The 72,089-nt window shown below is 37.8% G+C and overlaps 2 protein-coding genes across 2 annotated transcripts; both read left to right on the plus strand.

Annotated features, from left to right (window-relative positions):
- The first annotated feature begins 3,543 nt into the window (after window positions 1-3,543).
- Window positions 3,544-11,214, plus strand: MAD2L1 (mitotic arrest deficient 2 like 1). Its single transcript, XM_030313150.1, has 5 exons — window positions 3,544-3,722; window positions 4,643-4,789; window positions 7,953-8,073; window positions 9,595-9,698; window positions 10,356-11,214. The coding sequence occupies exons 1-5, from the start codon at window positions 3,650-3,652 to the stop codon at window positions 10,526-10,528; spliced, it is 618 nt and encodes a 205-aa protein (XP_030169010.1). The 5' UTR covers window positions 3,544-3,649; the 3' UTR covers window positions 10,529-11,214.
- Window positions 11,215-21,211: 9,997 nt separating this feature from the next.
- Window positions 21,212-47,317, plus strand: LOC115513016 (rho GTPase-activating protein 20-like). The gene is made up of 13 exons (XM_030314482.1): window positions 21,212-21,360; window positions 22,967-23,116; window positions 25,547-25,588; window positions 26,686-26,770; window positions 30,917-30,994; window positions 33,671-33,737; window positions 36,309-36,497; window positions 39,900-40,075; window positions 41,446-41,607; window positions 43,526-43,635; window positions 44,161-44,350; window positions 45,801-45,912; window positions 47,172-47,317. Exons 1-13 carry the CDS (start codon window positions 21,212-21,214, stop codon window positions 47,315-47,317), a joined length of 1,656 nt encoding a protein of 551 aa, XP_030170342.1.
- Window positions 47,318-72,089: the final 24,772 nt, after the last annotated feature.

Here is a 72,089-nt window from a genome sequence, read left to right on the forward strand (position 1 = left end):
GTGAGCAGTAGAAGAGCAGAGAGAGAGGGAGACAGAGAATCCAAAGCCATAGGATCATGACCCGTGCCAAAGTTGGATGCCTAACCGACAGAACCACCCAGGCATCCCTAAAATAAATAATTTTTTTAAAAAGTTAAAAAAAATTAATAGGAAATAAATCTCTCCAAAGCTTGTAGAATCTTAAGTGTTATTGTGTTAAATAAATAGAATAGGCTCAGAGTTTGGGCAGCTCTTCCTAACATCTCCATAGATTTGACCAACACTATCCTGTTGGATTTATCTATACTCCCAATTCTTGCCTCCAAATACCTTGCTCTGATATAGATCTTCTTATTCAAACTCTTACACATCCATCTAGTCCAGGGTCTAAACTTCCTAGGCCTGAATTACTAAAATATCCATTGTGGTCTACTGTTTTTCAAAAAGTAACATAAGGATCATTTGGGATGCTGATTAACATATGTCATCTCCTAGAGCCCATAGAGTAGACTGTCCAACAGAAATCTAACATGAGTCACACATGTAATTTTAAATGTTCTTGTAGTCAGATTAAAAAGCTAAAATGAAACAAGTGAAATTAATCCAATGCATGTAAAAATATCATTTCAATATGTAATCAATTGAAAAACATAATATTTTACATTCTTTTTCTTTTATACTAAGTCTTTGAAATCAGGTATTTTTATACTTATAGCATATCTCAATTTGGACAAGCACACTTCAAGTGCCTAAGAGCCATCTGTGGCTAGTGGTTATGGTATTGGACTGCATTAGATTTGGAGAAGGGGGAATAAAAGCCAGGAACGTACATATAGCAAAAAGTGATTCTTTCACACTCTCAAGTATGAGGGCCACCACTCTAGACTGTCCTGTACATAATCCATTCTACAACCACTACTGAAATTTACACCTGAGAAATGCCCCTTTAATTATGTCAATTCTAAGAAACTACATATCCCTGGTACCTCCAATTTAATCAACTCATGTGGATATTCAAATCTCCCAAAATGTGGCCTCACCTCATTCTTGCAATCGGTTCTCCAATTTGAAAATGTCTTGGGCTCTTCCATGAAATTTTCCTAGGGAAATATTAAAATGATCATTCAATCAACAAATATTGATGAAGTACCCATAAAATGTCAACATGGATCCTCCATGGTAAAAGGGAAGATGTAACACAAATCGTTACATAATTATTACAATTCCACTGTTTTCATTGTAACACTGAAAGCAATGCTCTGAAATAGTGCTAATGAGATGCTAATATAGAGAGAGGTCAAAGAAAATTTCTAGAATACAGTTACATTTAAATAAAAAAATAATATAAATATAATTAGAAATATGAACAGATAGAAATTTCTAGGCAGAGAAAAGCACATTGTGAAAAGCCCTGAGGTGGAAAAGTGACTAACAGAAGAGGCAGATTGGGAAAATAATCTGAAAAGGGGCTGCTGAGTTAGGCAGAAGGCTGATAAGGCCAAATTTATGAGACTTCAATCTGTCCCGTCCCTTCCCTTCCCTCCCCTTCCCTTCTTTCTTTCATTTATTTAGAGACAGGGGAGAGAGAGAGAGGTGGTGGGGAGGAGCAGAAGTTAAGGAAGAAGAGAGAATCTCGTGACTGTGAGATCATGACCTGAGCTGAAATCAAGAGTCGGACCAACTGCCACAACTGCCACGCGGGTGCCGCCTTTATTTTTTCAACTATGCATTTTTAAGCAAAGCTAGATTACAAAGTCCTCAAAAAGTACAGACCTGGCCTGTTTTTTTTTTGTTTGTTTTTTTTTTTTTTTTTTTGGAAAGAGAGACACAGCATGAGCCAGGGAAACAGGCTCCAGGCAGTCAGTGCAGAACCTGTCATGGGGCTTGAACCCATGAGCCGTGAGATCATGACTTGAGGCGAAGTAGGACGTTCAAAGAACTGAGCCACCCAGTGCCCCACAGACTTTACCTTCAAAGGTTAATTATTTCTTACATCTCTTCATAGAGCACAAAAAACGTATTTAATAAATACTTCTATACATGGAAAACATACATTTTTCTAGCTTTTTAGTTCGGGAATCTCCAAAATTATACCAACAATTATTTGCATCTTCAGATAATTTAAAAACTATATTACTATGAAACTGAAGGAAGTCTTACCTGAAGTGCTGAGTATTAATATAAAATTCCTTAGAAAGACAGACAATTTTTATTCGTAATAAGGTGGGCATCATGCTCTACCAGTCTTATGCCGGAATTCTGACTCTAAGTTCCTGGTGGAAAGAGTGAAAAGTTGGTGATTTAAACACACAGATGAATCCTTAAAAGGGATCTCCATGAAGTCAGAGACTGTAAGTATGTGAAAGCTTATAGAAGAGCTATTTGGCAAAAGCCTCTGGCCAACAACTAGCAAAACAAGGAGAACCTCAGACTAAGAAACACAAGGACATTAATTCTGCTAACAGCCAGGGGCTTGGAAGAGAAACCCAGATCTTCAATGAGATTCCACTTGCAGACGCCTTTACTTCAACAGTGTGAGACCCTTAAGCAGAGCACTCTGCTATACCATACCAACTCCGGACCTACACGACTACGGTAACAAATGGGTGATATTTTAAACCATTAATTTGTACTAATTTGTTACAGAACAATAGAAAAGCAACACACTCAGGCACTTCTCATATAATTAAATAGCAAAGTATGTCTGGAACAAAGTTTTTGAGACTTCATTTTACAAATAATTTTGCTAGCTGCTTCAAGGCGGATAAAATTTTTGCGAAAATTGTTTCACAATTGACACGAACATTAATTGTGCACTCTCTGAAATATTTCTCATCCTAATGTAAAGTCATTGAATTTGTGAGTCAAAATTCCCCTGAAAGTTCTTCAGTGTAGATGGGCCTTTTTGGTGCAATGAACTTACTCCTCACCACCTTGCCTGTGGGTGCAAAGTGCGCGGGATGGACGGAGCACAAGCTAGACTGCCAGATGCAGCCTCCAGCCGCTCCTGACCGCCTTACAGTGAGGCCGGGTGGAAGCAGGCTGAGCCCAGGACAGACATAGACACAGGACAAAAAAGGTTGCGGCTCATCCCTTTAACCCTAACCTAATTTCTCGGGAAAAGCCGCTCTCTCATACAGTAATCGGGCTCTCCAAGGCTGTGGCTTGGCTACCGCGCACACGGTTCCTTTACGAACTGTCAAAGCGTCTAGCAAAAGTTTCAAGCCCCCACTAGGGATCACTGGGGCCACTTAAGGTGCAGCTGGCGAACGGTTCATATCGCTTTGAAAATATCTATGAAACTCAGAAATTGTGCTCCCTGGCAGGCCTAAGGAGTGGCAACTAAAACCATACCGCCCGCCTCCTTCCTGGACGCACTCTAGAGTCCCACAACTAGAGGAGCCAGACCGTGACGCTCCAGACCCGGACTACCCGGAAATGCGTGACCACGCCTACCTACTGCGCCTGCGCGAGGAAACAGCTCAGGCGAGCGCAGACAGGCCCGACCCCGCCCCGTGGGGCGGGACCTAGAGGTTTGTCACGCCTGCGCAAAGGACCCGACGGCATGCTGCGTCGTTACTTTTGAAACGAGTGGCGGGGAAGTGTTGTGGAAGTCCCTGCTGTACCTGTCTGCCGGGTGGAAGCGCGGTTCTTCGTTGTAGGCCTGGCAATGGCGCTGCAGCTCTCCCGGGAGCAAGGCATCACCCTGCGCGGCAGCGCCGAAATCGTGGCTGAGTTCTTCTGTAAGTCTTCCTCGCGCAGGCCGGAGGGCGGGAGAACTGAGGCCAGGCCGCCCGGTAGGCCCACGGCTCGGCCACGGAGGCGGGGTAAGCGCGGGGGCGAGGTTGCGGGGGTGCCGAGAGCCCCGGAATTCAAGCCCTCTCTGCCCCAGCCTCCTGCCCGGCTGGAGAATCTAGGAGGAGGCGCATGCAGGCACTGTTTCCGGATGCGTTGCTAATGGAGCTGTAGGCCTAGGTACTGCTGAACCGAGGCCTGTCTCTTGTCGTGGCCCCATCACCTGCCGAATTGCTTTAAACTGCTGATCATACGCACTTCCTCACCTGCCCCTCCCACCCCACCACCACCCAGGTCTCAGCGACTTGAGACAGAACACGACCGGGGTGGAGACCGTGTATGTTTTTAAGAACCCGATCTTCACGCTTTGATTCTGGTGTTGGGGTGATGAACTAGACTTTAGGAGGCTCGCTGTTCTGGACCAGGCCACTTGTACCTTCTGATAGAATCTGGCAGGATTTGTGAGGGGAAAAGGAGGAAAAAGAAAGGAGAGGGTTGCCTGGAGCATTGGACCAGTAAATCAGTTGCTAACTCAGACGCAAAAGCCGATCTTGACATTCTCTAGCCCGAATTTGGACTTGGATTACAGTAAGCTGAAATTTGACGGTAGTAGACTAATACAGTTTGGCGTTTTTCTTTTATTGCCACATAAGTGCAGGTATCGCGTTCTTTTACTTAGAAGCAAGATTTTAAGGATTTTTAATTCCACTTCTTACCTATTCTAATTTCAGCGACACACCCATAAACGCGTGTCTAGGCATTTACAGTTTTATACCATTAATGAAACCATAGCCACAGCTAAATATGTTTTATTTTACAGAATTACGAAGTGATAATAACTTTTCTTTAACATTCCTTTTGTTTTCAGCATTTGGTATCAACAGCATTTTATATCAGCGTGGCATATATCCATCTGAAACCTTTACTAGAGTGCAGAAATATGGACTCACCTTGCTTGTAACAACTGATCCTGAGCTCATAAAATACCTAAATAATGTGGTGGAACAACTAAAAGGTATTTAACTGTTGGAAACAATTTTGAGTTTTGCAGGCCTTCTATGACCCTTCCTTCCGGGAATCTTGGTGGTCGTTTTTTCACTCTGTATATAGAAGTGTAAAACACTACAATCTCAAATATAATGACTCTCAATTGGAAGAAAGCAAAAAATATATAAATTGAAAGAAATTCCACTTTTACCCTACATTTTGAGTGAGTTGAATATTTTGATGTTAGGTATCTGATACAGCTTCACAAAACAATCTCCATCAAGTCCCTTAGAAATGATTTTTGCAGTTCATGTGGCCAGATGGAACAAATTAGAATTTAATGTACTTATGATGGTGTTCATTGTCTGAGAGAAATCCACTGTATTTTTAACATGATATATTTTCTGTAGCTGCCTGGAGTTTAAAGCCATCGTTATGTTAGAATAAAGGAAAATAAAATTAGATCCAACCTGGGAATTAAACTTAAAAAAGTACTACTAAGTAATAGGACACCCAGTAGAAGTTTCTTATTTTTACCTATTTCCATTTGTTTTTGTTTTTGTTTTTGTTTTTGTTTTTAAATCCTGGGACGCCTGGGGGGCTCAGTTGGTTGAGCATCCGACTTGGGCTCAGTTCATGATCTCAGGGCTCCTGAGTTTGAGCCCTGCAATGGGCTCTGCTGTCAGCACAGAACCCACTACAGATCCTCTGACTCTTGTCTTTCTCTCTTTCAAAAATAAATAAACATTTAAAAAAAAAAAAAAATCCTGCCTGTAAGTCAGTAAGCCTTTTCTATCTGAACACTCATTGTTTTTCCTTAGCTCAAGAAGTTACTGTATTGGATCACAATACTTATTCTCCATCTATTCCTTTTTTTTTTTTTTTTATCTTGTTTTTCTCCACTTAGGATTCTCATTTCTAATTTTTCTGTGTTGTAAGATGTTTCTCCCTACCTCCCCATTTGACCTCCCAAAATAGTAGTTCCAAAAAACACTGCAGTTAGTCACCTATTTTTTTCTTTTTAATTCATAAGCCATCTATGTTTTTTCAAGTAGCTTTATTTTTAAAATTACATTAATTGTGGGGAGCCTGGGTGGCTCAGTCGGTTAAGTGTCCGACTTCTGCTAAGGTCATGATATCATGGCTTGTAAGTTCAAGCCTGCATCGGGCTCTGTGATGACAGCTCAGAGCCTGGAGCCTGCTTCAGATTCTGTCTTCATCTCTCTGCCCCTCCCCTGCTTGCGCAGTGTTTCTGTTTCTCAAATATAAACAAACATTAAAAATTTTTTAAAAATAGCATTAATTATATTTTTATTGCCTTTAGAACTAAATCATCTGTAATCCTGTATTAGGGCTGCCCTCAGATTATTTAGCCTGAAACCTCTAAGTAAGTATGAATCTATGTCATCTTAATTTGATAGAGAAGCAAGCCTGGCCTAAGCTAATGGTTTTGGGTTTTCTCCTTTAAGATTACACTCATGACATTTCACCTCAGATGTAGGTAGACCTTTCTATTTAACTTTTCCCATTTATTTTAATTAACATGGAGGAATTGTTCTTAGAGGCAAATTGTTCTGTCTATTTGAATCCCATCCCTCTTGCCTTCTATTTCTTCTCTGATATTTTTGACTCCTTTGTTTTGAGTTACTTTCATTGGTTTAGTCAGTCTTTAGTTTTAAAAGAAAATAATTCCACCTACTCCACATCTTTAACTTACTAACCAGTCTCCTTTTCAGAACTAAATTGATAAAAAGTTGTTGATATATGCCAAGGGGTCAGCAATGGTGCCAGGCCATATCTAGCAAGTGGCCTATTTTTGTACAGCCTACAAAGAATATTTTCAAATTTGTAAAGGGTTGTTTTTTAAAAGAGTATGCAACAGAGACCTAGGTGGCCCACATGCCCTCGATACTACTAAATTGTTTTGTCTCTTAAAAAACAACAACAAACTGCTGATTCCTGAGTATACTGCCCCAATATCTAAGATTAATTCAGGGCTCATTCTGAGGCCTTCTTCTCATTATAACCTCTCTAGATCTCTGACATACATAGATAGCTTCACTAATCTTTGTGTAGTTGACTCACAAACATACATCTAGCCCAACTCTCCTAACTCTGTGCTCATATATTAAACGAGTCCCTTGATATCTTCATGTGACTATCCCAGTGATATTTCAAACTCAGCATATGAAAAATGGGGCTCCTGGATGGCTCAGTCAGTGGAGCATGGGACTCTTGATCTTGGGGTTATCTCAGTGAATGTATCAGTAATCCAACTAGTGATAAAAACCAGAAACTTAGGAGGTATCCCTGAGTCTTTCCTCTTCCTTACTCTCAAGTATTCAATAAATCTTAACAACTTTAACCGTGAAATCTCTTGAATGTATCTACTGATCCATCTCTACCAGTTTATCCTTCTATAAGCCTTCATTACTTCTTACTTGAATTACTAATTAATTTTAGTGACCCTAGATCCCCTCTTTACCTCCAGTCTACTTTCCACTTCACCGCCAGAAGGATAGTTTTGAAATATAAATTTAATTACATCACACCCTCCTTCAAACACAATAATGACTTCCCTCATTCTTGAGATATAACTTCTTTAATTTGGCCCACGTGGCCTTGAATGGTTTGACCCCTATGTGTCCTGCTAAACTTGCCTTCGTTCTCCCCATAACTGCAGTTGTATTGGCTTTTTTTAAGTCCTCTAGTCAGATGCTCTTCCCTTTTTAATATTTAAGACCTATACCCTTTTCTGTATATTTTTGCATATTTAATAGTATTTATTCTTAGAACTAAACTCAAATGAGAACTCCCTGAATGAACCAAATTTTCCTGTATTCACTCTCTGCATCAAATACCGCACCTTCATAGCATTCATCACAATTATAATCTTACATTTATTGGCGCAATGATTAGATTAATCCTCCACTCCTACATTTTACCTTAGATTAGGATGGAAGTACTGCATGTTCACTACTCTGTTCTCAGCACTCAGTACTGTATCTGGTACAAATACGGAGAATTCAAAAACAGGAGCTAGGTTATTGTGGGGCAAGTTTCCTGTACAGGTTGGAGGAGTTCCAATATACTAGGGGTAGGAATTTGCAGACAATAGGAAGTGAGACCTGAGAAGAGAACTGCTTTGTGATGCAGTGGATCAAAAAAAGATGCCTTGTTATGTATTCCAGATTGGTTATACAAGTGTTCAGTTCAGAAACTGGTGGTAGTCATCTCAAATATTGAGAGTGGTGAGGTCCTTGAAAGGTGGCAATTTGATATTGAGTGTGACAAGACTGCAAAAGATGACAGGTAAGTATGAATTAAATTACTTCCACTTTTATATATTTTTTGCAAAATTTCTTTTCCTTACTAAAGGAGTTCTAATTATATTGAACTTAGTTTTATATAAGGTAATTTGTTTCTAAGTATGCTTGATTTGACCTAATCCCCTGTGGAAAAGAATAGGGCTCATAAACTGTGCTCACAAAAAAATTGTGCATATCATGGACATAATTGCCTTTAGTCTAAATCCATGAATTACAGACTTTAAGTGTTTATGATGCTATATGAGAAGCTACACATGATGGACTAGGTGGGCCATTTAATGAATTGTTTAAAGGTACTTTTAAGACCAGGAAGTATTATCCTAGACTTTTCTCCCAGCTTAACATGCAGCTCTACTGGGGCGCCTGGGTGGCTCAGTCAGTTAAGCATCTGACTCTTGATTTCAGCTCAGGTCATGATCTCATGGTTTGTGAGATCAAACCCCATGTCTGGCTTTGTGCTGACAGTGTGGAGCCTGCTTGCAATTCTCTCTCTCTCTCTCTCTCTCTCTCTCTCTCTCTCTCTCTGTCCCTGCCCCGTTCACGCTGTCTCTCAAAATAAATGAATAAACAAAAAATAAATAAATAAAAGATGCAGCTCTACTGTATTTCATTTAATGCCACAAACTTCCTGCAACACTTCATAAACTGAAGTTTGCAGATCCCCCCAAATGGGAAATGCCCATCATTATAGGCTAATTTCTAGCATTGTCTTAAGCATGCTTATCTATAAACTGAGAACTGTTTCTCATAATGAAATATAGATTGTTTCTGAAACCTTTGGTCTATTTTAGAAAAGTTTTAACTTATACAAATAATTTGATGCCCGATTAACGTCTTTTTTGAGGCAGTAGGGAATTAGACATTTAGGCAATACTAAAAATGCCAAAATGATTATACTGATTAAATATTTTAGATACTACTTGTTATCTTTATTTTAGGAAGTACTGAAGTTTTTCTAATTTGAAGCACTTGACAGGTTTTCTAATCATCTGCTACTGAATAACCTGATACTAAGATCAGCCCTAAAAACGATTGGGAGGATAAATGAAATAACAGAGATAATACTGTTCCTACTAGGTTAGAGATTCTAAGGATACATATTATACTCCTGTATATTTAAACATTTTAAAAAAAAAAAAAAAACCTTTTGAATGCATTACTTATTTGATTTGGGAAATGTTTAATCAGTTAAATAATCTTACCAATGTTTTAAATAACTTGTTAAAACTTAAATTAATTGACGGGGCGCCTGGGTGGCACAGTCGGTTAAGCGTCCGACTTCAGCCAGGTCACGATCTCGCGGTCCGGGAGTTCGAGCCCCGCGTCAGGCTCTGGGCTGATGGCTCAGAGCCTGGAGCCTGTTTCCAATTCTGTGTCTCCCTCTCTCTCTGCCCCTCCCCCGTTCATGCTCTGTCTCTCTCTGTCCCAAAAATAAATAAACGTTGAAAAAAAAAAAATTTAAAAAAAAAAAAACTTAAATTAATTGATTTGGTTTCTTTGGTAGTGCACCCAGAGAAAAGTCTCAGAAAGCTATCCAAGATGAAATCCGTTCAGTGATCAGACAGATCACAGCTACAGTGACATTTCTGCCACTGTTGGAAGTTTCTTGTAAGTATTATACAAATTTCACATCCTTTTATTAAATTTTTTCTTAATTATCAGTGTCCTGTAATACAAATGAGAAAAATGTTATAAAGCAAAAGTAATGCTATATGCATCTTATTTAGAAGTGCGGTAAAGGAATGAAAGTAGTCTACACTACTCACTCTAAAATATTTTGATGTAATTCCGTTCATTTTTATTTTCTACACATGTCTATGTATATAATGAAGACTTTTAGCTATAATTGTGTCTTTTTTTTCTAACTTAGTTACTCTTTCATTCATCAAATATATCCTGCATACCTGCTATCTGCCAGACACTGTTCTGGGCACTGGGATACATCAGTCACAAAACCAAGATGTTACTATCTTTTCTATGGCTTACATTCATGCTACCTCATGATTAATTCTTTCTGCAAATATTTTTAATGGTTTTCTCATTAAAGGAAAAAAAATTCAATTTTTTTTCATAAGATAAAAGGAATACAATATTTTCTGTAAAAATTCCATTGAGGAAAAGCAGTTAGCTAACAATTAACTGATTAGAGATCCGACTAAAGTAGCTTTTCTGACACTATAGGTGGTTCAAATGTGAGAGGGACACGGAGAGTAGTTTTACTTTTGAAAAAATAATGGTACTTTAATGATCTTGTCCCCAATTTAGGTTCATTTGATCTACTGATTTATACAGACAAAGACTTGGTTGTACCTGAAAAATGGGAAGAATCGGGACCACAGTTTATTACCAATTCTGAGGAAGTCCGTCTTCGTTCATTTACTACTACGATCCACAAAGTAAATAGCACAGTGGCCTACAAAATTCCTGTCAATGACTGAGGATAAGGACTGTGATGTACTTGTAATTCTCAGATGTAGTTTTCCTGGAACCGAGTCAACTATAGTTGATACGTTTTGTTTCATTGGTTAACTTTTAGATGGGGAAAACTTAACATTACGCTTTCACTGAACTGTGCATAATTGTTCCATTTTTTGGTACCTGTATGACTTTATACAGGGTTGACCTACATTATTGCACACTATTCAAAAGGGGACTAGGAGATTACATCAGCATTGTTATGTCAATTCCTTTGAGAGTGGTAACCATAGATGGCAAACTTTTGTTATAAAGCTAAATGCCTTCTTAAATCAGACCTTTTTTGGTCAAGTACCTTGACTCAGAATATAGGTAGGGAGATGTTTAAATATAAAATATAGCAAAATAAGTCTGAATATTCAAAGTCTTTGTTTAGATTCTGAAATTACCCAATAAGAATCTGTAAGTAATGAAATATTGCTCCTATTAGGTCCTTTTGCCATTTATTTCATTTGTATAGTTTCCATATTGAAAACATTTCCAATTATTTGATTTTAATTTATATAACCTGAGCCTACAAAGGTATGAATATTTCTACTTCAAATTCCTATGATACAGAACTCTTAAAAAGTTTTTTTTTTATGGTTTATAAAATCAAGCTTTAAATGATGATGAATAAATGTGTACGTTTTAAATTTGTCTTAAAATATTTTTATTTTTATATTGGTGTGAGTGCTTAGTCTAACTCATTACATGTATTAACTTCCACTATGAAGTAAATACACATAGCATCCATTCATTCAAAAATTATGGTGTGGACCTGCTAATGTGCCAAGTGGCCAGGATGAATGAAACAATCCTGGATGCTCATTTTCATAACAGTGCTATTCACAGTAACCAAGCAGTGGAAGGAACCCAAATGTCCATCAGATGAATGGGTAAACAAAATGTGATGTATACGTGCAATGAAATAAAATTCAGCTTTAAAAAGGAAGGAGGGGTGCCTGGGTGGGCCTGGCCTGGACTCTGATTCAGTTTTGCTTACCATAGAGGAATGAAAAACAGCATGCTCTAGTTGAGCCTATCAGGGTCTGAAATAGAGCCTCAGAAGGGACTGAACCACACCTGGTCTTCAGGATCCTTCTCCCAGTGTCCCCAGCTGGATAGGGAAATCAAGCTTCCATGATTACAATGTTTACGATAGAGGTAACAATCTCCTATATTAGTTGACTTTTGCTGCTTGGCAAACAATCATAGAATAATGATAAGCACTTTTTCCCCTGTAAGTCTGGGTCATCTGGGGTGCTTATCTTATTCTCAGGCAAATCTGCAGGTCACATGTCTTACTCAACTAGTGAAGGAGCAGTGGCTATCCAGGATTCTTCAAGCTTAGCTTCAGAACTTTAACGCTGACATTTTTTCCCACATTCCACTATGTGGGCAAGTCTTATGGCTAAGCCAAACTTCAATAGGGCAGGGAAGTATACTCCCATGGAGTTGGAGAGAAGGGTGTGTGAAAACCTAATGAAAGTGATATTATACAGCAAAGATCAGAATAGCTATAATAATCCTATATTGTAACTCCCATTTTCCACCAGATGTCACTAATGCTGCAATACTCAAGGTGAATTTCTTTTGACTCTAAAAAACTAGACTATTCAGCTTTTCTTATTGGAAATTAACATTGGGATTTCTGGCTACAAAAATATAAAGACATCAGAGGAAGAAGGCACAGCATCTGTTGCTTGTTAGGCACTTTACATGAATTCTTTCATTTGATTTTCACGATTTAGTGCACAAGTAGAATTGCGGGTTTAATGAGCAAGCAAACCACTACCTTTAAAAGTTTAGGTGGTCTCTTCTGTCCATGACCAAGGAAGCTCAGCTGACCCCTCAGCAAGCACATCAAAAGGAGTTCCTTCACCCTTTTCCGAATGGCTCTTACCTTTCATTTATTTTTTAAGTTTATTTATTTTTGAGAGTGCAGGAAGGGCAGAGAGAAAGGAGACACAGAGAGAGGAGACACAATCCCAAGCAGGCTCCGCGTTGTCAGCACAGAGCCTGATGTGGGGCTCGAACCTATGAACTGAGGTCATGTCCTGAGCTGAGGTAACCACCTGAACCACCCAGGTGCCCCAGCTCTTAACCTTTTACATCCCTTTAGCCATTGAGTGTCCAGAACAAATTGGTTTTCATTTGTAAAACTCCATGTTCCATTGGGTGTATTTGTATTTACACTTTCCTCAGATGACTGACCAGTGAATGGTAGGAACCAAAAGATAGAGGGCTTAATCCTCTAACTTAATCTATATAGTTCAAAGAATAAATCAAGTGTGAATTTGCAAGCAGTTGTGAAACAGTTTTCCAGCCAATCAAAAGAATTATTAAGTGACCTCATTTACTCTTTAGGGAATTAGTTTTGGGCTAAAGTTGCAAATAATTTCTTATTCCTTTTTTATTAAATATGTGAAATTATAAGTTATTTTGTCCAATGTAACTGATAAAAATTTGTGTTGGCATAACTGTGGAATAGAAATGCTACTAAAGTTCAAACTTTATTAGTTATATGCTCTAAGAACAGATCTTTAAAGATCTTTCCATTCTTCATGAATATGGCTTTTAAAACTAGCAGTATTAACTGATGCTTATTAAAAAAAAATCTAGTTGGGAAAGCTACTTAATCTTCATTAGAGTTGACAGTCCTATTCCAATCTGGCAAAAACACCGTAGCCTTAGCAACAAAACTATTAGAAAAGGCCTGGAGAGGAAAATGTCAGGAGTTGACCCTCTGATTACACAAGTCCGTTTATGTTACCATTTCACCTATTTTTTGCTCTTACTATTTGATCTATTTTTATACTAGAGAAACATAATATAATTTCATTTATTTGTATAAAGTCCATTTTCATCTGCGTTTATCTGCACCATTTTGCTATGCAAGCTTGTTTGCACAAAGGAACTTACATCAGATCAAAATCTTTATTGTTTTGACATTTTATCTGTGCTAAAAAAGGCCTCTGAGTATAAGCACGACCACTTGTGCTTCACTTCCATGCAAGGGAAAGATCTCAAGCCTCTTTAAAAACTATCTAGATATGGACATACCCAGTGGATACCTACATACAGATGGGAATTTCTTTATGGATGGCAGTCTCACTGACCAAGTCTAGGAGTTAGTGGTCTTAAAGAGTGAGTCTGTGCTGTCCAAAATATTTAATGTCAAAAATACAGTTCTTGGATAACTGTGTACTTAATCATAAAAATTCTTTTTTTTTTTAAGTTTATTTATTTATTTTGAGAGATGCAGAGACAGCACGAGTCGGGAAGGGGCAGAGAGAGGGAGAGAAATAGAATCCCAAGCAGGCTCCACGCTGCCAGCACAGAGTCCGACGTGGGGCTTGAATCCGTGAAGCCATGAGATCATGACCTGAGCCAAAATCAAGAGTCAGATGCTTAACCAACTGAGGCACCCAGGCACCCCATGTGTACTTAATCATAATAGCCAATACAACTCTGCAAAAACAGAGTCACAGCTCCCAGGACTGGGAAAGGAAATTTGTGGGTAATGATCATCTACTGAGTGGCAAGCACCAATTGGGTGTGTTATACCTGTTCAACCTGGTTCCTTCTAAGTGAATGGGGGTTGGGGGTTGGTGGGGATGAGGGAAACTTGGGCCACAGCCTATCATCTTAGAAACTGGTGATGGGACGGGGGGAGAGCGAGGAAGCAAGGAAAATGATGAAGGCTGAGCCCCCAAATGAGACCTCTGGAGTAAGGAACAGACCCCCCATACCTTAGTTCGGGGCCATGAAGGGACAGAGGGTGGAGAGAGAAGGACTGGATTCAAAACACAACTTTTACAACTCTGCTGATGCCTGCTGAGTCTCAGAGGATAACCACTAAGGAAACTTTTCATTCCTACCTAGGCAGGTTGAGTAGGACCCAGCTAGGCAGCAGTTGACCAGAATCAAGATTCTAAGAAAATAAAATACCACGATCACAGTAACAGCCAACGAGTCAGGATTACTCTTTGTCAAGAACAGAAGGATAACAAAGTTTAGCAAAACTTTAAGGAGAGTCTAGATATCACAGATTAGTCAAAAGTTAGTAGTATTCCAAAGAGTTGGGCCATTGCAAAGATAGAACACAAGCGCAAACAAACAATATTCCAGAACACTTAAATTTCAGAGCAGAAACTTTTCTGCTTTTACTCCTTCCTGTCTCAGTAGGATCTGACCGTATGTTTAAAGAGAGAGACTGCAGCTGGGAAGGAAATGGTGCCAAGAGCTGCAGCTGCAGAAAGTTGTTGTTTTCTTTTAACTTTCAGAGTGTAAAATTAATGCATATGCGAATTTTAAAAACGAAGCAGTAGACAGTGGTACCATGAAAAGTAAATTCTCTACCTGAACTCGTTCCTCCACTTCCCATTTCCACCCCTCTATTTTTAAGTAGTTTTTGTTCAGTGGGTGGTTATCACCATTCCTCTGAAACATGTTGATACTTTCATTTCTTGTTTATCAACTTGAGATAGTATCTACTGAAAGATGAGAGACTTATTTCTTTTATCCATCCACTTCTCAGTTTTCCCAGTTGATACTGTTTTGGTTTTTCTGGTGATCATGTATAATCTTAAAGAGTATGCTTCAACTCTGTATTTTGTTCCATCAATTTTAGGCAGTATATCTTGATCTTTTTGCTATATTGAAGTGAGAAAGATCTGTGACATTTTCTTCCACGTCTCTCTGCTGCCTCAATAGTCAGACTTCCATTTTTTTTATATTATCAGTGGTAATATTAGTCAGATTCTCTTGTATTGTTGTCTTGTTGTCGTCCAAGTTTTGTTTATATGTTGATTCTACAAATTAAAATAGCATTTACATTATTCCAATTATTAAATTGCTTCTTACTGAAGAACTGAATAGCTCTACTTATTGAGAAAGAAAGGGTAATCTTATGTTATTAAAACTGAAAGATGAATGTTCCAAGTGTCAAGGTCAAATGGCTTCCTTAAACTCCATCTTCAAGACTTTCTATTAAATTTAATTTGGTCAATGATACCTTTAATTTCCAAGAACTCTTCCTCTTTATTTGTTCTTGTCTTATAGCCACCTATTCTTTGGCTTCTTGACTCTGAAGATGTTAGTTTTTTTTGTTGTGGTTGTTGTTGTTTATTGGTTTGTTTGTTTGTTTGGGTTTTTTTTTTCCTCTGTTCTCTTACCTGTTTTCTTCAGGAGTTAATTGTTAAATCTGTTCCACTTGGACCTTCTCATTTTTGTTGTTGGTTTAATCTAAATTTTCTGGGATTTTTTTTCCCGTATGTGTGAATGATGAAAAAGTTTGGTCAATATTAGTAGCATGATTTTCCACTGTAGTATTTATTTGACTTCTTTCTTGAATGAAATGATGAATGACAGGGTCTCTGTACATATGAGCTATTTTAGGGTACTATTTTAGGTACATTTAGATATTTTCTTCATCATGTATTGTTTGAAATTTGGCTTTTAAAAATATTACTTTAAAATATCATATCTTATTTACTAAGTGTTTTGGTGCACCCTCAAATTTTGTGTGTTTGTTTTCACTCACTGTAGTGTCTGTTTTGGGCCAGGGGCCTGAACGGTTACATGTAATTTCCAGATATGGTCAGTAGAGGGCAGCAAAGGGTAGTGGCATGAGCGCTTTCTGCCAAGGTCTGGGCATCCCTCTTTTCCCTTTCTTTATAGAGGTAAAAGTCAATTCGTGGTAGTAGAAAGTCCAGAGTGCCAGAGTCAGGAGAGAAATTACCTATAGGGATACTGACCCAGGATGGGGATCGAGCTGAGGAGGCACTGGAAAGATTTAGCCACAATTCACAGCTTTGGTATCTATCATAGAGATTAGAACCACTAGACATTTGGAGGAGAACCATTAGCACTTTCACAGTCCTGATCCTACTCCCAGTCTGTCTAAAGCCCAAGGTCTCTCTCCTTCAAGTAACAGGAATCTCCTATCCACCTTGAAACTGATGCACACTTCCTGTCTGAGAGTTAATAGATGCTACGGGCAGTGGTTAAGAGTTCACAACTAGCCATTTCAGGGAGGAGAGATTGAATGGGTTAGGGACACCATAAATATGCAAATGTAGGCAGTTGATGAAAACACATATGTGTCAATTAAGTACTTTGAGAGCCAACCTACATCAGATGTGGCTTAAAATATATTTTCTTTCCTCCTCCAGAAGGGAAACATTGTCTAGGCATGGAAAAACTATATGACTTTGAAATTAGACAAACTTGACTCTATGAATTATTAGGTATGTGGTTCTCAGTTACTGAACTTTATTGAGCTTCAGTTTCTTTATCCCTAAAAAATGGAAATAATGATTTTTATCTCATAAATCTGCTGCAAGGAAATGAGATGATGTCCGTAAACTGCCTGGCAAAGAACTTGGCAGTTTGTAGTTATTCAATCGATATTAACACCTGGTGTCTCTCCCAGGCTTTGGTAATGGCAGAATACATGGATGGACTAGAGGGAATAATGCTTAGTGAAATAAGTCAGAGAGAGACAGAGAAAGACAAATACCATATGATTTCACTTATACATGGAGTTTAAGGAACAAAACAAATGAATAAAGAAAAAAAGACAAACCAAAACACAGACTCTTAACTATAGAAAACAAACTGATGGTTACCAGAGGGGTAGGGGGATGGGTGAAATGGATGAAGGAGATTAAGGGTATACTTCTCATGATAAGCACTGAGTAACGTAGAGAATTGTTGAAGCACTATATTGTACAATTCAAACTAGTATAACACTGTATATTAATTTTACTGGAATTGAAATAAAAATAAAATAAAATTTTAAAAGAAAGAAAGTAAATTAAGAAAATAGTCCTGTCTTTGCAAAGTGCTTAAAAATGTAATTATTGGCACAGGGTCACCTTATACTATGTCTTCTATTTGATATTTAAGATGAAAAGTTAAGTGTTCGAGGAAATAAATGAAAACAGACCCTATCAATGTTATTCTGTTTACAGCTCATTCGTCACATTAAAATAAATAACAATGGTATTTTGGAAGAAATTAAGCTTTAGCTATTCCATGTACAGGTAACTATTACGTGACTAAGGAAAACTCCCTCGATCCTTCTAAGAAAAACTTTTCTCGCCTTTGCGCCACTACAAGGGGGAGATGGTATCAGAATACTACATCTGTCTCAATGAGTTCCTAAAATACTGTCACTCACAATCCTGGTTACATAAAAGAATCACTTAAAAAACATTTTTAAAAATACAGGTTTCCCAGAGCTGATGTGTCAGAACCTCTGGGGGGGGAAGTGCCTGAAAAGCTCCCTCAAGCAAGTCTAATGCATATCAGAATTGATAAACAGGGACTGGATTCTAGGAGGAGAGAAGTTTTCCTAGTCTTTAAATCTCTAAAATCTCCGAAGGGGAGAAGCAGGAAATGGGACGTAATCTGGGAGTTGGGGAAGGTGCAGAGATAAGTCTGCCTACGTTTCTTACCTTAAATAGATTTTGACAGATGCTCGAGGAAAGGCCAGAAAGTGTTGCCCAATGAGCCTCCATGGGTCTAAATACAGCCAAGCATGCCCAGACTAGCACTTGTGCCTGTAAAAGTGGTGAGAAGTCTGGATGCCACTATCTACGTGCCAGTTCTCTGCTAGTTTGGTTTTAAGATAAGAGGCCTTACCACAGTCTGAAAGGACCACAAGGACCTGTGCTCTGGCCTCGAGCTACCTCTGCAGGCATGTCTCACTCTCCTGTACCTTCTGCCTGTGTCTCCAATCTAGCAAACTCTTTCGTGTCTCTGAAACGCATATATTTGCATTCTGTCCCTTCAGCTGAAAAGCGAACCTTACCCTCCAACATACTTCTCTTGTCTCCTCTTCCCTTCCCCCTTCCTTCCCCTTCCCTGTCCTCTCACTGAGTAATTCCAAAGTGTTCTTTAAAGCTCCATTCCAAAGAGCTCTTGCTTGCCCTCTCCACAATTGAAATCAGGTGGGTCGAGTCCCTCTTTTAATTTCTCATTTCACTCTTTTTCTCTGTGGTACTTTCCAGAGTCTGGTGTTACACAGTTATTGTTGGGACTCTGTTTAATTTCTGCTCCCCTGTCCCCTCATTTAAATCCAGGTTTTGTGAAAGTTGGGCCTTGGTCCCTATTGCCCAGACCTATCAAGTGCCTTTCTCCTAGTACACAAACACTAGCTGTTGAATGAATGAAGTAAATGAGAGACAGACTATTTTAGGTCATGCTTTCTCCCCCTCCCTCGGTGCCAGAAAACTATTTCATTCACTCATTCAATAAAATGTTTGCATTGCTCCAATGTACCAATGCTCATGAGAAGTAAATGATAAATCAGATATAGACTTTTCCCTTGGGGTCCATAGAGTCTAGTGGGGAATAAAAGACATGTATTCAAATACCTGTTATAAGACCCTGTAAGGGAAACCATAAACTTTGTCCGTAGGATCAAATTGCAGTCTTCCACAGTTGTCAAAGGAAAGAGACTGTCCCTGTGAGAAGAGATTGGGGGAGGAGGAGCTTACAGGAAACTGTGTGACCTCCTGAGTCAGCTGGATTTGAATGCCTCATGTTACATCACGGCTGCCTGGATTTAAAGTATCTGTCTGTGCAGCAGCCTCCTCACCTGTAAAATGGTCAGTTTTCTAGTGGAAAGGGAACACCATCTTTCATAAAATGTTTTTGAAATTTAGAACTACAGGTTCTTATGGCACTCAAGATGTCCAGATGGCAAATACACACATGAAAAGATGTTTAGCATCATTAGCATCATTAGAGAGGGCAGGGGGAGGGGATACAGGGTTCAAAGAACCCGGAGACCTGAGCAGCCCCCAGCAGCTGGGGAGGGGTCTCATGGCAGGTGGAGGTTTGCTATAGCTCTGACTCCAGCAACCAGTTGTAATACCAGTTGTGACGTGGGATGCTTACCCTGTGCCCTGCAGACCTTAGCTGTGCCCTTGAGTACCCCGTTGTCCTAGTGAAGCAGCTGAATTAGTGATAGCCAAAACCTGGAAACGATCCAGAACTCCTTCACCAATTGGCTAAGCAAACTGTGATACATCCATATCATGGCATACTACTAAGAGACACAAAGAAATGAACTATGCCTCCAGCCATCTGGATGAATCTCCAATTACGTTGAATGGAAGGAAGCAAATCTAAAAATGTTACACACTATATGATCCCATTTTTATAACATTCTTGGACTGGCACAGTTACAGAAATGGAGAACGGATTTGTGATTGCCAGGGATTAAAGAGGTGGTGGGCATGGAAGGAAGTCTGTGTGGCCGTAAAAAGGTGACACGAAGGACCCTTATGGTGATGGAAGTGTTCTGTATCTTGATTGTATCAATGTTAATATCCTAGTTATGATATTGTACTATAGTTTAGAGAGATATTACCATTAGGGGGAAATGAGTAAAAAACTGATGCAATCTCTCTGTATTATTTCTTACAGCTGGATATGAATCCACAGTTAGCTCAAAATAAAAAATCAAAAGTTAGAGGCCAAATCAGGGAAACAAGTATGTCAGTTTGTCAGTTACGACCTAAGCCTTAGAACCGTGACATCATAATGGCAGTGATCTTGACTACTGTGGAATCCTCAGGCTTCAAGCATTTTACAGTACTCTGCCACGTGCTGTAGACTCACTTTGATTTTCAGTGCCAAGAACTGAAGAAAAAAGGATGTTCACGTCAATCAGAAAGCATGCTGAACTTTTAGGTGGCCATTCAAGGCTTCACCTTATAAGGTAGTCTTTTAATATACTATTTTTGATCATCAAAACAGACTAACAGTAACTGGAAGTGTTGTGCTCTTTTGTTTCTTCTAACGCATATGGACTAATTCGTAACTTCAGCACTGATTTCATGAAAAGCTACTCATGTTCATAAGATTCAGTGCTGCTGAGCAGAAGGGAGGCAGCTTTACATTCTGGGGGGAAGACACTTTCTTGGCTCCATGAGAGAAAATTTTCTGGTCTGTGAAATAATCTATCCTATTTATGAAAGAATTTTTGCGTTCTGTACAATTTAGCTGTTTTACCCATGATGACCAGAAAGTCCTGTCAGAGTCATAGCTCAGCCAAGTAGTAGCTAAACTCTTATGTTTAGAAACTTTTTGATGTTTCTGTGATTTTTGCTGGTGTTTGAGAATTTTCCCCAAAGTTTGAATGTTGATTAAGACTGGGGTCAATTTTCCAGGATCTTCAGTTATCTACATTTTATGTTAACATGAAGCCAAGTTGTACTTAATTCTTCACAAACATCATTTTATTTTATATTAGGCCACAAATTGTCTTGTTTTTTGGTAGTGGTCTACCTTCTTATAATACTCTCTACCTTTGGCCTCTTGGTTCTCCCCTCCCAAATAACAGCTTGTGATTAGCTCTGTGGCTTTCTCCTCCCCACCTCTAAAAGTTGGCATGCCCCAAGGGCTTTGTCCTTGAAACTGTCTCCATCTGTATCAACTCCCCAAGTGATCTTATCTCTTTTGATAGCTTTCTATAACTTGGTGATTCCTGAGTTTGAGCTCTGGAGTCTTGCTTTGGAGGTTGAGACTAATTTTTAGTGTTGTGTGAACCCTGACATTTAGCATAAAACTATATTGTATGTATTTGACTCAGTAACTAGCTGCTCCATGGTGTTTGATGTATTTGCAGGGAAAGCTCCTCTGTTGACATGGACGCCCACAGCAAAAACACTACATCATCTGAGGGTGCCACCCATACCCTGCTTATCCATGGCCCCGTTGAACTCAAGCAAGGCTGGAGGAGGCAGAAACGGCACCTCTTCTTGTTCAATGATTTGTTGCTGATGTCTAATACCGAGTATGTATACTATGCTATACACCTTTCTGATTATCATAAAGTTACATTTCCATTAGCCTTTACTGTAAGAAAACATTGTGTTTTTCTTTTGTTTTTGCAAGTGTTTTGATCCTTCATTCATTCAATTATGGAAGTCTTGTTTTGTACTGTGCCCCTGTAGAGAAGACAGTTGAGAACGTGACAGGTGGTGTCTCTCTTGCCTGGGACCTACAGATAAATGATAAAAATAAGAGGGGGGGATGTATAGATTGTGATTAGTGCTTCCAGCAGAAGGGTGCCACGTGGAGAAGATGGGAAGGTATCAGGGGTTGTCTAGGAGGGCCTCTCCAAGATGACAGCATTTAAACTAGATTAGATGAGAAGCAGTCACATTCCTAGACAAGATGACTGAAACTTCTAGGATGAGGGACTAAGCGGGCCTAAGTGGGTGCCACCTGGTCCCTTGGGGGGAGCGGCTCAGGGAAAGTGGATTTGACTGGATCCTAAAGTATGGAGCATGAGATCAGATGTATTCAGGGATCCAGTCACACAGGGTCTACACAGGCCATGGCAAAGGGTAGAAATATTATCCCAAAAGATATTTTGTTTAATGTTTTTATTTATTTTTTGAGAGAGAGAGAGAGAGAGAGAGAGAGAGAGTACATGCATGTATGTGCGTGCGTGTGTCTGTGTGTGTGTGTGTGCGTGTGTGAGAGAGAAAGAGAGAGCAAGCAGGGGAGGGGCAGAGTGAGAGAAGGGGACAGAGGATCCTATGCAGGCTCTGTGATGACAGTAGAGAGCCCAATGCAGGGCTCAAAGTCATGAACTGCAAGATCATGGCCTGAGCCAAAGTCTGGCGCTTAACCATCTGAGCCACCCAGGCCCCTGACAATATATATTTTTATTTAAGGTTGAAAATAACTTTTAAATCTTTCTGATGCAAGCTTATGTTTTGTTTTTGGTTTGTCTCTTGTAGCAAAAAACTGTATAACTATTTTTATCTCGGGCGCCTCAGCGGCCCCGTTGGTTAAGCATCCGACTCTTGATTTCAGCTCAGGTCATGATCTCACAGTCATGAGATCAAGCCCTGAGCCAGGCTCTGTGCTGGGCATGGAGCCTCCTTAAGATTCTCTCTTTCCCCTCTCCTTCTGCCCCACTTGTGTTTGTGCACTCTCTCTCTCTCAAAAAAAAAAAAAATAATAATGTATTGTGTATTTTTGTTCAGCCCTCAAATACTTTTTGAAGTAAGCAAGACATAAACGAATAATTAACTGTAACAATAACCATAAAATTCTATGTAATAATAAGTCACAAATCTAACAATAATAAATGAATTAATGGTTTTCTTTAAGTGCTTTAAAATACATACTCTTTACTGAATACTCAACATTCAGAAAAATGGCTAGGGAAAGTGTTTTGAGGGTCTTCCTAGGCCAGACTTTGCTCAACACACGCTTTGTAAAAGCCCATGTAACCTTTTGCTGGGCTATGCACAGAGGGTAGTAGAGGTGAGGGAGGCACACTGTGCCCTGGAGCAACGAGCCCTGGTGTCTCACGAGCACAGCTGCCCCCATCACATTTATGAAACAAACTAACAGACGTCTTGTGTGGGTATCTTTCTTTCTAGTTATAAAAACACCTTTAAGATAAAAAATCAAATACCACTGAGCACCATGTGGATAACCAACTGTACGGACAAAGTGGGAGATACCAGCATCAATGCTGAGAGGTCCTTCATCTTGGGCTGGCCCACGGTGAACTTTGTGGCCACCTTCAGGTAAGACTTACAGCTTGGTCTTGTATTTACATGGGTTAGAAAGGAAAACATTTTAACCTGATTGTATATCAAGCCAGTGACTCACTTTTGAACCTCCATCAATGACACTTGTTGGCCTTGTACTTTCTCCAAAAAGGTTTTTATGTGCAAATGTAAGGAATAAGATAACATAGAGTGGGGACTACTGGCGTCACTTCCTTTGGTTTTGATCAGTGGACTTTCAAGTGGGCTCTAGGAGCCACTTGAGGAGTTGGGTGTTCTGGGTATGTGGAAAGAGAATGAAGAGAGTGTGGTTCTAGGGCCTCACTCCAATATCCTGCCCCCTAATTCCCAGGGAGTTCTCTGTGTTTGTAAATCACAGGAATGTTTCTCTTGAGCAAGTACTATTAAATAGTCCAATTAAATTTGAAAAATTGCTTTTATATTCCCAAGTTAATTCATTTAAAAATAAGATGTAATTACTACAAATAAATTAATTATGCCATCGAATATGAAATTGCCTGAATTGCCGTGTACAGATTATCTTAGTTGGTATCTATAAAGAGGTGACAGTCTAAAGCAAAAGTTTGATTTCATGGAGTAGAGATTAGTTGTGCAAGACACATTTTCAGGCTGACATGAGGATGGGAATGTGGCATCCTGAGAGACATTCCTGGTTTTACAGGGGTCATGCAACATTTACATCTGTTGTTTGAAACAACCACACCCCAAGTCTCATTCTTGCTTTACACAATGAGTGTTCATCACATGAACACATCACCCTTCTTTCTTCTCCTCGCCCCACTCCACCAAAATCTCACGTGTCATCATAAAGATGAGACAACGAAAATGTTTACAAGTTGTTAATTTATTAAATTCTGTAATGCAGCTGTTGACATAATGAAAAATTTTCAAAACTTACTGGGAAGAAATATGGATGTATATCATCTCTGCATGTCTTCTTTTCCATGGCATATTTCTGAAAAGATTATCAGTTCCTATTGCTTAATGGCCTCTCCATGTTGCAAATGGAAGGAAATAGTTTCAGTTGATAATATATAAAGTCTTTGATTAGGGAATTTCCAAGAAACTTTTTTTTCCTAATGAAAGAGAAAATGCGGAAGCCAGGTTTGCACGTTAGGTTAGTTAAAAAGCTGTATGAATATAGATAAGGCATTTATAAGAATGCCTGGCACCTAGTGCTTTTGTTACTTGTTATTATTACTGTTCTGCAGATTGGCATACATTTTTAGAAGCTATGTCCATGCAGGTTGGGATGCTAAATGGGTGTTCCATTTTTCTGATGAAACAGGTCTTGAAAATGGTGATGGAGGGAGTGGGGAGCAGTGTTGCTGGTAGGAGTATAAAATGTGGCAGCCACTGTGGATAGTTTGAAGGTTCCTCAATAAGTTAAACAGAATTATCATATGACCCAGCAATGCCACTTCCAGATATATACCCAAGAGCAATTAAAAACATGTTCATACAAAAATTGATACACAAACGTTCATAGCAGCATTGTCGATAATAAGCAAAAAAAAAAAAAAAAAAGGAAACAACCCAAGTGTGTATCAGCAAATAAACAAAATGTGGTATAAGAGCTGGAGACAGTGGGAAATGGAGAGCGACTACTTAATGGACACTGGGTTTGCTTTTGGGTGATTAAAATGTTCCAGAACTAGATAGTCATGATGGTTGCACAATAGTGAGAAGGTACTAAAGGTCACTAATGTTCAATGTTATGTGTAATTTACCACAATAAAAAAAAAAATGCTAGTATGTGATAAGTCTACATATGAATGGGGTTTAAAACATTCGCTTTTTTTTGCTACTAAATCCTAGGGAAACTTTAGCACAGAAAATAACCTTTAGTAATTTAGCCGTAGATGGGCTGATTTTGCTCAGAGGATCATAGTAATGAAGAATAAGTTTTCTAGGAACTAATTTAACATATTACAATATGCTAATATGTATAAAGAAATAAAATATTATGGGTGTTTTTTCCTAAAAAGATATTCTTATTTCTAGGCCAAGATAGTTCCATCCAAATGCCAAATTTCTTAAGTACGATTTAATTTGAATGATAATGTTTCTTTATATTTGAATAGCACTTGCAGGGGCAGGAACACTCTGAGGTAAAATTAACTTTTTCCAGTTCTGGAAACTGAAACTCAGAGTGGTTAAGCAACATGCCCATGATCGCATAGCTTGCAACACATAGTTACAATTAAGCGTTTAGATTAGAAACCAACCTTTCTTCCCCTTTAGGATCTATTTCCCATTATTGTAATACTGCTCGTAAATGAGCAGGGTCCATCAAAAGCTCGATTGTGAGGAGAGTACAACTTACACATGCAACCACATCAATAATAACTGGCTGCTGCTATTTTTGTCTGAATGGTGATCTTAATAGTTTGAGTTTGATTTTTATTCCCATTTCTTAAATTGCAGGTCTTCCGAACTAAAGGAAAAATGGTGCTCTTTCCTTCAAAGGTATTTTGTCAGTATACATATTTTAAATCTTTAACCCATGATAAGAGAATGCAAATTTCTTCAAAATCATGCCCTCAAACTCTTCTCCTTCTCCTTAGTATTATTAGACTATTCCAAATAATTTCTTATTTAGATTTACCCTGGCTGCCACTGCAGATAATGTGCTCTCATTTCTATGTATATTTTGCTTATTTTTGATGAAGTTCTGGTTATCACTCTCATCTTCCCCTTCTTTCCAATCTAATGATTGGAGCTAACATTATTCTCAAAACATACATTTCCTCAAGTGCAGATTACTCACTGATTGTCAAAGCAACTGCTAATTCCTGCCCTGGAGCCCAGGAAGGGGCTGGGCCCTCCAGTCTAGGTAGGAAAGCTTTGACCATTGGATCTGCTGCTCAGATCTCACATCATGACAGCGATCTGTTGTTTTCTGAGTCATGTCTCATTTTCCTGAAATATTTTTGCATGTTTTCTTCCAGCCCATAATTTGATTTGGCTATTTATTTATATGCTTTTTTTTTTTTAATTTTTTTTTCAACGTTTATTTATTTTTGGGACAGAGAGAGACAGAGCATGAACGGGGGAGGGGCAGAGAGAGAGGGAGACACAGAATCGGAAGCAGGCTCCAGGCTCTGAACCATCAGCCCAGAGCCCGACGCGGGGCTCGAACTCACGGACCGCGAGATCCTGACCTGGCTGAAGTCGGACGCTTAACCAACTGCGCCACTCAGGCGCCCCTATATGCTTTTTTTTAATGTTTATTTATTTTGAGAGAGAGAGAGACAGAGAGAGAGAGAGAGAGAGAGACAGTGAGTGGGGAGGGGCCGAGAGGGAGGGAGAGAGAGCATCCCCTGAGCAGGTTCCATGCTGTCAGCACAGAGCCCAATGCAGGGCTTGATCTCATGAACCATGAGATCATGACCTGAGCCAAAATCAAGAGTCGGATGCTTAACCAACTGAGCCACCCAGGTGCCCCTACATGCTTTTAAAAAATAACACAGTATGTTGAAAATATTAGCAACATAGATTGATTTGAAAGTAAGCTAATAGCTAATTCATCCCACTCAATTTGGGTTATTATTGAATTTGATTAGGTACATCAATCTAGCCAAAGAGAAGGACCAGCCAAAAAGCATTCCCCTCCAAATCTTCACTGGAGACATCGAGAACTGTGGCGGTGTAAGTGTTTTTAAGACTAAAAATTAAATTCCAAGTTCCTGATTCAGACAGAATGAAAGAGATGGAGATGGAGGGGTAGATAGGGAGGGAGGGAAGGAAAAAAAAATGAGGTAGAAAGGAGAAAAGAAAAGAGAGGAAGAGAGAGTATTTAAAAAAGTGCCATGTGGGAAAATGGATTTCCCTGTCTACACGTATGTCTTTGTATACATAAAAAGTGAATCTTAGGTAATATGAAGCAAGAGGAATCCATGCTAGCCACAGTGCATAAGCATGGAAAAATATTGCATGTTAAATGCCCATAATATTTCTCTGAATCCTTCTAATAGCAATTACAGTGGCTTCTAGTAAAGTGATTTTCACACGCAGGTATATCTTACTAGAATGAAAACATTTTGTTCCAATGGTCACTACTTATGTACAGAATGGTTTGGATTGTTTCCACAGTTCTTTTCTCCCCATGATGTTTTATTTGGTATAATTGTAAACTTACAGAAAAGTTGCAAAAATAAAAATAGTACAAAAAACACCCCCTGTACTCTTTACCTGGATTCACCTATCAGTAACACTTTACTCCATTTGCTTTACCATTTCTTTTCTTTCTCTGTCTCTATTATGTGTATGTATACCCTTATTTTTGAGGCTCATACAACACCATGGCCCTTTATCCTTAAACCTAAGTATTTCCTAAGAATAAGGGTATTCTCTTCTATTACCACCCTGTAGTTATCACCTTTAGTAAATGTAACATTGGTATAATGCGTTACCACGCCATTAGTGTTCCCATTTTGTCAGTTGACCTTGATAACGTCTCCTTTCTAGTACAGGATCCACTCAAGGGTCAGGTATTACATTCAGTCCTTATGTCAAATGCAGAGGAGCTTTGAAAGGTCTTTCGTTCCAAGGAATATCAGGATTGACTTGAGCTCAGAGGGATGACACTTTTAAGGGATCAGCATATTTCTATCTCACTTTTTTTATGCTACTGGAGAAAAAAAATCAAACCAATTGCCCCAGTTATTTGTATAAAGTTTGATTTCTGAAATTGTAGTGCAGTAGCCAAGACATTTACAATGATATTTTTGGGTATTTTTAAATGACACTTTTTTTTCTGTAACACTTTACAGTAGCTCGAGATCACACAAAATAGTATTTGAAGGTGGAAAAAGACGTAGTTGAAGACAGTTACTTCCTGGCCAAAGGAAAGGCCATGCAAATATTTTGATCTGTTTCCAAGCACCAGATAGATGCACTGAATGGAGAGGAGAGCAGAGACACAGCAGAGCACATTCTCGTCTCTGCCCGCTTTGATTTCAACTGTGGGAGTGGGTTACACTCAGAATGCTTCATGGAAAATTACTTTGAAATTTTTTAAAAATCAACTTATGTATAATTTACACAAAAGAAACATTTCTAGTGGTCTTCACTCATTCCTAAGATCCAAGTTTCCCCCTAACACAGTTTCATTTCATCCTAGAGAAACGATCCTCAGCATTTCTTGTTGTGCAGATGTGGTGTAGGCAGATTTCCTTCTTTTATCTGAAAATGGCTTTATTTCACCTTTACTCTTGAGAGGTAGATTTGGGGATACAAATTGTTTGCAAATTGTTTCCTTTCAGCCCTTTCAAGGTTTTGCACTCTCCTTTCGTTTCTGTGCTTTCTGATGAGTAGTCTGGGGTCATTCAAACACCAATCCTCTGAAGGTGATTTGTCATTTTTCTTTAGCCACTTTCAAGATTGTCTCTTTATTTTTGTTTTTTTGTAGTGTGGCTACGAAGTATCAAAGCATGGTTTTCTTGAATCTGTCCTATTTGGCATATTCTGAACTTCTTGAATTTATAAACTTGTCTTTCATCAAACTTGGGGACTTTTAGTCATTATTACCTCAAATATTTTCTTCCCCATTTTCTTTCTTCTCTCCTTCCGAGATTTCAATTATATATGTATTAGACCCTTTCATACTGTTCACAGGTCCCTCAGACTCTGTTAATTTTTTTCAATCTTTCTTTCCCCTTTTCTTCCTCAGACTGGATAATTTCTATTATCTATTTTCCAAAATCACTGACTGCCATTTGTCGTCCCCATTATACGATGTTCCCTAGCCAGTAAATTTTTTCTTTAATATATTTTTCAGATAAAAAAAATTCTATTTTTAAATATATTCAATTTCTATGCTAAGATGCATCCCTTTTTGTGTATTGTGAGCATATTTCATTTGTATTTCATTGAGCATTATTGTAATTGATGTTTTTGCCTAACAATCTGAGTATCTAGATCACCTCAGAGTTGGCTTTAGCTCTTGAGAATAGATCACATTTTCCTGGTTTTTCATATGAGAAAAGAAGGCAACATTTCCCTTTCTTTTAAATAATTTCAAAAAACAGTTTATTTCTTTAAAAGTTATTTGTTTATAAAGAGCTCTATCTACTGAAATTTGTGTTTTGGAGAACATATGACATGCAGGAAAATTTACATACATCCTTGGAATTACTATTTTGAACACAGTGTGTTCCTTATGCCTTGAAAACCATTATCTGGCAGACCAAATAAATTAAGGAGTGATATTAGCATTTCAAAAGAGATCTTTTTTTTTTTTTACATTAAAAAGATTTCATGGGAGACTTGTTAAGTTGTATTGAAAGGTTTTCAGACATCTTAAAAAATAGCAGAACCATTACTTCTAATTAAATCTCAAGCTAAGACCCAGTCAGACTTTTGAATCCTCCTAGATAATTTAGCCTAGGAAGCCCCTTACATCCCTGACTTTGAGTGCTCTGATCTCTGCTGCTGGGTTCTAAACATTTTTTTATACTCCTTAAAGCTACAGGTAGTTTGAAATCAATGAATGCTTTTGTTTATAAAAGTCTGATTATCAACTTTCATGGCCATCTGACATATCAAATAATTGCATTCCATTCATAAGAAGAAAAATACAATGAAAGGCCAAGTAATGAATTATGAAAGGGTTTCTTTTAACTCTGTTCTTAGTATTTTTAAGGCCTATGAGTGTCCACTTGTGCTGTTTGCCTTCTTTAAGCACTCTTTATCAAAGGACATAAGCCTCATTGCCTAATAATATTATATATTGTCTTATTGGTTACATATTGTCTTATTTTAAAAAGAATTTTTTTAACATTTATTTATTTATTTATTTATTTATTTGAAAGACAGAGCATGAGCTGGGGAAGGGGACAGAGAGAGAGGGGGAATCACAGATTCCGAAGCAGTCTCCAGGCTCCAAGCTGTCAGCACAGAGCCCGATGCAGGGCTTGAACCCATGAACCATGAGATCATGACCTGATAGGAAGTTGGCCGCCTAACCGACTGAGCCACCCAGGCGCCCCTCATATTGTCTTATTTTAAAATGTCTTTTGGAATTCAGATAGTCTTATAGATAATATCTCAGAATCCTATTAATCCTTTTCAGGTAATTTTCTGTAAACTGTTTTCCTAGTTTTGTAGAGCAGTTTCTCAATGTAAGGTATGGTAGAGAGCTATTATAAATAATAACCCACTCACTGGCAGAGTTGGGAATGGAATGTAAATTTCTAAACTTTTCAATCTCATCTCCTAGACTCCTTGGTTTTATTTGTCTCAACAGATTTCAACAATGAAAACCTTAGTAACTATGATGCCTGACACAAAGAAAGTACTGACCAAATAGTAATTTTTTAAAAATGTCTTTTATAGCTAGTTCTTATTCTGATTTTGCTGAAACTGAGTGTGTAATTGCAAATGAATAAAGCCATACTATAAAAACACAACTCAGGAAGAGAGAAAAACATCCAGCTCCTCTTTTTCAAACTATCCCCTCTGCTCCATTTTGGAACTAGCTTTATGGAGCTGAGGATCACCCATGCATCTTCTTGGGATTCTCAGTCTTTTGTTTGTTTTGTTGCTTAAGCTGCTGTATTTTGTGTGCCACAAATCCTTTAAGAGAAATATATGTTTTACTGCTTCCCACTAGCTTCATGTTATATAAAGAAATGAAAACATAATTAAGAGTGTATGCTTTTCATGTGCTTTATTTTGTCATTACCTGAAAGCAAGCTTTGCCTTTAGAATATGGGTAATAATTTGACAATAATTAGTCACATGGTTTCAATTTTTTTCAACTTATAGCAATTTTTCTTTATTTCTTTTCTATAGTCTGTAACTGTAACAGTGGCAAATTCAGACACAGCGAATGACATTATCAACATGTCACTACCAATGCTAGGAATAACTGTAAGTTGCCTGCAAACTATTTTTAGTTAAAAACCAACCTTGACCTTTGAGATTTGTGTGTGTGTATGTGAGTGTGTGTTGTGCATCTCCCATTATAAAGCAGCTGATTATTAAAGATATCATAGCCATATTTTGCCCCCCCACCCCAAATTGAGACATTGAAAGCAGTGAAGCTATATACATGGGCGCTCTTCTGGTATTTCCGTTTTCAATTTTGTGCAAATTCAAAATCAGAGCAAAAAATTGGGCTATAATTTTAGAGTGCTAATAACAACATGCAGTTCACTGTATACATTCTATACATAGACAGTAAAATATTTCAAAATTCCTAAATATTTCCTTCTCTAGTGGACTCTTCTTTCTGTGTCATCTTTCCTGATTCCTCCCCATCACTATTTACCCTGGTCATCACCCAAGGCCTCAATCTCAGTTTAATGAGTCTTAAATTACATGTTTTGTTGTAAATGTTGACATGAAGACCACATGGCTAGAAGCTACATCCCCTTGCTATAGGTCCTAAGGATGGGACTGCTAATGCCCCTTTGGACTGGTAAAGAAGACAAGTTCTGACTGAGACCATGGATCTGGGGGCATCTGTGTACACATCACTTTCATCCAGTTTTGGTTTCAGCTCCTTACGTTTTGATGGGGCTAGTATGAGTTGCTGAATTTTTTTTTTGATGAAAGAAATGGGTATATATATATATATTTTTTAATTTTTGTAATGTTTATTTTTGAGAGAAAGAGAGAGAGAGAGAACATGAGCAGGGGAGGGGCAGAGAGAGGGAGACACAGACTCTGAAGCAGGCTCCAGGCTCTGAGCTGTCAGCACAGAGCTCGACATGGGCTCAAACTCATAAACCACAAGATCATGACCTAAGTTGAAGCGGGATGCTTAGCCGACTGAGTCACCCAGGCACCCCAGGGTATATTTGAGGGGATGTTTTGTAAGGGAAAAGAGAGGGTGACAGTCAGGTTGACAAAACTGAGGGAGCACTTATAAAGCACAGCTTCTTATATAAAATCCTCTGTAAATGTGAAAGTGTCTTGCTATTGTGACATGACATAATTACAAGATTTGTATTGAAATTCTATCTGAACCAATGGTATAATAAAGGCCCTTAAAAATTCAGGGCAACCAGAATTTGGCATAAGAACTCAATTATTTCTGTAAAAACAAAATTTAATAATACATTTTTTTTTTCAATGTTTATTTATTTTTGGGACAGAGAGAGACAGAGCATGAACGGGGGAGGGGCAGAGAGAGAGAGGGAGACACAGAATCGGAAACAGGCTCCAGGCTCCGAGCCATCAGCCCAGAGCCTGACATGGGGCTTGAACCCACGGACCGCGAGATCGTGACCTGGCTGAAGTCGGACACTTAACCGACTGCGCCACCCAGGCGCCCCTAATTTAATAATACATTTGAAATAAAATTGAATTGATATGTAGTGAGTAAAACACATCTCTACATTGATTTCTAACAATGCTTATGATTGTATATCATACACATCTCTGTATGATATATACACCCTGCATAAGAATTAAATCTTGGAAAGAGAGTGAGTGGTTTTAGAGATGAAGTTGGGAAGACTGATTAATGATATTGTTCATTTTATTTCATATTTATGATTTTCCTTTGCTTGAAGTGACCCATCTCACTAGACAACAATTTCCATTTTAATGAAGAACTGGGGTTATTTGTCTTATGTATGTTTGATTTAAGGGATTCCAACATAGTGTTTCCGAACCCTACCTTAAGAGATTCTTATTAGCTCTTACTTCCTATTTGCAATACAATTTTGAGCTGATTTAGCTGTGTGTGTGTGTGTGTGTGTGTGTGTGTGTGCTTGTGATTCTTTCCATACCTCTGACCCTCCTCAAGGCAAGGCCATGATTTTTAATCAGAAGTCAAGGACAAGCATAGTACCTATCATCAACAACTCCATTTCAAACATACTTTACTTTATCCTCCTAGAAGACTCTTTAAAATAGTTCAGCAATCTTTATAATTTAGACTTGTTAGTTTCAAGTGGGATTTCCAATATTATTGGGCAATAATTCTTCACAGAGTAATTGTTTTCTGCATCTGATTTGTTCTCTAGGTTAGAGTTCTTGTCCCTTCTCTCCCTGTAGTGGGGCTTGACTTCACTTCCTATCTCCTCAAAGCTTCTTGGGCATTTGTCTGCTCAGGGCTGTTGAGCTATTATGGCCTTTCAAGTTACTTTGCTCGGGAATCATCATGGCAGGGTGTGTGGCTCTCTGGACAATAAGCTTGTCTGTGCAGGGACATTTGGAGGCAAAAGCCAACATTATCCAAGGAGTCTAGAGACAGCAGAAGGCAGGACTTCTGAGATTAGACTTTTCCTCCTTGGTGAAGGGGCACAACTGTGGTTTCTTATGCCAAGGGCCACCCACAAAGTGAGGGCTGGATTGTACTGTGGTTCTCCAGCCTTTATCAAGAAATGACAAGAATCTGAGAAGGTCTACTGGAGGCTGTGAGGGGAACAAGTTAACAAGTGTTGTTAACTCAAAAATTGCAGCTACCTCCATAGACCAAATAGCATTTATACTGGCCCTAATTCTTTCTTTTTCAAAACATAGAAATGCTAAGAAAATGTGTTCTTCAAGTACTGTGAAAGATTTGTTGTGATGCATAATCTTTTCGTTTCCAAGGGCTCTGAGAAAGACTATCAGCTGTGGGTCAGTTCTGGCAAAGGAGAAGCCCCACAACCACTAATTGGTAAGTGTCAGGGACAATCTAAGATGGGATTGAGTAGGTTCAGAATTGTAACTCTAAGTCTCAAGGTAATGATTGTTCTGTCTTTAGCTTAAATACCCTTAAAAGTGAAAATCACATGCAGTATTCACTCATACATTTATCAAATAATTCCTGGGTACTTACTCTTTACCAGGCACTGATAACATCTCTTCATTCAGCAGCTTATGGTCTAGTTGGGGAGAGAAATGTAAATTTTTCTTCTCTATCATTTTTTTACCTGACAAATAGACATGTATTGAAAGTTTTTGTTTATTTATTATTTACTCACTTATTTACCCACTTACTTAGGTATGAAATCAAAATGGATTGGAATTTCTTTTTCCCATACATTTATTTTTCATATTTCAGTCTTGAATTCCATTTCCTAACTACTAAGTAGCCTCTATTTTGAGAATCCTCTAAAATCCAGTCATGTCTCTGAATCCAGGTATAAATATGTACCGAACACTTGTCCTGTGCCCATAAGTTTTTCAGCATAATAAAGAAAATGAGATAATCACATTTAAACTCGTCCAGTCTTCACTGACTAAACCACCTGTACTTTGCTGTTTCTCAAGCTTTTTCCAGCATGGTTCTTAAGGTTGTTGATAAACACATTGCACCTCTCCTAAAATAGTGATTAGCATGAGTGATCTAAAAAAGAAAAAAAGAAAAGGAAAAAAAAATCTTTGGATTAGCAAATTTATTCAGTGTTTACCAGAAATAGAAAAATTAAAACAAGAAGACAGGATCTGTAGCAGACCTTGAAGTACAGTAATGTATAGTAATAGTGACAATGATTTCTGCTCGAAATCTTAGAGCATTCCCTCTTACGTGCATTTTTTATGCTTTTAATAATCCTGTGAGGCTATTACTCTTTTTCAAGTGATCTAAAGAATATCTTCAACTGACCTGGAAATCTAAACAAACAAATTTTTTCTTTGAAACATATATTCTCAGAGAATCACCAACCACATAGCTGACTCCACCATTTAATGTTTTTGTGTTAACGTTGACATCTTGCAAAAGTCGTTCAGCAATAAAAGGGGAAAAAATTAAATACTTAAATATATTTATCTTAATAAAGTGCATTGATTTAGGTAAAACAATGTAGATGATAACTTTTGAGACTTGGAACAGCTTCACACACGAAGGCAGCTCTAAGGAATCCGAAGAGCCTGTCATTCATGATGATCCTTTAGCAGCATTCGAAATGTCTTTCTTAACATGCTCTCAATTCTCAATTGCGGATTAACTCCTGGCTATCTTGGTGATTTGGTTGTACTCCTGTCATAGAAGCTTCTTTTGCCTTAAAGGAGGGAAGTCACTGTGGTTCTCGTGAACTGAGCATTGACGTTTCATCTGTACCAGATGAAAAGGAGCAGCAAAAGCTCCCCAAGTTACATACAATAATAAATCAGAAATGACAGAAAGAGAACTTTCATTCTATTCTTAAAAACTGAAATCCGTATCACAGCACAGGGTCTTTTGAAAGTTCTATGGAGAGGAAACAATTTAAAACATGAAAGAGCAAAACAAATCACTTGGCAGGCAACTGTTCATGATTTGGGGTGTGGTTTTTCACTTTGTAAACACTGTTTTGCACTTTGCTGCTGGGTTTCCAACACAGTACAGCCTTCCCTCTGATCCTTGCTTGCAGGACAGCCCTGGTAGGGAGGGTGGCAGTGGGAGGGAAGCACAAAGCATAAAGGCCACCCATCCCATCCCATTACCCTTGAGTAGCTCTGGCTCTAGAACTGACAAAAGGAAATGAAAAATCTGTTTGACTGATATCATGTGTGAGAGAATAGTGACCATAGCAAGTCTTAATACTGTGGCCAACTGGGGCACCTGGGTAGCTCAGTGGATTAAGTGTCAGACTTCAGCTCAGGTCATGATCTCGTGGTTTATGAGTTCGAGCCCCGCGTCGGGCTCTGTGCTGACAGCTCAGAGCTTGGAGCCTGCTTTGGATTCTGTGTCTCCCTCTCTCTCTACCCCTCCCCCGCTCATACTCACTCTCTCTCTCTCTCTCTCAGGAAATGAATAAATGTTAAAAAAAATTTTAAATACTATGTTCAATTGTTCAAAAAATATTAATCACCAATTTTTATTAATATATTTACTCATATCCTTATAAGTTTGTGGGTAAGCATTTCAAAGGATGAATGTAAGACCCAGAGGGGTCAAGTAGTTTGCCTAAGATGTACAGATCTAGTTAGTGTCAAGGCAGAAACTAGAAGGCCTTAAATATTCTCAGATGGAAACAGCAAAAGCCAACATTGTGCAGAGCAATGAATTGATGAATCTATGTATTCCAAGCAAAGGAACATGATTTAACTTTTCTTTTCTCTTTTTAAAATCTTCTCCTTGAGCACCTGATTTCTGCAGCGTGTCCCCCATAAGAGGGTATATGGTGTATATGGGTATATGGGAGAGGAATCCCCAGGAGAATAGCAGCATATACCAATGTGATGCATACACTCATGTTAAGGTAGGTTTGATGACAGCCATCAGCACCAGCCTGAATTTACATTTAGACTTTTCTCCATTTAGGACATGAACATCTCTATGGAATTAAAATGAGCCATCTTCCATCTACTCCACTGCTGCCACAGGGACCAGAGGCCTCCATCTCTCCTTCCACCCTCCAGGAGCCCCTCCTTCCAAAGGAGGGGTTCCCAGAGATGCAAGGCCAGTTCATCCTGAAGCCCAGGCACCCAGTGCAGAACCAGCAAGGGAGAGGTGAGCCCCTTCCCTTCTTTCAAGTGCCTTCTTTTAGCTCATATCTCCACTCTTGAACACAAATTCATGACACAGAGCTTATTCTCCGTGTGGGGGTGGGGAGGGATAGTATAGGCAAGAACCCAATACCCACCCAGAATCAGGCTTAGAGAAACTCCCAAAGGTCTGAAATCAAGACCTGACTCACTTCTCGGAAGGTCGTTTGTTTTAATTCTTCTAGGTAGACCCTTACTCTTTTCTCTGTATCCCCAGAGCACTTTCCACATAGTATTGTGTGTGTACACATCTGTGTGTCTTCTTAGAGCACAAGATTTTTATGGTCTAGAAACATGTTTTCCCTATTCCAGGGTTTTGTCTAGTATCTCAGGCCATCACAGGAGGTGTGATGTCTAGTCTATGTGGCTTAAACACACCTGGAACAGAAGAACTTCAGTGGAGTAAAGAGTTACAGAATTGAATTGCATTTATTCTGGGCTTAGGCTGAAGTGGCCTTGGGTTCTAGTTAGAACTGAACTCTTGGGGCGCCTGGGTGGCGCAGTTGGTTAAGCGTCCGACTTCAGCCAGGTCACGATCTCGCGGTCCGTGAGTTCGAGCCCCGCGTCGGGCTCTGGGCTGATGGCTCAGAGCCTGGAGCCTGTTTCCGATTCTGTGTCTCCCTCTCTCTCTGCCCCTCCCCCGTTCATGCTCTGTCTCTCTCTGTCCCAAAAATAAATAAAAACTTTGAAAAAAAAATTTAAAAAAAAAAAAAAAAAGAACTGAACTCTTAATTCTACCCCCACTTGCCACGTCTGTTTCAGACCCATGTCAAGACTGGAACTAGATGATCTTTATGGTTAGGGCTTTTTAATCTTCTGTCTTACTATTTTTCCCTACCATGCCAATATTCCCTCATTGATATTTCATTCTCTGATGAAAATGTGATATTAACCTGAGAAGCACTGGGGTCAAAAAAGGAAGTATTTTTATTGTTATTATCGTTATTCTATAACCTCAAAGTTTCAAAAATTTTATTTTTTAATATTCATACTCTAACTCGATCATTAGGAACTGCTAACCCAAATCTTGCCAGTACTGTTTGAGAAAGGATAGATTTCTATCGAGTTAGCTTGTTTAATCATTCCCATATTTTTCATGTCTATAGCATATATTTTTATTAGTCACAGAGGCAACATGAACTCTAACACCAAATAATGTACATTACAAAAGGTCCAGCTAAGTCCAAAAATATCTTTGAGAAAGTATAGGACTTCAGATATACTTGCTTTTTTGTTTTTAAATGTTTGTTTATTTTGAGAGAGAGAGAAAGAGAGAGACAGAGAGTGACATGAATGGGGGAGGGGCAAGGGGAAAGGGAAAGAGAGAATCACAAGCAGGCTCCACGCTGTCAGTGCAGAACCCCACATGGAGCTCAGTCCCATGAACCATGAAATGACCTGAGCCAAAATCAAGAGTCAGATGCTTAGCCACTCAGACTCCCCATGTATTTGCTTTCTGTATATACTCATGGAGTAGCTAGATTTATGGCTTTGTATCAAGGGATACGACACTCTTCTTAAAAGCATTCTTAATTAAAGCTCAATAATGGAATATATTTGGATAGTTTTCCAAATAATAAAACTAGGGTAAGAGTAGGGAAACCAGGTTGCATACAACTCAATTTATATATTAACTTGTATCTTAAGCAAACATTTGTACGTTTTGATGTACAGGAATCTCCTTCCAGATTTAAGAATGTATTCGCTTTCTTCCTTCACTCCTTTTAAAATGTCAGGGGTATGGACTTCATGGTGGGAAGAGAGAGCCTTAGTTAGGCAAAGTGGTGGCATTCCTTCATGACTGCATACCTTCTAGAGGTTGCAAAATGAAACCGAGAATGGGAGTGAGGTCTCCTTTGGGGGGAAGAGACTGATACCTAGACTGCCCTAGGCCCTCTCAGCAAGGAAATTACTTTTATTAAGGCTGCCATGAGCCAAGCCTTGTGCTGAGTAGTACATTATATTTAGTTCAATAAGTTGTAGGTAGCATCATTTACGTTAAATTTCAGCAACCCGAAGCTTAAAGATTTTTGAGCAACTTGCCTAAGTGGCAGAACCAGGACACTTCTGGTTCTTAGATCTGGTCTCTCTGATCAAGCACCGTGAGTGTTGCCACCCATGTAAGTGGACATGGTGATGCCCTCACTACATCCCAGAGAAGCCAGTGGATGGGTGTTTAAGGGTATTTGGTGAAATGTTGCTCATCTGTTTATCCAAGTTGTAACTTGACTTTTCTCTGGACTTTTAAAGAACTCAGTTATTTAAGCAGATTATTTAAACAAATGTTAAGGTACCTTATAAGGAAAACATTGATAGCTGAGCAGTAGAAACTTTGAACTCAGCTTTTCCGTTGCTGATCACCTTTTCTTTGTAAAGCTTTTCTTCTGCATGCCTTTGATAGGGAGTGTTGGATAATTAAAAACCATCTCCAGGTAGGTTGGTGGGGTGTCACAAGAAACATAGCCACCTGGGGGCGCCTGGGTGGCTCAGTCGACTAAGTGGCTGACTCTTGATTTCGGCTCAGGGTCATGATCTTACAGTTCGGAAGATCGAGCCCCAAGCTGGGCTCTGTGCAGGCAGTGTGGAGCCTGCTTGGAGTTCTTTCTCTTCTCTCTCCCTGCAGCTCCCCCTGCTCATATGCACTTGCATACACACACTCTTTCTCTCTCTCTTTCACAAAATAAATAAACTTGAAAGAAAGAAACAAACAAACACACACAGCCACCTGGATAATCTTCCCACATAGCCAGCGTGTAAAGACTACTTCCCATGGACCCCCTCTCCTACCCCCCGCCCCCGCATAAAGTCATCCATGGAGATGGCTCAGAGTAGAGGAGCCTCAGGCTGGCTGAGAAGTGGGGTCAGGCAGATTGTGTCATGAAAGGCAGATCCTTTTGATCAGAGACAGTGGAACATTCAGAAAACCAAAGAGGAAATCTAAGTCTGGGAGAAGACTCACTGTGAAAGCAGATGATTACCAAACTCTGCTTGATTTGAATACTCAATCTTTTTAGCTTTTAAAACTGGATCTGACACTTGAATCCACTGATCATACTTAACAAGAGGACACTAACAACTACAGGCTAAGTGCCTCATGATGCAGTATAATAGGTAGTAAATGGCACCAGAAGTATTGACCCTGAGTCTGATCAAGTCTCCAGTTTTAACTATCAGTTTGCTGGATATGGGGAAGAACACAGTAGCACCATAAGGATGGTATTAGCCAATTTCAGAATGTGGAGAATACTACACAAATGACTCAGTTTCCCTCTTCTAGCCATAGCAATGAACATGCAGTAAAACATAAATGGAAAAAATTAAGGTTAATTAACTTCTACTACTACTACTACTCTCATTTCTTCCTTAGGTTCAGGCCAGAAGACAGTTAAAAGGAATCCTTTCATAAACTGGGCCCTTAGGTGGGGCCCCAGAGCTTGCCAGGACAGCCAGTGCACAGCTCCACCTTCTGCAAAGCCAGCACAGCTCTTCGGAGTTTCCCTCATGGATGTGTGTGATAATGACCACCTGCCCTCCCCCATTCTGGTAGGTCTCATTTTGGTCTCTTGTTAGCCCTCCTGAGGAGGGGGAGCCCTGAGAGGCCAAGTGTTCTCATCCAAATCTACAACCAAATGGAAAAATAATTAGCCAGTTCCTGGATTTGGCTGAGAAGCTTTGTTTCTATCACTTCAAAGAATAAAATCTGATTTAGGTACTGCAAAGTCATGAGGCAAATACAACAGGAAAAGATAACTCTTGTCCATTCTCCTTGTTTCCACAAAGACCCACATAGGCCTGTTCAGACCAGCCAAAATATGGACTGTGTGCATGAATCTCTGAGAGTCTATCTCATCTTTACATTCTCTTTTCATTGCCTTCCTGAGCTCATATTAGTCTCCTTCAGCTGAGTCTACTCAATCGTACAACTCAAAATATCTCACGAAGCATAGTGACTCATCTTCTGGCAAATATGAATCTGTTAATACTAACAGAATATGTCAAATGAAAGCCACAGACTTGGCCTGTCCTATCTCAAATTGGTGTACTGAATTGTCAATGTTAACATTTGTTGAGTATCCAGGGTTTCTCTGAGCACTATACTAGATGTAGGGAATGTTATGCTACATATGAAGAAATTTATGATGTTACTTACATGCTAGGTACTACCCCAGTCCCTGCATTACAGCAAATTTAGGGGGTAGCTATGAATATCATCATCCCAACTCACAAATGAATTAGAAAAGCCTCAGTAAAAATGTATGTGCCCTGGGTCACACACCAGATAAGTAGCATAATAGAGTTCAGATCCTTTATATTACCTGGCTCCAACCCCTATTATCTTTCTACACTGCAGACAGAGGACATGAAGGTACAACTAAAGGCAATGAAAGACTCATGGGAAGGGAATGTAATCAGAGAAGGAGGAGAGAGTTTTTGAGCCTGATTTTAAAAGAGGGAAAGAAGGAGAAGAAGTAGGAATGGAGTATACAGTCACTTAAAGAGGAATAAGCAAATGGAAAATGAGCGTGGCAAAGAGATTCCCACACTTGGGGAATAACATGTATGTAAGGGAACAATGGAAGAAGAATGGTGGGGTAGGAGAGAGAAGGGTGATTCTACAAAGGCCTTGACACAGAGACTAACTTTTTAAAAGTATAAATTAACTGAAAAGGAAAAAATCTGATTAAAACAAGTGTTTAAAATGGTTTAGTGTATGACTGTAAAGTGTATTTTTGGGTAGACAATATATTTAAAGATGCTGAAAAAACAAATCCAAATTTACTTTAGTCCTTGCAGCTTTATACCGCTCTAAAACACGGTACGGTCACATTCCCTAGCTCTTTCAAAAAGGAGGCAAGCTTGTGTTCTGAACTTATGGATATGAAATGTCATGTACTTTTCATTTCTTTCTATAGGATATGCTTTGCTTTATCAATCAAAAAGGGCCATTCACAGAAGGCATCTTCAGAAAATCAGCCAATATGAAATCATGCAGAATCCTGAAGGAGAAACTAAATTCTGGGGACAAAGTGAACTTGGACGGTGAATCTGTTCTTGTGGTAGCATCTGTCTTAAAGGTAGGGAAAGTTCTAGCATTATCTACACATGAGTAACTGAAGCTATTATTGGTGTCCTTCATCATGATTGCCCAAGAACCATAATAGGCATAATAGATTAAGTATCTGACAAACTGAAATACACATCACAAAGTCAAAATTTAAAGAAGCTACTTTAGGAGTTAAAAACCCCATATTTCATCACACCCCACCCTCCCCACCTTCACTCCTGAAGACACCATGCAAAATACTAATACTAGTAATAATAAATTTCAAAAATATACACTTACACACACAGAATATTTACCAAAGCAAATGTCCTGCTTTTGATGACTTTCTCACCACCCTCATAACAATGAAGGCAAAGTTTCCAAAAGAAAATTGATATTAAACATTTGAAAATAAGTTTATGATCAAAAAAGGCTCAATGAGGCCACCAAAATGTCTGTCCACTTAATCACTCTTTCCCATGTTTTTTAATGTGTTGTACTTTAAAAGCATAGGAACGACTTTACCAATTGTGCCTTTCACCTTTACCATCCTTGGCATCCTTTGTTAATATTTGTCATGTTTTATCCACCATCCCAAGGTTAAAACTACATGATAACCATTTCCTGCCACATGCCTCTTCTTATAAATCTAACTTTTAAACCGGGTGCAATAGACAAAATTAGTTTGGAATTCTGAAAATTCAATGGATTTACACAAAAAATAGATTAATTTTGAAATGCTACAGCTAAATCACAAGTATCCAGTTACATTTCTATAAGAGGAATAATAGAACAGAGAACGAACTTAATCCATCTTGACACTTGTTAACAGCTCTGTACAAAAATATGTTAATGTAGTAATGACTACAAACAAGTTACTAAAATTATCTTAGACTCTCAGTCACGTTTGGTCTTTCCTGATCCCCCATTAATGTTTGACCATATGATAAATAGAAATAGTCCAGAAATGACTTAGCTACCACAACTACACTGGGGCCATAGTAATATATACCAGTAATATACATAGAGGCATCAAGAAACAGGGGAAAGAATGATGATACACCAGGTATGCAAATAGTAAGATGAGTGTTGCCTTGCTTTTCTACCAAGAGTTTGTAGATTCTTTCCTATTTCCATGTTATAAGCACAGACTAGGAAGGGGGTGGCCACTTATGGATATGGTTCATAGACATTTCTAAAGTTTTTTCTTCCTAAAGTTGACTGATCTTGGTGGAGAATCAGGCTTTGCAACCTCGACCTTCATAATATCATGTCAGACTAACTGGAGAATTGGCCTAAACTAGAAAGGAATATATCACAAGGATGACAATGAGTTTGCCATTAGACTGTCTACTTTTATACAGTTAAGAAAAGGAAAAATGATGCAAGTATGAGAGTAGCATTCTCCCAAGGAGCACATACACCTCAAGTCAGAAGACTTAGTTCTTTCCTGATATGTATGCAAGAGCACACATGTGTGGTTTTTTGTTTGTTTGTTTCAGTACTTTTCTTGCTAGAATTAGGAGCTAGCACTGTGTCTAAAGAGCTAGCACTGTGCTATTTGCTATTTGCAAAAATGGGTATGTGTATTTCTGTACAAGAAGCAAATAGAATTTAAGATGGTCTATCTCTGGACCTGTCACTTTGTAGTAGTTTGTTAAAGTGTACACAAAAGAGTAAATTACAGATGATAGAAGGGAGCTTTATCTTCATTTCTACCAAAGCCTAGGCTCTGCTTTTATGCTCTTAAGTTTTAGTTGGGAAAAAATCCAAGCACTGCTTGTGTGTGTGCAAGTCAATGGAGAGTGAGAACCGAGCTCTGTGTGGGTCACAGTTTGGGTATCTGTGAAGGAATGGGGACTGAACTCAATTTTTCAACTAAATGTTTTCCAGTATATATTTTCTATAAGAATTATATTTATTTACTTATTTATTTTTATGTACATAAGGATTTTCTTCGAAATATCCCAGGAAGCATATTTTCATCCGATCTCTATGACAAATGGCTTGCTGTTGCTGATCAAGGGAATGAGGAGGAGAAAGTAACTGTAGCCCAGAGGTAATGATGTAGTAATTACTCTACTCTGGGCATGTCTGAAAAATACAACCAACGTACTATTAGAAAAATATTGGCTTATAGTTTATAGCTTTGTCCACTAAAATAATGCCAAAGAGTTTCAATTCTTCACACGCATGGAGGCCAACTTAAAAACAGAGGCATGCCTTAATGCTGTTATTGAATTCTTATGTTTCTCCTGATCTTATTAATGTGGAATCCCCGACCATGTTATACCTTCTGAATATATGAAACTGGTAGACAAAATCCACTGAGCTAAAAGGGCTGCTCCAGCATCAGCTGCCAGTGATACGAACTTCAGTTTGTCAAACATTTAACCAGAGAAGTTTTATCTGGTTCAGGAACTGAATTCAGTGAAACATTATTGTATACGTTCATGCCTGGCACTCCGTTACAGTGGGTTGTGTTCTAGATACACAATGAAGTACTCTGCTCCCTGTCTTTATATTTCCAACTTCCTAAGTGAAATGACTTGCCTTATTTAAAAGTGTATTTTTCTAACTTTAGGCTGTTAGACCAGCTGCCAAGAGTGAATGTTGTTCTCTTGCAATACCTTTTTGGAGTGTTATACAACATTGAGCAGCATTCCTCATCCAATCAGATGACAGCTTACAATTTATCAGTGTGTATAGCCCCAAGCATTCTTTGTTCATCTAATTCCTGCAGCTCGGGATTAGAAAGCAACTTCATAAAAAAGGTAATGAGAGCTTTCATTTTTATCCTCTGCTGAGTAGAATCCCTACTTTGAACCTGAAATTTGCAGTAGCAACTCTGATGGATCAGTTTTGTAAAGTGCACATTTTTGTCATGCTGCCCTGAAGTGGCAGGGTCCATTGTCTTGCTCTGGTGGGGTATGGCAAGGGGTGTTGTTAAGTGGGGAACTCAGAGCAGTTGAGTGGCTTTGTCCCCATCCAGGAGACTAAACACTAGATTGCCTGAACAAACCAGAGAGGAGTGCCATGATACAACAGAAAAGAGCCTGGGCTTTGGAGTTTGACAAGTCAAGGTTCGACTTTTAGCCTAATCCTTGAGGGACATGTAACCTTGGGAAAAGCCATGGTTTCCTCAGTACACAGTGGTGACCACATCCAGCTCCTCTGGTCATTACTGGCACATCTTAGGTGGCTTGGGCAACATGAGCACCCATGGCTCCAAATACATCGGCCTTCCTCTGCCAGTTGTGGTTCATTTAGAAAAATACATGGCTACTATTTTGCCTCTGCTATGTCATAAGGAAACTGGTAAAAGATTCCAGAATATCCTAATGGAGCCACAACATGCTTAATAAGATCACAGCTCTTCCCCAAGCTCACCCAGAAAGTGAGCGTGAAGCAAGGTAATACATGAGGAAGTACTGCAGTTAGACAGACAGCCATGTTTTCTCTCCAGCTGCATGAGTTTTCCTTCACACACACACACAAAAAAAAACCACAGAAGTCACTGCTTCCTAAGTTTAAGATACTTCTTCATTTAAGAAGTGAATTTCATAAGTTTTTGTCAATGCTTTATTGTTTTATTTTTTTAAGGCTTATTTATTTATTTTGAGAGAAAGAGAGAGAAAGGGAGCAAGGCAGGGGCAAAGAGAGAGAGGGAGAGAGAGAATCCCAAGCAGCCTCCTCACTAGCAGTGCAGAGCCTGACTGGGGCTCAAGCCCACAAACTGAACCATGAGATCATGACCTGAGTCAAAATCAAGAGTCAGACATTTAACCGACTGAGCCACCCAGGCACCCCTGTCTATGTTTTATAAATTTTAATAAGATGTTATATATGTCAGTTACAGCTCAATAAAACTGGAAACAAATTTTTTTGAAAAGAAAAATTTAATAAGGTAGGTTATACTTTGAAAATTATCCTAGTTTTCAAGATGTAACCATTGATATCAAAATGTTAGCTATTAAACAAGGTCACAAATTATAACTTTAGCCCACTCTTGAACAGCATTTTAAAATCTGTACCCAAATTATACTGGAAAGTATCACAGTTATTACTTAGAGAACACTGCTTTCTATATATTTTTATCAACTCTGAATTTTTCCTCAGAATTCTTTCACATTTTTTGTTAGATCCAAGATTCACATACAAAATGTGATTTGTAACTATGCCATTTGAAAAAAAGTGCCTCATTTTTGTCTTTTTGTGTTACAGGTTTCTCTTGTACAATTTCTCATTGAAAACTGCCTCAAGATATTTGGGGAAGACATCACTTCCCTCTTGGGAGAGAGCTCAACGAGCTGTGATAACAGCGAGAATGCTGCAGGTACCGTGAATAATTTAATTGGCTTTGGTAAGAAACAGACAGCAAGGTTGTCAGGGTTCATGGGAGATGCTTAGCCAGTGCTGTTCTAGAGCCCAGAGCACATCCCCAGGGCAATGATTTCCATCTGCGCCTTCTTCCGAAGTCTGGTTCACAGGTCAAGGGAGGTCTCACCCTGTTGTGAGACCAAAGAAAGGATAAGATGAGGTCTCTGGCTTCAAGAAGTCTCTAGTGTGGATCATGATAGCATTAGGAGACATGATGGTATGATATAGTGTTTGGGAATTTTTTCAAACAAAATTTTAAATGGGTCCCGTATATATATATATATTATATTTTTATATATGTAGTTATGTATAAGACATAATTATGTATTTATATTTATAATATATAAAATATAAAAATATTTATATATTTTACACATATATACATGTGTATATATATGTGTAATATATATGTAGATATAAAATAGATGTGATTTGGTCAAAACCAGAGTGAGGGGCACGGAGCACTGCCTGTTTTATTCCCTCCTCTTTCCTTTTTCTGCCCAGTGACCCCTGGGGCACCACAGGATTCCAGTGCTCTTTGAAACAGGTTGAAAATAACTGGCATCATTGAGAAAAAAGGACTTGACTTGATGCTAAACAGCCTTTCCAAAGTATAAATTCCTGTGCCCCTGTTCACCAACTATGTTACCTTTGGCCAATTATACTAGCTCAGTATCAGTTTATTCATCTCTAAAATGTGGATGGGGGCACCTGGTGACTCGGTTGAGCATCCAACTTTGGCGCAGGTCATGATCTCATGGTTCGTGAGTTCGAGCCCCACTTTGGGCTCGCTACTGTCAGTCTGTCAGCATGGAGCCCAATTCGGATCCTCTGTCCCCCTCTCTCTGCCCCTGCCCCCCTTGGGTCTCCCCAAAATAAAATATTTAAAAAATAAATAAGTAAAGTGTGTATGAAAATAATGTCTAAATCCTAGGACTGTTCTAAAGATTAAGTAAGATAATGGATGCAAAATAAATTTGTAAATAAGGAATTAACAGGGCTAGGAGAAGTTCCCCTGAGACTAGAGCTAGTATTATTTTGAGCCTAGTGAGTCACAGCTACCTGGCGGCAGTCCATTTTATAAGACTGCTTAATTTTATATATATTTCTTATATTTCTTTAGGAAAATACATGTCTTCAGGAATTACGATGAGTCTAGTGTCAGGTCTGAGAATGTACTTATATAAGACAACTGTGTGTTTTTTATTTCATCAGTGACAGCACAACAACCTCTTGAATCCAAGCCGGTGACGGTGATAATGATTTACAAAAAGGCACAACTGCAGGATAATACCAAGACTTCATCTGGCATGGATCCACATAGCCACCTGTCTACAGTTCTCAAAGTCACTGAAGACTAGAATCTCCATAATGACACTTGATCCTTCCTTTTCCTTTATTTCATATAAAATAGGAAATAGAAAGAACTCTTTTTCCAATGAATGAAAAATGAGCCCCTTCCAACGCCCCAGTTTATCCCATTTGAGTTTTTCTTTTCCTTGATCCCATTTATCCCTATTGAGGTAAGCTTCCCACAAAATATCTCTTCTATCTTCAATGCCTACCACATCATATTATATATTTATTGTATTGTTTTGCATTGTATAGTTTTATATTAATACAATAAAAATCACTCCCTAACTCAGTGGATCAAATGACCGTTTTATTTACTTATGATTCATATTATGAATTCCATGTATCTAATGGATTCATATTAACACTTCAGTGGAGGCCATCTGAGCAGTTCTGTCTCCTCTAAGGTCATTTGTACACTTGACCTAAGCTTGCAGTTCATCTGGAGTTAACTTATGTGTCTGTATATTGGTGTTGACTCTCATGTAGTCCCCATGTCTTCAACAAGCTAGCCTGGCCTGCATATGATAGAAAATGAGCTTCCAGGAGCAAGAAGCTAATGTGGGAGAGGACTGTGCAAAGGATCATGCAGAAGACAATGATTCTCAAGACAAAAGAGGCATTATTTATTGAGATCACACATGAGCATCAAAACTCAAGGCAGCACCACTACCACTCACATCCTTTTATCCGTCGGCTTTTTTTTTTTTAATCTTTATTTTTGAGAGAGAGAGAGAGCGTGAACAGGGGAGGGACAGACAGGCAGACACAGAATCTGAAGTGGGCTCCAGGCTCTGAGCTGTCAGCACAAAGCATGATGCGGGGCTCGAACTCCCGGACCGCAAGATCATGACCTGAGCCGAAGTTGGATGCTTAACCGACTGAGCCACTCAGGCATCCCTATCCATCAGCTTTTAATCAGTTCTGTACACTGGAATTTCCTAAAGGGTATTCCAAGTGTAGTAGGAAGTATCTTTGAAATAATTGATTTTTACCTCAAGTATTCCTTGAGTATATCCTTCCCCCTGTCTCAAGCTGACTTAAGAGACATCTCCTTAGGGAATAGACCCCTAGCAGAATATGAGGAAAAGGGAGCTCTTTGTTTCTTCTGAAATTTAAAAAAAATTAGCTTTTTAGGAAACAAAAACGATTCATGGCATAGAGTAAAAGATTTGTGTGGAAATCTCATGGGAAAAGCCCCAAACCATTAGATACATGGACATCAGCCCAATTTCCTAGAAACCTAAAGAAAGCAGGAAGCACTCATAGAATAGCTAAATTTCATGATAAGAAAGATGGGCCCCTGTATATTCACACAGTTTCTTGTATATAAACATGGAACAGATCAGTAAGTGGTATTCCCATCAATCTCAGAATACTATGAAAGAAATAGAACCACTGGATTTGAAAGACATGTCTCAGCAACAATAGTACAAATCAATTCCCCAGGACCAGATAGCATTTAGGACATCACAGCAGATACTAGCATATATCAATGACACTGAGCACCAGATACACGCCACCCCACCATTTCACAGCCTCCTAAAACCTTGGCACTGGAAGACCCCAAAACACAGACACTCACAGAGGAAATTAAGAGATCCTGAATTTCTACCAATCTGGGAACAAAGGGCCAAACTAGATACGAAGTGAGTTACTTAAAAATACAAAACTGTACACTTCTTAACATATTGGTCAATGTATAGACCGAGATTAGTCCCAACACATATAGAATAATTGATCCATGCATTGTTTTCCCAGAAAGGGTTCTCTGGTCAAATAAGGTTGGGAAATGCTGGATTTTCCTTTTGGCAGTCAAATGTCCATTAACATATTAAAGTCTTAGAGAAGACCCACAGTAAAAGTAAAAGCAAAAACAAAAACAAAAAACAGCATTTTCCACATTTATTTGATAGTACTTGACCCTTTTGGAGTAACTCCATTAATTAATGATGCTGGGAACATACATTAATAAACATTGCGCTAGGGTCAGCTGGGTGGCTAGGTTGAGTGTCAACTCGTGATTTCAGCTCAGGTCATGATCGCAAGGTCGTGACATAGAGCCCTGCATCAGCCTCTGCACTAAGTGTGGAGCTTGCTTGGAATTCTCTTTCTCCCTCTCTGTCTGCTCCTCCCCCCACCCCCCACTCTCTCTCTCTCTCAAAATAAACATTCAAAAATAAATAAATAAAAATTGCTCTAAATTTATTTCTCCTTAAGTCACAGATTTTATCATTTCACTCATCTACTAAGAAACCATCAATGGACTTCAAATAATCTTTAGATTTTTTCTTTTTTTCAGAAAAATGTCCTTTCAAAGAGCCTCCACAACGCAACCTGCTCTAGTGATCAATTTTGTCTTTACTCTTTCCCTCTGTAAATCCTTTGCTTTAGCTAGGTCAGACACTTCACTGGTCCCTGAGCAAGTCACACTCATTTTTCTAACTATAATTCTCACCTCTCCCTCATCTCTACATTTCCACACACTAGCTAGGTAGCCATTTGGGTTCTCCACTCCCAGAAATTTCACAAAGCCTTCCTGATTTCAAATTAATTGCTCTTTTATAACACATGAGCACTTGACCCTACTACATTGGCTCATATGCTGCTTTGCACCATCAGGATTTATGCTGGTAGGTTCATATATCATCCAGCCAATCCAAATTCCTGTGGTAAACAACTGTATTTTGTGTTAGTTTTGTATTACTTTTAGGGACACCTGGGTGGCTCAGTTGGTTAAGTATCGACTCTTGATTTCGGCTCTCTTATGGTTCGTGAGATTGAGCCCCACATCAGACTGCACCTAGTGTGGATCCTGCTTGGGGTTCTCTCTCTCCCTTTCTCTCTCTGTCCCTTTCCCACTCATGTTCTTTCTCTCAAAAATAAAAATAAATATTACTTTTTTAAGAAGTTTATTTATGTTGAGGGGGTGAGAGCACATGCAGGCTCACGTGAATGGGGTAAGGGCAGAGAGAAAGGGAGAGAGAGAATCCCAAGCAGGCTCTGCCCTGTCAGTGCAGAGTCCAGTGCAGGGCTTAAACTTCATGAACCCTGAGATCATGACCCGAGCTGAAATCCCAAGTCAGATGCTTAGCCGACTGAGCCACCCAGGTGCCCCAATATTATGTAACTTTTAATGCCTGGGTGTATGTCTACTCAAAAAATGAATGAATGAATATGTTCAATTCTCTAAGTATAGAGATTTCACATAGATTGGTAACAACTGCAGATTTTTAAACTGAAGAGGTAGAATACAGCACATATGAAATTTCAGTGGGTGGCAATAAGACATCAGTTTGACTAATTTTTTTTTTAGCCATGACTTCACAGCCTTATTCACAAGTTCTGAGATATACTATTTTTACTCATTATGCAAAAATGTGATATTGATGTAATATGTTTGAGAATAATTGCATGTTTGTATGAAATCTCTTTTAAACATCAATAATCCAGAATAAAAGGGGCAAAAAAATATGAGTAGGTAATGTATCTGTGAGTTTTTAAGCCCAGGAAGATATAAAAAACATTGAAAAGAAGAGATACAAACAACAGGAAATAAAGAAAAGCTGAAATTTAACTGATTTGTCAAATGCAACTCATAGAGGAGATTCTTGACATGGGGAAATAGTTCATAAATGTTAGTTTTTCCCTCAGGGTACTCAAGCATAATATCTCTCTGAGAACAGCAATTTCTTTCTTTCTTTTATTTTTTTATTTTTTTTAAACATTTATTTATCATTGAAAGACAGAGAGAGACAGAGCGTGAGCAGGGGAGGGGTAGAGAGAGGGGGAGACACAGAATCTGAAGCAGGCTCCAGGCTCCGAGCTGTCAGCACAGAGCCCTATGCGGGGCTCAAACTCACAAACTGAGATCATGACCTGAGTTGAAGTCGGTTGCCCAACCAACTGAGCCACCCAGGCACCCCACAGCAATCTATTTCTTAATTTTGAGGAAAGACCCTAGAAACGCCAATAAACTGTAAAAGGACTTACCTGCCTAATCTAGAATGAGTACAAGGCAATTAGACTTCTGATATTGGCCTTTACCATACCTGGAAGTAAGACCTGTGTCATCATCAGTCAAGGTCAAACATCTCCAAAAGTAAAATAAAGGGACTTAGGATGACTATCTTATTCCAGAAAGAAAGCTACTCACAGGCTACCAATATGAGAAAACGAATTCTCATGGATGGTCAGGGTTAATTATCATGATAAAATAAATGGAATATATATAAAATCACTCAATTTTTATTTCAAAAAAGCAACATGTAAGAGTTCAGTAAATGGAGTATAAGTACAAGAAGCCACCTTTTTTCAGTGAGCACCAAGCAATACCTTTTATATTTTTCTATAATTGTTTCCATGCTAGCTGAATCATCCAGTAAATACTCGGAAGATTTACAGTGGATGGTGACTCTATTTTCCAGTTTTGTTTTCTTTTGCTTATCCATAACATAATTGGTGCTAAGAAAAAAAAATTGGTTTCTTTATGGTCTTGGGCCTAAATATCAGTATTAATTTAATTGGCTTAGTTTTTTAAAGAATGAAATCATTCTTTTGTCAAGTAAAAGAAATGACTAGAAAACCAAATTGTAAATGGAAAGTTATAACTTCCTAAAATGGAAAAAGAGAAACTGCTTTCTAAGAATGGGAGTTTTTCCAAAATGTAAAGGTATAAAACTGGTTGGGAAAGAAAAAACAAAACAAAAACAACACTGTCTTCAGGATAACGGTTACCTCTGTGGAAGGAAGGGAAAGAAAGGGATAGAGGAAAGGTGACAAACTTCAAGCACACATAATATTAATTTATTTTTTTAATATAATTTATTGTCAAACTGGCTAACATACAAATTCTTGAGAGATTTGAAAATGCTAACATTTTGCCATGTGTTTCACATTTCTTAAGATCTTAAGAAAATGTTATAGGTAACTTTATTATGTAAATATCCACACATACCCATGCATACACACACACACACACACACACACACACACACACAATTTGTATATATAAACATACAAAACATTTTGAAATGAAGCAAACTACAGAAATTTTTATCATTCGACAATTTTCTTTTTAACGTTTTTGTGATTCCACTATACTGATACATGTTGACCTGGTTCACCCAATCTAGTCACTGGATAGTATTCCATTATGTGATAATGCACTTATGTATGTACACATCTATCTTTATCAAACTTTCTAGAGGCTTGCCTAGTTTATTAGCTTTCAAGTAAATAGATTTTAAAAATTATCTCCACTGATGTTTTTCCTAAGTCATTAACTTGTGTTTTGTTTTTATAGTTCTGTTGCTTCAACTTTCTTACTGTTTTGATTTCTTCATCTTGCTTCTTGGATTAAATGCTATATTTACTTGTAGTAAATGTATTTAAGACTTCATAACTTCTAAGTACTGACTGCTTTAGCTATATCTCACAAATTTATTTTTAGTATTTTAGTTTTTTGATAAAACTATTAGTTTATGACTTTCCTTGTGAAGTATTTTTGAACCCATTCATTGTTTAAGCTTTTGTTTTTTTTTTCAGTTTTCTATCTGTAGGATATTACTATTTGCAATAATTAATTTCTAATTCAATTGCATTGTAATCAAATAATATGGCTTGAATAATTTTGACTCTTTGCGACTGAATCACACAGTTAATTTTATAAATATTTAAAATGTTGCATGGACACTCTAGGAGAATGTGCATTCTCTGTTGGGTTCTCTTTTGAGTGCAGGGATATGTAAATTCACAATTATGTTATATGTGTTATTCAAATTCTCTATATATTCTCCAAATATATAGTTTCTGAGAGAGGTGTTAAATTTGGCTATTATGTTTATATGAACTTCTTGATTTTATTTTGTAATTCTGAGATTTTGTAGTTGTTGGCTTTTGGTGTTTTATAGTTTAAGTCTGTATTGTTAGATACATATAAATTTATAATTTCTATAGCCTTTTCATAAATTGTAGCTTATTTGATTTATTTATACTAATGCTTTGACTTCATATTCTATTTTGACAGATATTGTTGTACCAGCTCTTTTAAGGTTCATACTCTTAGTATATTTCGTTTTTTTCCTTTTTATATCTTCTGTTTTAGGGTGTGTGTGTGTGTGTGCGCATATGTGCATGTGTAGCAGTGTTTCTTATAAGCAGTATATGACTGATTTTTTATATTCATGCTGATAATTTCTGATTTTTAATATTCATTTAACCTATTTACATTTATTGTCATTATAACGTGCTTAGAGTTACACTGACCACCTTATTTTGTTTTTAAGTTTATTTATTTTGAGAGAGAGAGAGTACAAGTGGGGAAGGGTCAGAGAAAGAGATGGAGAGAGAGAATCCCAAGCAGGCCCCACACTGTCAGTTCAGATCCCGACCCAGGGCTCAATCTCACAAACTGTGAAATCATGACCTGAGCCAAAATCAAGAGTTGGATACTTACTTAACTGACTGAGCCATTCAGACACCCCAGTAACCACCTTATTTCATATTTTTGTTTCATCAGAGATTTCTCTTGGTTTCTTTTTTCTTCCTTTCCTAATTTTTGTTGGATTGTAAATTATAGTTTAGTGTTTTCTCTATCAATTTTTATTTATATATATTAAAATTTATCGGCCATTATCTCTTTGACTATGTTGCTCCAATATTCCTCTATTATCTTTTCCAGAATCCTATTAAAATTTTATGAAAAAATGATTCTCAAAGAATACTCCATAAAAGCAACTCTTTCCATTTTTCTTCTTACGCTGCATCCTGGGTAAAATTCTCAGTTTTGTCTTCCATTTTATTGATTCTTTATCTTTGGTCATTCTAGAGTTTATACTTTCAGTTTCATGTCTTTCCCTTCTTTTTTTTTTTTTAATGCCTATATGTTTTCTGGGATTACTAATTAGATCTTTTTCCTATCTCATATAATTTTATATTTTTTTCAATACATATCATTCATTCATTTTCCTCTCAGATTTTGGTACCAAGAAGTGGGGTGCCACCGTGATAAATACCTAAAAAAGGTCAAAGCAACTTTAGAAGTGGGTAGTGGGTAGAGGCTGGTGGAGTTTGGATGGGCATGCTGAAAAAAGCCTGCATTGCTATGAAGGGACTATTGGTAGAAATGTAGATGGTGAAGGTGATTCTGGTAAGTGTTCAGAAATAAAAGTGGAGAGCTTCAGTGATAGACTATATTTTCTTGGAGAATACATAACTAATCAGAAACTGTTAGAAATATGGGTGTTGAAGGTCTTTCAGAGAGATCTCCGATGCAAATGAGGAACGTGTTATTGGAAACTGGAAGAAAGAAGATCCTTGTTATAAAGTGGCAAAGAACTTAGCTGACTAGTGTTCTGGTGTTTTCTGGAAGGTCAAACTTGTAAGCAATAAAATCAGGTATTTACCTGAGGAGATTTCTCAGGAGAGTTTTAAAGAAGATCGGTTCTTCCTGACTGCTTATAATAAACTGCAAGAAGAGAGAAATGAGTTGAAGAAGGTATTAAACAAAAAGAAATCAGAACTTGAAGATGTGGAAAATTCTCATTTCCCCCAAACCAGGTGTCATTTCCACTCCAGCATTGTGCTCATGCTGTTGCTGCTCTGAGATGGCTCCCTTCTTGTCCTCTTCCCTGTCCAAACCCAACCTATTGAGTGTCTGCTTCCCAACAAAGTCTGTCTTGATTTGTTCAGTCTTGTTGCCATTTTCTCTTGTGAATATCTATAGCCTTGTAATCATTTTCACATAACTTTTATAAAATGTAGTCTTTAAGGCATGTCTTTTTTTTTAATTTTACACTTTCTGAAATTGAAGTGCCCCTTTCTTTATGTATATATGTATATGTTCTTCAGTGATTCTCTGTCCACTCCTAAATGCTTTTAAATGGATACCACACGTATAATCCATGGGTTATAGAAAATGAGGAAGTAGGAAATCTTGACTTCTCAATGCTTCTCAGATGGACCTCCATGGCACTTCTGGAGCTACCAAAAGATGGCTGACATGGTGGGAGATGTAAGTAAACCAGAGGAGACCTGCTGTAGTCACTCCTACAACTTTGAATGAGCAGCTCAATTCTTTTTTTTCTTTTTTTGGTAAATTTTGCTTTATTATTTTATTTATGGATCTGAACAAAAAGTTTTGCGAACCTGAAAATATTAGCATAAACGCGAAGTACCTTTTAGCTTAGTCTCTTTCACTTAGACCACAGGATTCTGCACCCAAAGGGACAGGCACAGTTATGGCTAGATAATTGGGTCAGCTTGTTTTTGATTGGTTTGTGTGCAAACATGCAGACTACATCCACAGTGATCATTCCTCTTAATCTTTTCAAACAACCCTGTGCCAATCTCCTAAATGTTAGTTCCTGTCTGTGTCCTCATTTTCTTAAAAAATGTTGCCTTAAGTCTCCCAGAATAAACATGAATTATAGCTCTAGTATGTCTTTATAGATGGCAAGTTTTAAATTTCTTTCCAAAGCACATGCATAGATTTTAAATGGCTATAATTTAAGATCAGAAGGTATTCTCCTTAAGATAAGATTAGAATTTGGAAGGAGAAAAACACAACCTTTATTTAGAAACTTTTTATCTTGAACATAAAATTCTGTTCCTGCAGAATTTCAAGTTATACATCTAGTTTGGATGCAAGAAGTAAATGTTGGAAAACTGGAAGTAGGTGAGGTTTAAAAAGACTACACAGTGAGTGAGTTTACACTGTTATCTATTTCCCTCCTTTACTGGGGAGGCCAGGGAAAGATAGAACAGCATACATTTTATTGTAAGAAATTGGCTCATGCAATCATAGAGGCTGGCGGGGCAAGCTAGCAGACTAGAAATCAGGTACAGTCTTGAGCCTAAATTCCACAGGATGGTCAGGAAGATGAGAAATCCAGGCAAGATTTCTGTGTTGTAGTCTTGAGGCTGAACTCCTTCTCTGGGAAACCAGTCTTTGCTCTTAAGGCCTTCAACTGATTAGATAAGGCTCACCCTCACTAAGGAGGGTAATCTGCTTTACTCAAAGCCTACTAATTTAAGTCTTAATCACATTTAAAAATTATCTTCACAACAACATCTAGACTAGTGTTTGACGAAACTACTGGATACCATGGCCCAGGCAAGTCGACACATAAAATTAACCACTCTGCTCTCTCACATCTTTTCCTCAGTCACCTCTATTCAGTTTCACCTTACGCCACCAAATAAAATGCAAATGACTTCAGCTTTGTAAGGGTCTACAGTTTGGTGCAGACCTCAAATCCCTGAACTAATCAAGACTTCGGAGAGCTCTCTAGATAACACAACCACAAAGACCAAATCACCAGCATCTTTGTGTGTCAGAGGCTTTCCTGCATGGTAGGTTTGGTAGAAGACACAATGAGTGAGAGAAGTGGAATCTGTGAGGCAGGTTGATCTCAAAATGTTAATACAGATTTGTCAATGAGTTGACATTATGGATGGTGTACCATTTGTGTCATTATTGCCAGAAGTAAATTTTCATGAAGTCTTTAAAGCAGTCCTTTGGCCAGATACGTTATGTCAAGACTGATGGGGTGTGGGAAAGTAAGGGTGGATCTGAACTGCTCTTTAATCCTACATTTGGAATTGCAGTGGTCATCTCCCAGATTTGTTTACAGCAGAACTGGGGTATACAGCACATTTCAAGCTTTCAAAATGACATTTGAATGCATTCAAATGAGCGCAAATGGCTGTATAAAGAAAGCACTAAAAAATGAGATTAACCAGTGCTATGCCTTATGAGTGCTTGCATGTTTTTCTTCTAGCACCATGGTAATAATAAAACTTATTTATAGAGCTCTTGGTGGTTTAAAAGCAGCATGCATGCATTTCCACATTTGATTCTCCCTCCCAATAGCACTATGGCCAAAATATTGTTGTTCCACACACATGAAGGACATGAAGGACAAATAATAAATACTGGGGTCAGAACTAGATCACAGCTTTTTCCACTACATCATCTAGTCTGTTAAGCATTCTTAATTGCTGTTCTGGGAAATAAAAATCATTATGTTTCTAGAGTAAATTATGAACCAACAGCACTGACTACTTGTTTTAGAGGTAGGGGTTCTTACAGAAAAAAAAAAAAGCAACTATTTGAAGCATTAATATGAAAGCCTCTCACTGTGAAATGTCAGAGAAAAAAGTTAAATTTACATGAATATCATTGATTTAAAATGTAACATTAAAAAAAGCTGGAAGTAAAAAGAAATGGTGTTTTCTACTTATGATAATAAGGGAAGTAATTTTCTTTTGTGCCTCTTAATTACACTGGAAAACAACAACAACAAAAAAAAAACTGCAATTCAAATTTAACTGGATCTTTGAAGAAGTGGAGGAGGGAGGAGATTCATTTGTGGATTCTGAGGACCAGTTTGATCTTTCCTTCTTCCACAGAGATCAAAAGATTTATTGTTACTTGAGAAGGAAAAGCAGAATTCAATTACACATGAGAAGAAGGACGCTGGAAACAAAGTAGCTGCCTTTTCAATACTTCCTAATTGGGTATCCTGTCTCCAACTAGATATTATTTTAATTGATTCTTCAAAATCTTAATTCCAATAATTAAGCTATTCAGACATCGGAAGGATGTTAACAGAGTCCAATAAGAGCAACAGGATTCAAAGTCACCGCAAATGACTACAGTGGCAAAGAGGAATCAGAATTGACGAAGGAACTGTAAAAGAGGCAACTTTTTTCCTGACCCTCCAAGGTTAATCTGCAAGGCCTCACATGAGTTCATTTATCCTTCACAGGCCAGACAATAGGTCTCAGAAATTTCAGAACTTGTTCTCTCCATGTAAATCCATCCTTCGTTTTAGGCACAAAACCTAATTATTCCCATTCTGTCATCAGCAGCACTGTGACTTCTGGGCCCTGCCCAGTTCAGGAAATTTGCTGAAATGAACAAATCAGGAGACTATAGATGCTGGAGAGGATGTGGAGAAACAGGAACCCTCTTGCACTGTTGGTGGGAATGCAAATTGGTGCAGCCACTCTGGAAAGCAGTGTGGAGGTTCCTCAGAAAATTAAAAATAGACCTACCCTATGACCCAGCAATAGCACTGCTAGGAATTTACCCAAGGGATACAGGAGTACTGATGCAGAGGGGCACTTGTACCCCAATGTTTATAGCAGCACTCTCAACAATAGCCAAATTGTGGAAAGAGCCTAAATGTCCATCAACTGATGAATGGATAAAGAAATTGTGGTTTATATACACAATGGAATACTATGTGGCAATGAGAAAGAATGAAATATGGCCTTTTGTAGCAACGTGGATGGAACTGGAGAGTGTGATGCTAAGTGAAATAAGCCATACAGAGAAAGACAGATACCATATGGTTTCTCTCTTATGTGGATCTTGAGAAACTTAACAGAAACCCATGGGGGAGGGGAAGGAAAAAAAAAAAAAGAGGTTAGAGTGGGAGAGAGCCAAAGCATAAGAGACTGTTAAAAACTGAGAACAAACTGAGGGTTGATGGGGGGTGGGAGGGAGGGGAGGGTGGGTGATGGGTATTGAGTAGGGCACCTTTTGGGATGAGCACTGGATGTTGTATGGAAACCAATTTGACAATAAATTTCATATATTGAAAAAAAAAAAGAAAATATATTTAAGAGCCTGAATTGTGTGGAAAATATTCTTAACTTTCCCAAAATCAAACTCATTATGCATAATACAGTAACTTCTAAAGTTGTTGGCTTTTTTTCTTTTATAAAAAAGTACAACTGGGGTGTCTGGGTGGCTCAATAGGTTGAATATCCATCCGACTCTTGATTTTGGCTCAGGTTACAATCTCACAGTCATGAGATAGAGCCCTGGGTCAGATTCTGCTCACTGAGTATGCAGCCTACTTGGAATTTTCTTCCTCCTTCTCTCTCTGCCCCTCCCTCACATGCACGCTCTATCTCTCCCAAAATTCATAAACTTTTTTAAAAGAAAGAAAAACCATGGTGCGCCTGCGTGGCTCAGCCAGTTAAGTGTCTGACTTCGGCCCAGGTTATGAGCTTGCAGTTCGTAGGTTTGAGCCCTGCATCGGGCTCTGTACTGACAGCTTGGAGTTTGGACCCTGCTTCGGATTCTGTGTCTCCCTCTATCTCTGCCCATCCCCTGTTCAGGCTCTGTCTCTGTCTCTGTCTCTGTCTCTCTCTCTCTCTCTCTGTCTCTCTCTCTCTCTCTCTCAAAAATAAATAAATATTTAAAAAGTTTTTTTAAAAAAGCACAACCATGACAAAAGTAAGTGATAAAGCCTCAACTGTATTTAATTTCCATGACATGAACCATGAAACAGTCTCTGTTTCTGAGAGGATCATAAGTTCTATGGAACGTAACAAGAAGGCAAATCTTAGAGGAGTCTCTACTACTTAGAGCAGTACAGACGTTTAAAATTTGGGCCATGTATTTAATTGTGTTTTAAATTGCAATTGTTACTCATTCTTGGTCTTTCACCCTTTGCTTATCTCAGCTGACAAGCATATTCTCAATAGTCTTCATCTTTTTCTACATATATGAAATACCAACCATATAGAGGTGAAAATCAGGAAGGAAATTAGCATTCCCTGAACACCAGTCACTTTCTTTTATAGTGCCACATTTTATTTATTTCAGAGCTTCTATCAATATTGCCTGGAATGACCTTGCTCTTTTGTTGAGTTGTTCATGGTTGATTTTCCCTGAACAGAATGTAAGTTCCATGAAAGCAGAGACCTTCTCTGTCATTTGCTCTTCTAGATCCTGAGCACCAAGAGGTGTGCTTGGCACACAGTAGGTGCTTATGTTTTTGAATAAACTCCAGGCCTAAACTAGACACACTGTGGACATTATCTCCTATAGTTCTCAAAGTCATCTTGAAAGGTAAATATCGTTATCCCTCTTGCACAATGATGAATCAAGTAACACGTCAAAAATCAAACAGTTACGAATTTAGGTCTGATATGTGTTCATGGTTTGGGGACCATGTTCTAAGGAATGTTTCCCCAAGTGGGCCTTGGCTGTAAGCAAAATGATCATGGGAAGTAAACAAAGTGGCATTAAGTAACAGTAGCATTAGACCATAAAAATTAGTCCCTTTAGGCACCTGGGTGGCTCAGTCGGTTAAGCGTCCGACTTTGGCTCAGGTCACGATCTCACGGTCCGTGAGTTCGAGCCCCACGTCGGGCTCTGGGCTGATGGCTCAGAGCCTGGAGCCTGCTTCCAATTCTGTGTCTCCCTCTCTCTCTGCCCCTCCCCCGTTCATGTTCTGTCTCTCTCTGTCTCAAAAATAAATAAAAACGTTAAAAAAATTAAAAAAAAAATTAGTCCCTTTAAAACTTCTTTGCAATTAATTTTATTACATTAAGGGCAAAATCTCAGATTGGTGCCAGTGACGTATTCAATGGTTTCTCAGTAATTGTTACTCTCCCTCTTTATTTCACTGAAGGGCAGGTAAGAATATAAAGCAGAGTGTCATTTGCAGTGTATCAATGTTTTCACAACTTATTTAAGGCAAGTGGTTCTTCTTGCCCATATGCAATAGTTACATAGTGCCTTCATCAATAAAATTTTAGATAAGAATCCTGAATTTATTTAAGGAAAATATTAAGTAATATTTTTACAGCACAGGCGATATATTTGGCAAAAATTGTGGAGGTGGCACACAATGTCTGGTTTAGAAAACCCTGCTCTAAAGCAAATTTACAAGGCCCTGAAATAGAAACTAGCAATAGAAAGTATTGCTGCGATAGGGAAACTCAAGACACATAACATAATTATCTCCAAAATGTTTTTAAAAGTGATGCGCTTAGGGGCGACTGGGTGGCTCAGTCCGTTAAGCGCCTGACTTTGGCTCAGGTTATGACCTCATGGTTCGTGGGTTCGAGCCCCGTGTTGGACTCTGTGCTGACCGCTCAGAGCCTGGAGCCTGCTTTGGATTCTGTGTCTCCCTCTCTCTCTGCCCCTCCCCCACTCATGCTCTGTCTTTCTCTCTCAATAATAATAATAATAATAAACATTAAAAAAAGTGATGTGCTTAAAATACAAAAAACTAACTTGACATAACTGGGGAAAATACCACATATAATTGCTGGGTGTACAATTAAGTTATAGCCCCTGACTAGTGGTGCCAAAAATACGGTGGTAGACATATAAAAGTAATCAGAATACAAGTTAGGAAATAATGTCCAAAAGAAGAAAAAAACACAGGTGATGTGAGAAATCATAGTTCTACAGTGTTGATTACCTCCCGTTATCATTAAATTTGTTCATTATAGTTAATAGTTATATTAATTATACATTTTGTTTAAAGTTATAATATATAACTTATATAAATATTATAAATTAATTTACTTAATAATGTGCGTGCTCAGAATAATAATGAATATCCTTGCCGATTCTAATATATAAAAAGAGAAATAAGAACCGATAGCTTGTAATCTCATTTTAGATGGGTATACAAATAAGAAATATTCCCACTTTCAAAATTGCTGGGCACTCTGTCTTATTATTTCAAGAAAAGCCTCAGTGGGTTTGGCAAACACGACCCGCTAAGTTGCCAGCCATTTAAAAGTAATCAAACTCATAACCCTGGTAAATCTTCCACGTCTTTAATACGGCACCACGTTTGTGCTTCATTAAGATAGGGTGCTGCCCAAGAAACTGTCATCACTGAATATGCTCTCACATAAACCTTTAACAATGAAGGGACTGGTTTTCCTCTTATATTCTTTATGCTGACATCTGTTTATAGGGAGTATTAGAGTAAATTCACGTGTTCCAAAAGCTTGGGCTTTCCGGGAGGCCACCTGTCAGTCGCTTGCTACTTTCTGCAAACAGCTTTCAAATGTATAAGCTTCACAGGACATGTGCTGCTCTCTTCTTCAGAAAAGGCTATCTGGTAACGTGGAGAACCGGGACCTGACAGCACAGACACAACATTCCAACTCTGATTTTTCCCATTTATTTAAGCAAGTGGCTGCATTTCTCTAGGCCTCAATTTCTCCATCTGCAAATTGGGTGAAAGAATCTCATTAGGTGATTTTGAAAATGAAGTGAAAAAAAGCAAAAGAATATTCAGCGGGGTATCTGGCACATATAAGACCTCAATTACCATCAACTACTATCAGCCTGTGTTAGGAAGTATACAATGTTTCCTCTGGGCTTTCCAGAGCCCTCCAGGAAACATGAGCCTTTTAATCTTACTGGCTTGTGCTTGTACCTACTTCAGTGCTCCAGGCAAGCTTCACACAACGTGATTTTGGGCTGTTTCCTCAGCTCCTACAAGTTTTCTCTCTCTCTCTCTCTCTCTCTCTCTCTCTCTCTCTCCCCCTTCTGCCTCCCTTGCCAGAAGAGTGAATCTTGAAGCACTACTTCCCTCAGTGACTCAAATCTCTTTCCTTCTGCTCTACAACCAGAGAAAGCCTGTGTTAAAACTCAAAACAGGGACTTTTTGATTTCTCCAGAGAGGTGACCTTCACCACGTCTTCTGCAGTCAGTCCCGAACATCCTTCTCATTTGCCATTCTTTTCTTTAGCTGGCTAAGAGTAACATTTAATAAGCTTGTCCTAATCTTTTTATAGCCACTAATTGCTGCTCCCTGGAAACTTTTACATTTTGTTTCTGACAAACATTTGCCCAAACAAAACATAAAGAAAATGTTTGAACTCAGCCTGTGCTATTTTTGCATACCATTTCTTCATAGTCAAGTGCTATGATAAAGCTGATGTATGAGTTCAGTGAGATAGAGTATATAAGGCCCTTGGACTCATTCACCTATGTATAGAACAAAATGTTTTAATTCTTTAGATTATCTATTCAGAGGAAGAATCATTCCCAAATGTTATGTTTTCACAGTTGTGTATGCTGAGTATGAATGTTCTTTTCTGTGGCCCTGCCAGTCTGGCTGAAGCTGACTGATTCAACAGCCAATTGGCTTCCTGAGAGCCAACTGGAACTGAGAGACCACAGAACTCTTACTCGTTACCTTGGCGTTTACTTATCCTGAGGCTCGATTGTTCAAATCTCCTTGGATTCTCAACACACCGCAGTACCCTTATTATAAATTACCTCTTTTGGCTTACGCAAGCACAAGTGGAGATCTGCTACATATAACCCAAAAAATCCAAATTTAAAACTGAAATTTAAAAAAATTTTAAGGATATTAATTAAGCTTGTCAGCAATATATTAGACTTTTGTATGACTTAGTACATATTTTTTTTTACTATAAAACTCACTACTTGTTTCAACAGCCAACAGGTAAGGTTAACTACCTCTAAAAATATCAGTAAAGAAAAACTCTCTTATTCAGTAAATTTCTCAAAGTAATGAGACCTATAAAACACACACACACAGCATTTCAGTTTTTTTCATTATAGCCTCACCACAATTATCTTCTTATTAAAATGACCTTAATCTTTTGAATTAAAATAATAGGAGTTTCTTTTTTTTTTCTTTTTCAGGAATTCTTTTTTTTTCCAATATATGAAATTTATTGTCAAATTGGTTTCCATACAACACCCAGTGCTCATCCCAAAAGGTGTCCTCCTCAATACCCATCACCCACCCTCCTCTCCCTCCCACCCCCCATCAACCCTCAGTTTGTTCTCAGTTTTTAAGAGGAGTTTCTTATGATACTCAATATTCAGTATTCTTGTGATATTAGTAATGTATGTTAGCGCTAGAATTTTAAGTGGTGATACGATGCACTTTTGCAAATGTGTATCATTTATTTTGGCAGCAGATTTTAAGCAAAGTTTTACTAGGAAGTCACAGTAGCTGTTTTACTTCTTTTTGTAATATATATGTTAAGAAATTCATCCCCACTATACTTCCTCAGGTTCTTCTTCGACTTTTACACATACCCTTCCAACATACCACACTTTCTTATCTCTGCACTTTTTCTATGATGTTGATGCTATTTAAAATTCTATCTCCACGTCTCCCCCCAAAAGATAATTTGCAAGGAAAACTTTTATTTATCCTTCAGGGCCCTATTTAAACATCACCACCTGTGGCAAGCATTCTCTGTGAGCTTTCTGTCTATACCTCTTTGAGCAGAACCAATTTTTTACTTCCATTTATTTTTTATCATATCACTTTGTAAAAACATCCAGTATTTTTATGATCTGCTGCTTTATTAGTAATTTCAGGTCTGTCACCCCAAGTTACCTGTGAATCCCTTTATAGCAACAAACTTCATCTTGTTCATAATTGTGTTTTGCTAGCACATTGGACCATTTCTCATTGATAACTGACATTTAATACATGTTTGTTATTGTAAACAAGAAATTACAGTTCAGAAAAATGTGAGGAAAATTTCACGTGGTCCTAGAGTAATGGGGTTGAGAGTTATTAAAATGTTCTTAAATACAGTATTAGGGCCCTTTATGGTTTCAATGTATTTTTTTCAATTTATGATTTTATTAAGGTTTGCTAAGAGTTTTTCAAAGTAGTTTTATCGATTTCTATTTTAAGCAAGTGTATGAGAGTTCCAGTTGTTCCATACCTTACCAACATTTAGTGTTTTCATATTATAGTTACATACACACACACATACACACACACACACATATTGCTTAATTTGATTTGACATCTTATTTAGCATTGTGTTTCTAATATGTATAAGTGAAGTTGGATTATATTAATTCATTTCTGTTCTTAATTTGATCATCTTCTTCATTCTACTTTCTTTGTGTACACTCTTGCTTTTTTCTAATTTCTTATACTGAATGCTTAGGTTCATACAGATTTAATACGTTCTGTATTTGTATATATACATGTGTGCATATGTATGTATGTATACATATATTTATATATTATATACCATTAGATGTATATCTTAGTATATTAATAGCATTCTTATTATATAGTATCAATCTTTTATATATTCTTATTAATATCTACTTTTTTCTGTATTGTGTATATTAATATATTATATAATTAGTATACTAATATTGGCTATATTAATATCAGGCAAAATATATCTTAAAGTAGAATTATTTTCTGATGAAGTTTAAGACCTAGTGATATATATTTAATATATGAATATATAATATATATCTAATATATGATATATATCATATATAATCTAATATACAATATTATGTAACATATATAATGTTATATATTATATATTATATTATATGACATATAATATTATCTGCATTATATATTTACATATATATTATATATAATTATTTATATAATTAGTAGAATTATAATTTTATATATGTCATATAATATATATTATATAATGTATGTCATACATAACATATATAACTTACATGTATATAATATATTATATATTATATGTATATAATATATAATGTATGCTATAATATATAATGTTATATATAATATATATTATATGTCATGTAATATGTTATAGTATTAATATAATTATATTTATGTTATATAATATGTTTTACAAGATATATACTATGTATTATATGACACAATATTATTATACACATTATGTATTTATGTGATATCTATGATATATATTATATATCACCTATGATATATATCATATAATATAGTATATAAAGACATATAGTATACATATACTACACATGTATAGTATATAACAAAATATATCATAAATCTTATTATGTATAATATGCATCTAATATATGTATATTGATTATATAAGTATATAATATATAAGAAGTTTAAGATCTAATGATATATATCTAATACACACATAAATACATATTAGGCTTATATATGTGAAAAATAGATTAGAAGACTATACATTTTATATATATTTATATATAATTTATTATATAACATACATGTATAATGTATAATTGATATATATTATAACCTCAGGACCTGGTACTAATATTATATTGGATTAATTAATGCATAATTTTTGACTATTTGGATAATTTCCACATAAAATAGAATACTGAAATATTGATCACTAATTTTTGCTTATTATTTACATACATTATGAAATGCTTTTCTTTTGGATTATATTATTGAACATTTACATTTTTACCACTTTATTAAAGGGTAAATGGTGTGTATAGCTACAGGTTGTCATTTTATGTGTACTCATGAAATTTGCTGGTATGTAAACATGACTATGTGGGAAACAGTTCTCACTTACCTCTCGATTTTCTCTGAAAAGTAAGTTGATATTTTGATTAAAGGTGAGTGTTGATGCTACCCTGGAAACAATGGTTTCAAAAAAAGACTAAATGTGTATGCAAAGAAATGGACTGTGTTCTTATTTATCAGTAAGAAAAGAAGATACTTTTGTCTTAAAGCAAAGATTCTGTACAGAAAGTTAAAGGAGACGGTGGAAGAAAAAAACATGTATAGACAGAGAAAGTTTAGAAGATTTGCAGAAAATAAATTTTGTCTTAGTTTATAATAATGGCATATAATGAGTCTGAAGAGAAGAAATGAAAGCCATGAAAATGTTGGCAAAGTAGGCTCAGCTTTCTTAATTTATAAAATAAAAAAAAAACTCATGAATTCTTTACTGCGAAAATATTACATTAATAGAGGACTAGACATAGTTTTTCTTTGTTAAGATAACAAACTGGCATAAGAGTATTCAGTCTGATCTTAAAAATAGGTAGTAAGGTAGTAAGCCTACCTAGGTGGCTCAGTCGGTTAAGCATCTGACTCTCCATCTCAGCCCAGGTCATGATCTCACGGTTGGTGGGTTTGAGCCCATCATTGGGCTCTGTGCTGAGAGCACAGAGCCTACTTCAGATTCTCTCTCTCACTCTCTCTCTGCCCTCCTCTGTTCATGCTCTCCTCTCTCTCTCTCTCTCTCAAAATAAATTTTTAAAAAAATTTTAAATAAAATAAAATAAAATTAACATTAAAAAAAAGAAGTCTTTTTAAGACAAAAAAAGAATTAGTAAAAGTTATTTGTTACCATCTGTGTAATCTGCCCAGATAGGTGAGATTTTTTTCTCACCAGATTAATTTTGCTTATGCTACTGTGTTATGCCCTGATTGCTTAAAACAAACAAACAACAACAAAAAACCCAGAAGTTCCTTACTTCTGAGAGAGCTAAGATTGTTTATAGTTATCCTAACTTCTGCTTATGTTCATTTATAAATACTGTGCTGTCATTTCAATTAGCAAGAAACCAAGCTATGACTGTTCATTGTTCTCAGGTACCTATGCATCCAAGTTAAAAATCAAATGACCGGGGTGCCTGCGTGGCTCAGTTAGTGAAGCACCTGACTTAGGCTCAGGTCATGATCTCACAGCTTGTGAGTTCCAGCCCCGCATCGGGCGCTGTGCTGACAGCTCGGAGCCTGGAGCCTGGAGCCTGGAGCCTGCTTTGGATTCTGTGTCTCCCTCCCTCTCTCTGCCCCTTCCCCACTCACACTCTGTCTCTCTCTGTCTCTCAAAAAATAAATAAACATTAAAAAAATTTTTTTTTAAAAATCAAGTGACCAATCTCCTCTGCTAATGCTTTTGAATTTGTCATCTCAAAGTCAGCCACAAAATTCAGCAAAATCAAAGGTAAATTAATAAACAAATTCAAGATGTGTTTTTAAACCATTTTGTTTTCTTTTCTTTTCCTTGCCTTACAAAGGAAACACTACTGAAAGTAATTTTTTAAGTATATTCCATATTTCATAGTTAGCTCAATACCATCATAAAAGCTGCAAGGGAAGAATTGTGAAATCAGAGTCGTTTCACCTGTATTGGTTGTCACATTCTGGTAAAAATGTTATTAGTCTAAATATATTTCAGAGGTCATATACTTTTTAGGAAAGTACTCACATATCATACATAATATCTTAGTACCCAAAACAGAAACTGATTTAATCCTTATGTAACATGTGTATATTATAACCAAGAAGAGGATTTTACTTTCCTCCATTCTGATATTGTTGGTTACTGATATAATTAAACACAGTCATTCATCCTTATCCTTAACTTATAATTCTGACTTCCTTTCCTGTTTGTCCAAAAGCTCTGACATGAGGCAGAGGCCAAACATTGAGTCCTCTACAAGGTAGAACATTTTCAGAGCCTCATGAAAAGGATTGTACCAGGAACTCTAATGATGCTTCACAAAATGGACTCACAATACAGCACAAAAGCAGCAGTTCAAAAAGACAACTGGAAAGAGATTGATTTCCTGATCTCCCAACTTGTGCTGGGGGTGTCTTTAGGAGACTTATCCAAGAACAAAAGAGCTGGTGGGTGCAATTTCCGTCCCCTCATCGCCCCTCCGCCCAGCCTAGAAACTTGGACACCTGCAGGACGCAGCACGAATACTTTCTACTTACCTTGCTAGCATGGCATGATCACCCCACCCCCACATTCTCTTGCAGACCTGCCTGCTTCAACATACCCTCAGCAGAGGTCAATCCAAAGCTGTGTCACAAGTCTGGCAGCATGCAAGCAGCCCCAACAGGGGCCAGCACCACTCCAAAATGACTCCTGTTCCGGGGGAGAGGAGAAGAAAACCACACACACCAGTCTGACTATGGCCACAACAGCAGACTGGGGGTGGACGTCTGGCCTGAGTGCAGGTCCCCTCCACCAATGAAAGCTTCTAGGGACAACACAAGGAAAGTCCCTTGAATTTCATGCGACTAAGTTCTGGCAAACTGTTGGTCTGAGTAAACTTAAGCCTATGGTGGCCCATTAACAACACAGGGACCAAAACCTGCCCAAAACAGGCAGAGAGAGCCATTGCAGATGACTGGACTAAAGGCAAACATGGCTCACCCACAACAGTAGGGCACATACAACACACAGAGGAGACACCTCTGAAGCATCAGGTTCTGATGAATAGGGGATAATGACTACAGGGCACTACAGAAACTTTTCTTCATAAGACCACTACTTTCAAGAGCAAGAGATGTAGCTGACATTCCTAACACATAGAAGCAGACACAGAGAATTAGACAAAATGAAGAGATAGAGGAATATGCCCCAAATGATAGTACAAAATCACACCAAGAGAGCTAAATGAAATGGAGATAACTAATATGCCTGATAGAGAATTTAGAGTAATGTTCATACAGATACTCATTAAACTTGAGGAAAGCGTGGAAGAACTCCGTGAGTCCCTCAACAGATAGAAAATAAAAAAAGAACTAATCCAAGATAAAGAACTCAATAACTGAAATTAAAAATACACTAGATGAGGGGTGCCTGGGTGGCTCAGTCGGTTAAGCATCCAACTCTTGGTTTCGGCTCAGGTCATGATCTCACAGTTCATGGGATCAAGCACTGCATTGGGCTCTGTGCTGCCAGTGTGGATGGAGTCGGCTTGGGATTCTCTCTCTCTCCCTCTCTCTCTCTCTGTCCCTTCCCCACTTTTTCCTCTCTCTCTCTTTCTCTCTCTCTCTCATAAATAAACTTTTAAGAAATACACTAGATGAAATAAATAGTAAACTAGAGGAGGCAGAGGAATGGATCAGTGACCTGAAGGACAGAGTAAGAGAAGGCAATCAAGCTGAATAGGTGAGAGGAAAAATAATAACACAAAATTAAAATAGACTTAGGTAGCTCAATAACACACCATCAACTGTAATAACATTTGCAAAATAGGGATCCCAAAAGAAGAAAAGAGAGAAAAAGGGGAAGAAAGTGCATTTGAAGAAATAATAACTGAAAAGTTCCCAAATCTGAAATCCAGATTTAAGAGGCCTAAGAGAATCCCCAACAAAATCAACCCAAGGAGGTCTACACCAAGACACACAGCAATTAAGATGGCAAAAAAATAGTGATAAAGAGAATTTTAAAAGCAGTAAGAGAAAAGAAAGACAGTTACATACAAGGGAAAACCCCTAAACTATAAGCTGATGGTCAGCAAAAACTTTGCAGGCCAGAAGGGAGTGGCATGATGTATATTCAAAGTACTGAAAGAAAGAAACCTGCGACCAAGAATACTCTATCCAGCAAGGCTATCATTCAGAATAAAAGGAAAGATAAAGAGTTTGCCAGACAAACAAAAGTTAAAGAATTTATCACAACTAAACCTGCCTTATAAGAAATGTTAAAGGGGATTCATTGAGTGAAAAGGAAAAACCATAAGCAGGAGCAAGAAAAGTAGAAAGCACAAAAGCAGTAAAATCAAGTATATCTACAAAAAGCACTCAAGGGATTCACAAAATAAAAAGATGCCAATTATGTCACCATATACCTTAAATGTGGGGGGAGAGAGGAGAAAAATTTAGCACTTTTAGAATGGGTTCAAACTTAAGGGGACCATCAATTTAATAGGGACTGCTATATGTATAAGATGTTAAAGGTAAACGTAATAGTAACCATAAATCAAAAAACTGGTAATAGATATGCAAAAAATAAAGAGAAAGGAATCCAATTATATCACTAAAGAAAGCCAGCAAACTATGAGAGAGAGGGGATATGTTCCCTCTAGACCTACTTTGTTGACGATTTTTATCATGAATGGATATACTTTGTCAAATGCTTTTTCTGCATCTATTAAAATTATTATATGGATTTTATCCTTTCTTTTATTTTTGTCATGTATGACATTGATTGATTTGCAAATATTAAACCACCATTGCATCCCAGGAATAAATCCTACTTGATTGTGGTGAATGATTTTTTTAAATGTATTGTTGGATTCTGTTTGATAATATTTTGTTGAGGATTTTTGCATCTATGTTCCTCAGAGATATTGGCCTGTAGTAGTTCTGTCTCTTTTTTTTTTCTTTTCTTTTCTCTCTCTCTCTCTCTCTTTTTTTTTTTTTTTTTTTTTTTTTTTTTTTTGTAGTTTCTTTATCTGGTTTTGGTATCAGGGTAATACTGGTCTCATAGAATGAATTTGGAATTTTTTCTTCCTCTTCTATTTTTTGGGATAGTTTGAGAAGAATAGGTATTAACACTTTAAATGTTTGGTAGAATTCGCCTGTGAAAGCCATCTGGCCTTGGACTTTTGTTTGTTGGGAGTTTTTTGATTACTGATTCCATTTCATGATAATCAGTCTATTCAAAATTTCCATTTTTTTCTCATTCAGTCCCCTCAGGTTTTGATGGCTAAATGTTTATCAATTTTGTTGATCTTTAAAAACAAACAAACAAACAAAAAAACCAGCTCCTGGTCTCATTAAGCAAAACCTTCTGAGGAGGCAACTTTTGAATACATATTTAAAGAATGAGAGATGATATTCTATGTGAAGACCTGGGCAAAGTATATTCTAAGCAGAAGGAATAGCAAATATCTCTGAAGCAACAACACGTTGAGGGAAGAGCAAGAAATCTGTTATGGCTGAGGCAGAGTAACAAAAAGGAGTAAGTAGCAGGTTAAGTTCATTAAGGAGGTAAGGATGAGATCATATAGGGCCCTGTTTACCATGGTAAGAAATTAGAATTGTATTCTAATTTTACTAAGCAAGATTTAAACAAAGGAGTAACATGATGCAATATAAATTTTAATAACATCATCCAGGCTGTTATGTGGAGAACATACTGCAGAAAAACCAAGAGTAGAAACAGGGAGACAAGTTAGGTAGTCTAAATAAAAAATGATTATGAGGGGTGCCTGGGTGGCTCAGTCGGTTGAGCGTCCGACTTCGGCTCAGGTCATGATCTCATGGTCCGTGAGTTCCAGCCCCGCGTCGGGCTCTGTGCTGATGGCTCAGAGCCTGGAGCCTGTTTCAGATTCTGTGTCGCCCTCTCTCTCTGACCCTCCCCTGTTCATGCTCTGTCTCTCTCTGTCTCAAAAATAAATAAATGTTAAAAAAAATTAAAAAAATGATTATGAACTGAGCCAGAGTGTCAGCTGAGTAGATGGTGAAAAGTAATTATATTAAAAATGCATTTTGA

Source organism: Lynx canadensis, chromosome B1 (assembly GCF_007474595.2).
Source record: "Lynx canadensis isolate LIC74 chromosome B1, mLynCan4.pri.v2, whole genome shotgun sequence".
Lineage (NCBI taxonomy): Eukaryota > Metazoa > Chordata > Mammalia > Carnivora > Felidae > Lynx > Lynx canadensis.

Coding starts and splice junctions, on each gene's coding strand:
- MAD2L1 (XM_030313150.1), top strand. CDS start 3,650: ATGGCGCTGCAGCTCTCCCGGGAGCAAGGCATCACCCTGCGCGGCAGC. Junction 4,790..7,952: donor TGTGGTGGAACAACTAAAAG/GTATTTAACTGT, acceptor TATGTATTCCAG/ATTGGTTATACAAGTGTTCA. Junction 9,699..10,355: donor GCCACTGTTGGAAGTTTCTT/GTAAGTATTATA, acceptor TCCCCAATTTAG/GTTCATTTGATCTACTGATT.
- LOC115513016 (XM_030314482.1), top strand. CDS start 21,212: ATGGACGCCCACAGCAAAAACACTACATCATCTGAGGGTGCCACCCAT. Junction 23,117..25,546: donor AACTTTGTGGCCACCTTCAG/GTAAGACTTACA, acceptor CTTAAATTGCAG/GTCTTCCGAACTAAAGGAAA. Junction 43,636..44,160: donor AAAGTAACTGTAGCCCAGAG/GTAATGATGTAG, acceptor TTCTAACTTTAG/GCTGTTAGACCAGCTGCCAA.